A 72089-nucleotide genomic window follows, 5' to 3' on the forward strand; every position below is an offset into this window, starting at 1 on the left:
CTTCATACCTGGTACTATGGGACCCTGAGTACAATAAGTTTCTTTTTTCCATTGGACTCACAGGACGCTAGGGGGAGCCAAATATATAAGTAAGTGTCTGTAGAAGGTTGTGACAGGAAGGGTGAAGGGATGGATGGATATATATATATATATATATATATATATATATATATATATATATGTATATGTATATATATGATATCATGATACACACACACACACACACACACACACACACACACTCACACATATCAGGGCAAATCTCCTGATTTCTCAGAATGTGACTCCATCTGGAAGACTAGGGAGGGTGCCCTGGAGACTTTCCCAGAATGAGGAGGTCCCTAGATGAGCAGAAGACAGGTTTTAGTGTGGTACTATATAAGGTCACCCCCCAAAAGACCTTTAGCCTGGTCGTCCCATTCACACACATGATCAGTGAAAGAACTCCATTTTTACCAAGGATTCCCCCAGAAAACAACACGCACCATCAAAACCTGCGCTCACTTTAGAACGACTGAGTGTCGTGGTTATTAGAAATAGTCTCTTTTTTATTTCCACATTTGTATCAAAAGTTGTGATGTATTTGGGCTGGTAAAAGAAAAGCCACAGTAATATAAAGAAAATTATGGGAAGTTTGGAAAAGGTAATGTTTTTAGTGTTTAAGAAAGCGGTCGTGAGCTTCCCTCTTCGGTTTAATTATCCAAGCGGTCAAAACTCTGGGTCTGGAACTCTTGGAAGTCCTCTGGGATGGTGTCTGCAACAGGAATCAGGCAGCGGTTAGTGGGGGGTCCTTCCACCCTGTGGTCACGCACCGCATGCTGCAAGGCCTCCTGCAGGGGGCACTGTCAGCACGCCCAAGAGCCCCACAGGCTTGCAGCCATTTTCGACTTCAGGCTGCCTTTGTCCTACACTGCTGGCTTAAAGCCCAGCAGTGCTTACTCATAGGCCTAAGGAAAATTAGCCGGCAGAGTGCCTTTTCAGTCTGTGATTATGTTTGAGTCTTATGAAAAGAAAGGCTGCCTGTAAATTAAACTGAATAAATTTCGCACTGAACCCCTAACTCTAAGGCATGCAGTTAAATTCTATGGGTTTCAATTTTCACATTTGGGAAACAGGAAAGCCTGGTTCTGCCTTTCGCTTATGCTATGCAGGGAACGTCAGGTTTTAATAAGCACTCGGTGTGAGCTCTGGGCTTTGGGGAAGGATGCGTGCTACAGAAACAGATATGGTTCTCTCTTGGTCACTCCCAGTAGTGTTGAGAGGTAAGAAGCATGAAGGTTACCGTTGCAGCGGTACTTGAGGTTGGACCAGATGATGTTTTCTTGAGAGAAGCAGAACACACCAAGCCGACCGCCACGCATGGTAGTGTCTATGGTGACCCCAGAGTCAGCCACCAGCTCCGAGCCTTCGTAAAACCGCACCCTGCAGGCAGCACAGATGCCCGTGGTGAGGACGGGGTCCCACTGTTGGCTTCCGTACAGACATGTCATTTCCCACTGACTCTAGCTGGTCCCTCCCTACTGAGATTAGAAGTTCCCCGGCATAGGAGCCAAGTATCCATGTCTCCCTAACTGGTCTTCAGCAGGCCCAGCACAGTAACCTTGATGGGTACTTGCTGGAGAGCTAAAAAGAAGGAACCTGATATCACAGACAAGAGGTTTTGTGGCTTCACTATCTTGGGAGTTCTTACGTCTGTATGTTATTCTGTGAAGAGCCCGTGTTCTTCCTCCGGTCTAGCTGATGTCCCTGGGTGGACTCTCAGAGCCCCAATTCTCACTGAGACAGCACCCCATACACAGCTTTAGGCAGCTGTGGAGTATTTCGGTTGTCATAGTAGCACTGAGTGACAGAAGCCCCCGATGTCTTAAAACATCCCGGAGTAAATAACCAAAGCGAATCCTGTACTCCGTACCGTTGTGGAGTGTCCCCTGACATGCGGGGAGGTGTGGAGCCTGTCGGTGAGCTGGGTCTGGGAGAGGGAACTGCATTTTACCTCTGAACATCCATCTACACTGGCTTCAAGTTAAACTCAATTTCCCAGGGTACGCTGAGAAATGCCTGCGCACTTGTCTTGTTCAGAAATTAAGAACTGGTCCACACAGCAGCACTGGCAATGCCCTTGTGATAGTCAGTTCTCCTACACATTACTCTGTGTTTGGATGCCACCCTCATGCGATTCTAGGCATGGTTCCAAATGGCTCTTTTCCTTTGTCCTCTGGGGTAGCTATGCCCAAACATTTCCTATTCTGCTGTATAGCAATCAATTCTCATCCCTTTGCAGTTTTAGGGTTCAGGTTGATTTTTTTTTTTAAATTATATACACAGCTAGGTCATATTTTCTGTGATTTTGTTTCGGGACAAAAGAGGCACATTGAGCTCCATCAGGTAAGAACCAATTAAGCCCGGTATTCCGTGGAGTGAACAGACATGTGACACAGAGGACAGAACGTGAATTAGCTGTCGCCTCTCGGTTCTCAGTGGGCACACCAGACCACCTGGCCCCTTCCTGCCCTGGCTAGCAAACAGCAATCCATATGTTTCCTAAGCACAGCACAGTAGCTTTGCAAGGATAGGGCCTGAAGCCTGGCTGCATTCCAAAGATGCAGCCCTAAGCCACTGTAACTCCCAGGCCTAGTTAAAAAAAAATAGTCCTATAGGGAAATAAGGCCATCACATCAGTCACGTGATGGACAGTTCATGCCGTGCATAGTACAAGCCAGGCAAACCAACGATGCTGCCTTTTGGACCTTATGACCCAGTAGAGGGGACAGATGGTCAAAGCTCAGCAGGCAGCGTGACCATGTGTGAAGAGGGAATACATGGGGCCTGGAGGACACCATCTGGATATCCACATCTGGATTCTGTCTCAGTTGCCTGTCCTCTCTCCTGTTCCAGTCATCAGGCCCACTCTCGCGCTTTCCTAAGAGTACATCCCAGGCCACGGCGCTCCCTGAGGTATCCCCTGCTCTGCAGCTTGGCTCTGCCGTCCAGGGAGCAGTTAAGCCCGGTGTCTTCACCGCTGTGGACTCTCAGAGGTGGGGAGTGCTCAGGAACATGGAAGCTCTGGTTTGGAGAGTGGCCTGTGTGCTTCCCTCTCCCTCCACAGCAGGAGGGCCCAGCCTACCTGATGTAGCCAACCTGGGGCCTGTGCTGAAGGAACCAGCGGTAGGACACCTTGTCCTTCCAGCCCACATTCCTGGAGTCCTTCCACAGCAGTCTGACCTGGTCGCTGGTGTCCCCTGTGTGCCACAGGGAGTTGCGGAGATGTTCCCCTGGGCCAGTTTTAGATTTCACAGCCTGGACAAAGACACGAGAGAGGTGTTAGGGCAGGACCTGAAGGTCTTTCCTGTTTCAGGTGTCTGAGGTCAACATGGAGGTGAATCTATGCTCACTGCCAGGTCGCAGTTTTACGCTGGCAAAAGCATAAACTTTAAACGCCATTTCTACAGAGCTGGTCCCAGCCCCAGCAGCGGATAGTAGTGTGCTATCCACTCCACCTTTCTTCTGGTACAAACAGACTCTGCCTGTTTGTATTCTAAGGGCTCCCAACGAATGTCTGACTGCAAAAGTGTATCTTCTGTCCGACCTAGCAGGAGTGGCACAGTCCATCTCTGTGATTAAATACATTGGCCATGGTCTGCTGGAAGTATGCCTTAAGCCAGTGGTTCTCAACCTGGGGGTCGGGACCCACTCATCAAAGTTCTAGCCCCTAAATATTTATATTACGATCCATAACAGTATCAAAATTATAGTTTTACGAAGTAGCAACGGAAATAATTTTATGGTTGGGGGTCACCACGACATGAGGAACTGCATTCAAAGGTCACAGCATTGGGAAGGTTGAGAACCACGGCTAAACCTCCACCTCTTTGACCCCACTCAGCCTGAAACTCCCAGCCTGAGAGTCACACAGGTTGAAAGGTAGCTGGTTAAACGGAGGTCACTTTAGGCTCCCGGAGCCCAGCATGATCGCATCCATTTCTCAGATTAACTTCGTGTCTTTCTGGAGAACTCTAAATTTAAAGGAAGGCGAAGGGCTTAAGAAGAAAGGCAGGAATGGGGATTCAAGCCACCAATACCTTGAGCTGAATGCCAGGTTCTGCGACTGCGCGGAACGGTGTGGCCTGCCAGTATGTCTGCTCCGTCTGCTTCCACATGACCACATAGAAGCTGGAGCTGTCTTGGTAACCGAAAATAAAGCCGGCATAGTCATCATCTGTCTGGGTATTGACATGGAAGGTCCCTTCAAAGTCAACTCCATTAAACGCCGTGTACCCTGAGGAGTTCAGATGCAATTAGAAAAAGCCACACTAACAGCTGGCAGAATTCTACACACACAGGCAGAGGCTCAGGACGTACCCACTGCTAGGCCGGGGTCACTGTTCATGGTCTGTACAATTTCCATGCCCTGTGGAGAGAGGGGCGGGAGTTCAGACACCCTTGAGGGGGCTGAGAGAACTGAAGGCAGCCGGGGACTTCAGGTGCCAAAGCGACTGTATCCAGTCTGGTATCTAACACGTTGTTCTGTGTGATACCTACTTAAAGGAGATGCCTGGCAAGAAGGCTTAGAGAAAGCTCGGTGTTGACGGCAAATACTTTTGCTAATACTGTCACATCGGCTGATTTACTAAACCCTGAGCCAGGTAGGGGACAGACAACATACGTTCCGACGGACATTTGTGGTTGTGTGGTACTGAGCGTACAATCACCTGGAAGAGCCACCCGACAATGGACCGTCAAGGTCAGGGTGTCCTGTGTGCATATCCGTGGGGGAGAATTGTCTTGACTATATCGGTGCAGGAAGACTCAGCCCTCTGTGGTAGCACCATTTGTGACTTTGGTCGAGGACTAAGTGAGTGGAGAAAGGGAGAGGAGGACCAGGCAGGCATGCGTGGATTTCTCTCCGTTCTTGACCACGAACGTAATGTCACTAGCTACTTCCGGTTCCGGTCCTGACTTCCCTACAACAATGGAATATGACTTGGAGTTCTGAGTGAAGACAAACCCTTTCTCCCCTGGGGTTTCTTTGGTTAGACACTGTGATGTGCTTTGTGACTCTGGAGACTCTACAAGGCCCTGTGCCTTCTTCAGGGGCACAGTTAGGGGTGCATGCAGGAGGCAGTTGACTGGAGAGATGAGGAGGAACGAGATAAGGGTCATATCGCTGAAGCTCTAACTGTGGCCCTCACAGCCACTTGCTGAAGTGCCACCATGATCAACCACAGCAGTTTTGGGGAGCATCAATTCCATCTTCCACGAAAGCACAGTGCCACAAGGCCACCAGGAGGAGCATACGGCGAGAGGAGAACCATGCGGTAGTCAATGCCTTCCATTTGCTGCCCACCACTCTCAGGATGGCCTAGGCAGAAAAGCTGAATGGAATTGCTGCCAACGTGTAATGTGTACCTGGTTCAGGACCACCCAGTTGGGGTCAATCTGGGCATCCCCTTCAGGGTCCAGGACCACAGTCTGGTAGGCCCTGAAGTCTGTCAGGGTGATCTCTGCATTCTCAGGACAGACGTCAATCCGATCGATGACCTGGTCCTGGTCGAAGTCAGCCTCACAGATGTCCCCTACTCCGTCATCTGAGTGAGGGAAGAGAGGAGGCAGTGATGCTGAGACCCACCTCCTCAGCAGAGAAGGGGGCTGGGCAGGGGTGGAAACGTCCTGGAGCCCTCATGACAGCCAATCAGGCCATCTAAAACCACCTGGAGTTTCTCAGAACACCAGCCTAAAAGGTTTCTCCCGCTCTTCCCCAGACAGTTCTGACTTGCAGTTACTTCCACTGTCTGGTAGATCTTAAGCCTGACCTTCTCTGGGGCAAACGTCTAACACATGCACAAAACCAGGAAACACTATCTCCAGAATATCTTTAAGGCTCAGTTTGGTGTCCCCTAAGTTGAATGTGCCCTGCAGGTGCATTGGGCTCAGCTGGCACGTTAGCGGACACATTGCGTTTACTTTACTGGGAGGAGCCCTCTCTGCCTGTGTCATTCCACATCTGGCCTAGTGCACATGGCTCCTTAGCTGCTTGGTCCTCACGGGTGTATGGGCTGTGTGTTTCTCCCTTTCCTGACTCCCAGGGGCAGAAACAAGCAAGACCAGAGCTGCACTGAGGGCCTTTGGGGACCCATCTGTAGCGTGTGGCTGAGTCATGTTCTGTGTGCTCTCATCCCAGGACAGCTCAGGAAGCAGCAAGGCTGATCAGCTCTGACCCAGTTGCAGACTGCTGTCTACCAGATGTCTGCTGTCTACACAAGCCGGATTTGAAGCAGAAGCCGCTGGGGAGCGGGAAAGCCGAGGACGCCCTGGGAAAGTCTGCAAGGCTTCCCATTCCCGTGGCTACAGTGTGTGCACCAGTCGGTTCTGGGAGAGGCATGCTTACTGTTGCTATCTTCCTGGCCTGGGTTGGGAACCAGCCGGCAGTTGTCTGGGCCAGGGGGCACCAGGTCTGGGATGCCATCGTTGTCATCATCATCATCACATTCATCGCCGATTCCGTCCTTATCCGTGTCCAGCTGGGCGCTGTTGATGACGGTGGGGCAGTTGTCTGTGCTGTCCTGATGGCCGTCACCGTCACTGCCGAGAAAAGTTACAGCTCAGGAGAGACTCTCCCAGGGAGGAGTCTGGGTGGGCTGGCAGCAGGCTGCGCTTTATCAGACCCTATCAGACCTTTCTTTGATAAAGCAGCCCCAGAAACAACTCCCCCACATCTCCCGTCTCCCGAAAGAAGCCAGCCGCTTCCTGTTTGAAGATAAGAGTCTATTTCTGTGATCTGTTACTCCGGCTGCTGTCGTCTCGAAGGACTGCTGGCTGACACCTCACTCCAAAGAGGTGTGAATGCACACGTGAAGGCAGAGAGGGGAGATGCGTGTGAGTCCTTACTCAGGCCTTGGTGAGCCGTGAGCTCGGGCTTGATGCCGGACCTGAGAGGTGCAGTCTTTATCTACAAGATAGCGATAAACACAGCACCTCCCTCAAAGGGCAGCTTGGAGACTGAGTGGTTCAATTTTAACCCCTGTAGAAAGGCCATCCTACGCACCTGGCTCCGGGGGCCAAGTCCTCTGGTGCTTTCTATTGTGTTGATTTTCATGAGGACTAAGACCTGAATGCCATGGGGAGGGTAGCAGAGAAGAGGGCCACTCTTTCCCCAGAAGTAAGTGTGCACTGGTTGTACCCCAGGGCTGGTCTAAATGATGCTCAGGAAGCTCTCTCTCTATCTGCCTGACTTTTCTTCTTTCCATGATGAAGGGCCATGGGGGATGGAGGGTGGAGTGGGAGGGGTGGTGGGTGGCAGCATGGGGGTGGGGTGGTACAACCGCTCTGTCTCCAGAAGGACCCTCTGAGTCTTCTGGGACCTTACGTGGCTACGAGGGTTAAGAATGGATTCTTTTCTCACTCTGCTCCGCTAAGGCCTGTCCAGTCCTAGAAACAGCTCTTACACCCTCTAGGAGAAGGCACAGAGAGAAGCCCGTCTGTTCTGACAGAGGACAGAAGGGTCCCAGAGAGTCTTGAGTTCAACATGGACGTTGGAACGCTGTGGCTGAGGAAGCCAATTTCTGCACTTTTCATAGCAAAAGAGCTAACGGGGTGGGGGGTGGGGGTGGATCAGCACCATCCGCAGGGCCCTGCTATCTCTATGGAGTTCCTAGCCCCCTCCCGGTGTGGCTCAAGTTCATGGGAATTAAAATATTGCAGAATGAGTCATTTGTTTTAGGCAAATATCTAGAGGCTGGAGGGATAGGCTATTTTAGGAACTTCTATAGATGGCAATCAGAGTACATGGTGACCCGCCACTGGGAACATTCTTGATGCATACAACACATCATTTAGGGTAGCTGTCAGGCGCCAGCCCTACCTTCTGCTCTGAGAGATAGACAGCCAGTGTCAGACTGTGTCACTGACAGCCTTGCCTGTGCTGCGGTACCGACAGCAGTCACCATCTTCCACAAGGTGCCCAGGGATGGCCCTGTATTATTCTGAGCCCCGGGATGGAGCTTCCTCTGTATTATTTTGGGTTTTCGCTTAACCTATAAAGTGTGGTTATTGTCTCTCCTGTTCTAAATGGGCTTCTAAGAGATTGAGGAAACATTTGAGTTCACTAGGCTGGGATGCACCAGTGGGGTCTTAGCAAGCCCCTCGGCTTGGGGTGATGGTGAACTTTCCCAATAGGATAATGAAGAGGTCTACCGGGTGCTAGCTGTACAACAGGAACCACAAAAGGTACCTTTCCTGAGCTAACTCAGTTCCATAACAGCCCATGGGCTATATATTTACAGGTAATGAAACTGAGGTACAGAGAGATTAGGTCACGAATGGCATCCGGCTGCCTTACTCCAAAGCCATCCTGCAAGGCTCCATGATGTTACATCTTTTTTGGCAAAAGCACTGGGTGGAGCTGAAACCACCACTCCCTGCATAGTACTTTCGGGGAGATACAGTGGCCTGCAGCTAAGGTGGCAGCCACTGTCTCCCAGCAACCTGATCCATCCAGAGATCCTCGAGCACAGTGCCAGCAAAAGACTCTGTCAATTTCCACTCTCCCCAGATCTCCCACACCTGTGTTCCTGCATCTGAGAGGCATGCCATACCTGTCCTGGTTGGTGTCACAAGAGTCCCCAACCAGATCATTGTCCACGTCCGACTGCAAAGAGAGCAGAAGCCGTTATTTGCTGCCGGGCCTGCATGCACGGGCTAGTCCTGAGAAGGCAAGCCTGGCTCATCATCCCTGGGTTTCAGGAATTGTTTCTTGGATGCTAGGGTGGTACAAAACTGCAAAAGGACAACACCATATTGGTGTAGGCACAATGCTGAATTTTCAAAAAAGCCTTTTAAAATATCAGGCTTCATGGAGGGGCTGCCCACACACCAGCTGAGCAGCCTAGGAAGGGTTCTGGGTGGCACAGTGGCAAGCAGAAACAGGGAGCTCTGACACGGTGGGGGAGGGAACCAGCCACAGGCATGGGGTCAAAGCACATTGACTCTATGTTGTGGCTGCAGTTCGGAGTTGAGACAGCATAAACAGTAAGGCACAATGGGTAACAGGGTCCCTCTTCTTTTTCAGGGCTTCAGAGACAGACTACGCACCACGCCCAGGGATCCAAGCAGTGGGTGTATGGGAGAGGAAACAAAGCATCTTAATCTGCAAAGTCAGACATGGATTTAGGAACTAAAGGGGCCTGCGGTTAGGCTCACATCGTGTTTCTAGTTTTCCCTGACAGGAGAAACTTGGGCATCACTAGGCTCTTGGACTAATATTTTCAGTGCTGTGTGTCTGTGAGGTGATTCCCAAGGGTCTCAGGAGTGCCTGTCCTGATTTAGGCAGCGCCATCTTGTCCTGACACCGATGACTTTGTGTGCTTAGACAGTTCTCAGCCCTCTCTCCCCCTTCCCTCCATGATCACACCTGCCTTGGCAACACGTTTGAGATTTCCATGCCCTTGACCACGGTCTAGATGTGTTAACCAAAATAATCAAACTCAAATAACTAGGAAAATATGAGTAAAAAATAATTGGCATGTTATGTCTAAAATAATTACTGTGTTCTGCCATGAATGGATGTTTCAAGGTTACCATGACCTTCATCTAACTTTGATGTAAATTATGGTCTTTGAGGCTTTTTTGCTTTTAAATCTCTGCATCCCTAAGCTTGGGCACTAAGAGACCTTTCAGAGGCATAAGCCCGCTCTGGGTCTGACCATCAGTAAAAAAGCCTTTTCATTGGTTTAATCAGTGTGGTTGTCAATAAGCGTCTCGTGTGGATCATTTCGGTCCCCTCATTCTCAGGCCTAATGCATGTCATTTTCTACCTGAGCCTTGATACATCAGCAAAGAACTGGCCAACAGCTTGGCTGGGCTTTTCCCGATGATCACTAGCGAGTCTTTACATGAGGGAGTTCAGTCCATAGCATGAACCCCGTCTTACTAACCTGGTTAGGGTTACTGACATCAGGACAACTGTCACACGCGTCTCCGACACCATCACCATCCCGATCCCGTTGGTCACGGTTGGGAACTCTGGGGCAGTTGTCCAAAATGTTTTTTATTCCTGCAAGAACAGAATTCTACCATGGGTCAAGAGACTGCTATAGAAAAGGGTGGAGCATGGAGACTTCTAGCTGATGAGAAGCCAGGCTGGGCCACTTATTCCTGCCGGGCTGTTGTTACTTTGCCATCTTTCGCAGTATCTGGAGGTAACTTCAAAGGAAGGCTACTGTGAGGCTCCAGCATGGACAGCTCTCTAAGACAGCTCTCCAACAAACTCCAATTTGTCTAAGGTGTTAAGGGTTGTGACAGCATCCAGAGAAGGAGGCCATGATGCCTGAGTGGGCTGACCCAGCGAAAGAGGACCTCGTAAGTGTCTAAATTGGAATGGAGACAAAAGGCCTTTGGGCAGTGGTGTGCAGGAGTTGGGTCGGGGGCCTATTGAATCCCTGTTTCTCAGTTCCATGTTCACCGGCATTTGAAACCAACAATGGTGACGAGAGCAATATTGTAGAAGTGGACAAATGCCACAGGACAGGGCATTTTACAGAACGGGTTTATCAGCATACTACTGCAGAGAGGTGGTCACTCTAGCTAATCCAAGGTAGACCCGTGCTTTAGGGGAGGAATGTGTGTGTATTCGGGAGGAGTGAATGTGTGTGTTTGAGAGGGTGGTATTTAAAACAGAAAAGCATAAAGATGAGGTTCCTCCAGTGGTGTACTATGTTTTCAGAATTTCAGATCCTAGGCTGCCGTTGAACAAGAGTTATCATATGCTGTGGACACCATGCTGCATAGAATGCCCTTCCTCCAGCTCCATGAGGCTTCTGAGCTGTCGATGGCATGGACCTCACAGAAAGTCCCCAGGGTTGAGTCCCAGAGCTGGGCAGGGCAACCACCATGACATCCCAGAGCAGGCAGGGGCTGGCCACATCTTCCTGGCCTGCGTTCAGGAGGAGCCTGTCCCCAGGGTACAGTATTTGGCCTTTGCAGCCTGCTTTCTTGGACTACCCACCACACCCCGAAATCATGGAGAGTTATTATTAGTTATGAATGCTTGACTTTACTTTAAGCTGATCCCAAAACCTCTCTTAACTTACATTAACCTGTTTCTCTTATGTACGTTTTGCCTCAGAGCTTTTTACCCTTCATTCTCTATGTCCTACTTTTCTGCTTCCTCCATGTTTGTCTGTCTGGCAGCTGCCTGGCTGACTGGCCCTGGGTGTCTTCCTGTCTTTCTCCCTATTTCTCTCTTTTCTCCGGAGCCCAGATTCCTCCTCTTACTCATTCTCCCTACCCACCAGCCCCACCTATCCCGCTACTACCTAGCTATTGGCTGTTCAGCTTTTTATTAGACCAATCTGGTGCTTTAGGCAGGTAAGATGAAGCAGACCCAACCCATCTATACATAGTTAAACACATGCAGCGTAAACAGATGTAACACATAGTTACATAGTTAAAGTAATATTCCACAACAGACCCTACTCCTGTCTCCATTCCCAGGTCTCTCCTATGTTGAGGAGTCGAGGGAGTGGGGAAGTGGGGGAGAAGCCAGGAAGTCAGATGCCCTATAGACACAGCCCTGACAAGACACTAGTAGAAAGTACTCTCTCAGTATAAAGTACCAGAAACATCTAGAGTTACTGGACCAGCAGACATAGGTCAGAGGGAACATTAGAGGGGATCCTGAGTCAGCATGTCTAGGCCCACTCTGGGGAGGTCGAAAGGACACAGGAACTCCAGATAAAAGGCTGAGCGGTCAAACCTACCATCGCCATCCATGTCGTCATCACAGGCGTCTCCTTTCCCATCCCCATCGGTGTCCCTCTGGTCATTATTCAGGACAGTCCGGCAGTTGTCACAGGCATCCCCAAAGATATCCTTATCACTGTTCCTTTGGTCTATATTGTGAGTCAGGACACAGTTGTCCTAGACAGCAAGAAGGTGTTTAGGTACTTACACAGACTTATACCTGCCTCACTGTTGGGGCTACCCAGGGCTGTCTGTTTTATATTTTAAACACCCGTGGCTCTTAGAGGACCAGCTGCAATGCTGTGCAGACACGGGCATGAAGACTGAGGTGTGGGATGACTCATCTCAGGGACTGGCTTCCACAATCCCTGGTGAGCTGCCATGTTCATGCTCGCCCCACAGGGCTGGTACCTGCTCGTTCAGGATCCCATCTCCATCCGCATCCTCATCACACGCATCTCCAATGCCGTCTCCATCTGCATCTTCCTGGCCCGAGTTTGGCACATACTTGCAGTTATCCTGGTGGGGAAAAGAGCTCAGAGTCACATCCCACCCATGTGTCTCATGTCAGAAAAAGGATTTCTGACCTCAAGACTGAGTGTGGCTCCCTGGCTTAGCTAGTGGATGCTTTGTTGGCTTCATCTGAGGTGCAGCTACTACAAAATTTTTAGGTAGAACCAGTAGAACTTTCCCAAAGCCGTACAAGGCAGCTTTGGATGTCCACAGGGTATTTTGCCCTTCTTCTTACCTTCTTGCAGTTCCTGGCCGAGCACGGCAGTTCTTCGTCAGGGTAACTGTCGATATCTATATCCTTTCCACAGACATAGCCATCACCAGCCCAGCCAACACCACACTGCAAAGGGAGAGTCCATTAGAGGCCTGGAAAAACAGCCCCCAAGGAGGCAGGGGACTCATTTGGTCTCTGCCCCTGTGTGAGGGTCCCCAGGGGGAAGATCCAGGAGCCCTCACATCTAGGATGGGTGGGATTTAACAACTCAGTTGTGCTAAGCATGCTGGACCCTGCCTGTAATCTCAGGGCTAGGAGATGGAGGCAGGAGGATTAGAATCTGTTCAATGTCATCCTCAGCTAAATAGTGAGTTAAGAGTCAGCCTGAGCTATATGAGGTTCTGTCTCCCACAAATTAAACAGGGGCTGGAAAGGTGTCTTAGTCTTAGTAAGGTGCTTGTTGCACAAGCAACATTTTGGGTCCCCCGCGCCCACAGAAAAGGCTAGCAGTAGCTCATGTTCATAATTCTGGTGCTGTAGAGGTGGCAACTGGAGCCTCCCTAGGGTCTGCTGGCCAGATAATTCTGTGTCATCAGTGAGCTCCAGATTCAGTAGATAATTCACCTCAAAAAGATATGGTGGCAAGAAATAAAGGAAGACACCTGGTCTTACTTGTGTGTATGTGAACCACTCCTACATACTAACAAACAAAACAAGAAAATCAGAAAACAGTTTATAGTTGTATGGAAATAGACTTAATGACTCGAAACTACAAAGACTCAAAGGGAGAGGGACAGAGAACGTTCCCTCTGACGCCTGTTCCTGCGGCTCAGACAAGCGAAGGCAATCCACTCTCGTGCACACACTCAGAGGTGGTCTGCGCGCAGACACGCAGGTACACAGCCCTTTTGCCTTCTCGTTCAGTTGTCTGCACACATTTAGCTGTGTATACTCTTCTGCAGCTTAAACAAACAAGGTGACATTTTATTTTGGCATTCTCCCTGTATCTCTCCATGGACATCCATGTTGTTCTTTTGAGTGGCCACAGATCGGCTAGAGACAAGGCTGCGCTGGACAGGCCTCGGCTGACATTGCGGGCGTCAGGTTTCCAACAGCTTTGCTGTGGCTGACGGTGTTGCCTTAGATCACTTCAGTGCGTTTGTCCTTCTACGTGTGTACCCGTCTAGCTCCTGGAATTCTGAGTCCAATTGTTGATTTATCAATTTAATGTGTATAGTGGGCACCTGAGAGTATATATGTGTACCATGTATGTGCAAGTGCCCTTAGAAGCCAGAAGACCAGACGAGGACAGTAGCTCCCCTAGAACTGTAGTTACAGGGATTGTAACACACACACACACACACACACACACACACACACACACACACACACACGGGTGTTGAAAATTTAATCCAGGTCTTCCAGAAAAGCAGCAAGTGCTCTTAACTGCTGAGCCATCTTTCCAGTTCCAAAGGTACTCCTAATTTGGGGCTGTGCTCCAAGTGTTTTCCATGTGCCTGTCCAATTGTCTCCTCTTTTCTGAAATCAAGACTGAAGGGCCTGGGGGGCTGCAGCGTTCACCACTTTTGAGCCACAGGCTTGTATCTGAATCTGTTCTTCTGGATCAGTTTCCACCCAAAGGGGGAAAGTTTAAGGTGCTCTATCTCTGATCACACCCTTTTCTTTGAACAGAGGTGGTTCCCACGGTGTGGCCAGTGCTGGCTCTGTGTACCTTCCCCTCCGGGATGTCCCCTTGAGTGTCCTGCTGCCCAGAAAGCCAACACAGTAAGCCTTACTCCAACAGATGAGGTGGCAAGCAACGATTTTATTTCAGTTTTTAAAATTACATTTACAGTGTTGCCTGGAAGGACAGGAGATTAAGTGTGTGTGTGTGTGCGCAAGTGTGTTTGTGTATATGTTTGTGTACGTGTGTGTGTGTGGGGGGTGTGCAGTTGTGCATTTGCGCGTGTGTGTGCATATGTATGTGTCTCTGTGTGTATGTGCATGTGCATGTGTGTGTCTGGGGTGTGCGTATGTGCATTTGTGTATGTTGTGTGTATGTGTGTGTGTGTGTGTGTGGTTGGTGGAGGGTACCTTTGCCTGCTGAGTCATTTCTTTAGCCTATCTGCTGACAGTTTTTCTAAAGTGGATTTTCCCAGCCATTTTCTCCAGTCCTTAAGAAGACACTGCAAGGTCATCATTGTCCCTTTTATGCAAGAGTCACATGAGCTCAACCTGGGTCAGTGCCTTGACCAAGCTCTCAGAACTTGGAGCATTAACCTCAAGCCTTTCAAGCCCTTGCATTTGGTTAATGTACACTTTTGAGTTCTCCCTTGAGTATCCAAGGTGCCCCAGAAACAGGATGTTTGACTCATTAAGATAGAGGGAACCCTTCCTAAAAGCTGTCAGGTGTGAGGTGGGGCCAGTGCAAGGGGGTAAGGGATGGATGGGAGGTAAGGGGTGACGGATGTGGGAGTAGGAGTGCCAGCGGGGGTGGAGTGAGGAAGGACAGGGAGAGGAGAAGAAAGAGAGCAGACTGCACACAGAAAGCCTGAGAGCCACCAATGCGGGAACCAGAATGGACAGGCGAGAAGAGGCGGGAGAAAGTTGAAGAGTCAGGACCAGCAGCGTGGAACAGATCTCTGGGAAATTTCCTGGCTTCTCAATAGCAATAAGGTATTTTCCTGCCTGTAACATACCTGGCGCCCCATACGTGTCCCCCTCCTCTGCTCTCCCAGTGTAGCCTGAGTCAGTCCTGCCCCTGTGCCAGAGGCCCCTCCCCAGAGCCCCGCCCCACTCAAGGACTTCCATAGCACCTTCCCAGGGCCTGGAAAATTCAGTTGTGGGTCCAGTCCTCCACTCATTTTAATGGGGAAAAAATTTCCTCTAGGAACAAATACAATTTTAATGAGCCATTTTCTGGCAGATTAAATTATTTTAGTAGTCACACGGAGTTTATTAATCCTTTACCATCTGTCGTTGTGCCTTATTACAAATTCAGAAACATATTAAGAGCCCCATCACCCACCATCCCAGGGGAGCCATCAATTTGCTCACAGAAAATGAGAATTTAAGCACAGATATATACTTACTTTTGAATGACTTTTAAAAGAAGTATGTGTATGTAAAAGCACAGCCAACCATCAGGATTAGGGGAAGGCTTGGTTCTTTCTCTTTCTCTGACAGCACATTCTCCGGATCTTGCCCCAGAATACTAATACTACTATGATGGCTGACTTTATTATACTGTTTTTTTTTTTAACTTTTCAATCTTATTTTCTGATTTGAAAAGTGATAAGATGACTGAGGAAGTTTGCAGCCAGAAAGATAAAGAAGTGTAAATTTGAGGAATGCGATGGGAATTTTCCTGTCTGTCTGTCTATCTATCTATCTATCTATCTATCTATCTATCTATCTATCTATCTATCTAAACATGGTCTCACTGTGCAGTTCCGGCTGGTCTGAAATTAACTCTCTATGACCCAGAGTTTGTGTAGAACAGGCTGGCCTTGAACTTACAGAGACCAGCCTGCCTCTACCTCCCAAGTGCTGGCATTACGTGTCTATGTGTGTGTGTATGTGTGTGTGTGTGTGTGTGCGCTTGCACACGTATGCCATGATACCTGTCCCTGTCCCTGAGGGGAAATTTCCACACTTCTCAGAGGAGCTCACCATGGACAAAGCTTCCTTACTGTGTGCCTGGAGACCCCTAACAGAGAAAGAACAACCCAAGACAGCTGAGATGCTAGTGCATAAGGCCTCTGAGGACTCTGGTCCTAGCTTTGGGAATAGGTTGTGGGGAAAGGTCTCTTTATAGAGGGTTCAGGTAAGAGCTGTGCCTGGAGCAGGGTTGAGAGGGCCACAGAGAAGATGCCACCCACCCATGGGTGACCGTTTCCAGTTTCCATTATTCTTCTCCTCCACCTCTACACTCCCACCCAGCTCCAGAGTGTGAGGCCACAATAACACAGGACATCTACAGGTGAGGACAGTTATGAATGACAATAGGGACGCCATAAAGCATAAGCAGGGGACAAAGCAGGAGGGAGGGAGGCTCTCCCACCTCTCCCATGTCTCAGCGGTTGGCATTTTAGGCAAAATCCCACAGAAGGCCATAGGGAACTGGTATCCTAGTAGGGGTTCCACCATTCAGTTGCCCACATGGCTGGTTGCTCCTTGGCCAAGAGGTAGAGAAAGGGCAGAGATCAAGGTCAGAGGGGCCTCAGAGTGTCGCTCAGAAACCTAACTGAGCCAATTATAATACATTCTGTGCTTGTCTGGACTACAGCTTTTATGTTTTGGCGCACTTTGACCCTGAAGCAAGTAGATACCGGGGAGAGCAATGCTTTCAAGGAAAGAAGAAGATGGCCAAGTGCATCAAGAGCTTACCACACACGTCACATCCCCCTGCCTCTCTTGAATGCACTGCGCATTCACGCTGCATGGGTTCAGCTCTGGGTTCCTGCAGTTTCTTTCAGCCTTGCAGCCCCTTGTCTGGTCGCCAGTGTACCCTGGTTTGCAAGGCCCACAGCGGTAAGATCCCTACAAGGGACAAAGGTGAGATGATAAGCCAGAGTCGGGTGAAGATCATTTTTCTCCACTCGGTGGCACGAGGATCGAGCATAACGACCCATAGCTCTCTGCTCACATGCATGTCTCATAACCTCCTGTGCATGCTGGGAAACCTGCCACCAGGTGGGAAGCTGCAACTGGACACATAGCCATTAGAGAACCAGGACCGAAGGTGGAGAAGGCAGGGTGGTGGCTTTCCAGCACCACCGTAGGAGCAAAGGGGAGAGGCTGAAGGTTGCAGTGAGGTGCTGGGAGGCAAAATGACGGAGGTCACTCTGGGATAGGGAGATGGCCTGCTTAAAAGGTAAGGTTAAAAATAACGGTTCCTTTGGCTTCTATACACACGGTGATGGTTTACCCTGAGAAGTTCTGATGAGGTAGGTTATCTAGGAAGAAGCAAAGAAGCTGTAGGCTCCACAGAGCACTTTGCAGACTAAAAGAGGACTTATTATTATTATTATTATTATTATTAGTAGTAGTAGTAGTAGTAGTAATCTTTTGAGATAGGGTTTCTCTGTGTAGCTCTGGCTGTCCTGGAACTCACTCTGTAGACCAGGCTGGCTTCAAATTCACAAAGATCTGCCTGCCTCTGCTTCCCAAGTGCTGGGATTAAAGCGTGCACCACCACTGCCTGGCTTAATTTTTTTTAAAGTTAAAATATATCAATACACATAATTTTTAGAGTTGTTTTTAATATCCATGGATTTATTTCAAATGTATGAATATTTTGTCTGCACATCTGTATGTGCACCACACGCATGCCTGGTGCCTCCAGAGGCTAGAAGAGGGTGTCAGTCCTCTGGAACTGGAGTTACAGATTGTTAGCCTCCGTGTGGATATTGGGAACCAAATCCTGGTCCTCTGCAGGAGCAGCAAGTACTCCTAACCCCTGAGCCATTTTTCAGCCCCTCAAAGTGTTTTTCCTATTAAATATTTTCAGTTTTATTGAGATTCAACTAGCAAATAAAAGTCTATACATAGCGGGTTTCTTTGGAGGGAGGATGTCGAGTGCCATGAAATGTGTGTGGAAATCAAAGGGCAGCCGATGGGAGTCAGTGTTCTCCTTTCACCAGGTAGGTCCCAGGAATCGAACACAGAATGTTAGGCTTGGCAGCAAGCACTTTTGCCTGCCACGCCATCTCGCTGGCTCAGAAATTGTGCATACTTAAACTTTTCAGCGCGATGATATCTACATTGTGAAATAATTACCACAGTTAATTTACACAGCATGGCTATCACCTCATTGTAATGACCTCTCTTTGTTTGGTTTTTAGGTCTTGAACTTCAAGTGAACCTGCTGCCTCAGGCCCCTAGGTACTGGTATTATAGGTGGGACCTTCCCCCTTCATTTTGAATATTTGTTTTACACATAAATACATCACTTCCTAAGTATGGTCGGCACAACTGCATGATGGCATTTCAGGGTGTATTCACTCACAAAGCTCAAATGACTAGCTAATCCGCAGTTGGACAATTCTAATGGCTGTGGACCTCTTGACCGTCAAGGCCGATGACCGTTCCCAGTGATTTTTGGAATAATCTGTCAGTTTGTTGGGCACACTCCTTCCTTTTCACGGCTTCTGCTCTTTTTCTCTTGCCTACCCCCTCACCTTGGGGTTCTCTGGAATTCTATCCATTGTTGTTTTTCCTCTCTCTGGGTGGCTTCTGTAACTATCTTTATATCAAGCTTTGTCCTGAAAAAAGTCTAAAAAGCATAAGTACCACTGTGTTCCCAAGTGGTCATAGCATACTGGCAAAGGCCTCAGACTCGGCAGCAGGACCGGAACCTAAGGAGATGTGTGGCCTCAGCGTAATCGCGCAACATCCCAGCACTGCAGCCTTAATCCATAAACTGGGCACCACATACTACTGCCCACTCACCGGGCTCTCTTGAGAACTAAAGAAAGTGATGATGTTTATAGAGGACTTCTGCTTGCAAGGGAATGAGATGGGACTTAACCAGCTTTCCCAGAGAATTATGGTGCATTAGAAAGACGTCTTTTTGTAAGCGTTTTGGTAACCGAGAAGAATCAGGTTATTCTTTCATTGTTATTCTATTCTGCTCCATCTTTAATGCTCACACGGTTAATAGGAACTTCTGGAATAAAGCCTGTGCCAGAGTATTTAAATTACAGACTTCCCTAAGTACTAAGCATTTAAATTAAATGCGAATAACTTTTTGAAAATTTTTCTTTCAAAAGAAAATAAAAACTACTATTGTTTGATGATCCCATAGCTACCAGTAAAATCCGGAACCATTAACAGAACCTAACAGGCTCTTCAGGTGAACGATGCCCAGCTTTGCCATCAGTATTTGCTTTGGCATCCCCTAGCAGACCCAGCTCTTGGTGTATAATATGAGGCTTTTCCAGGAGGGCTTAACCAAGGAAGGGAGCCCAAGTCTGAGCCTCAGGGGTTCCATTCAGGAAGGTGGCAGAGGACAGAGCTACCCGAAGACCTGCATTTTCCCATCTTTTCTTCCTGTCTGTGGGCACATGGCGACCAGCTGCCACATGGCACAGAAGAGCCTTTGTCATTGCCACCCCTTCCCTGCCACAGTGGACAGGAGCCCAAAGGAGCTTTCTTTCCTTAGCTGGGCTTCGACCAGTAACATTTTCACAGTGATGACAACAGGAACTAATTGTCAACGAACAGAAACATTTGACAAAGGATGAAGAACTTGGCTTTTTAATATAAAAACGAATTCTAAAATGACTCCTACAGTAAACAGGCTTTCAGCACAGACTTTGCCCTCGCTCTGCCACGAAATGTTACACGTGCATATGGCCTGCGTGTTTGGAGTTACGATCTCCACACCCACCTGCCCGCTTCTGAACCTGTTATTAGAAACGCTTACCAGAGTGTTGATGCAGACAGAATTCAGAACACACGCTCCGTTCCGACACTCATCGACATCAGTGCACACCTAGGTACGAAAGTTCAAAGACAGCTCAGACCCACTGCTTAAAAAAAAAAAAGAGGTGCAGGGTTTTCCTGTCTTGACACTTCTAGGTGTAGACACACGGGATTTCAGGTAGAATGTTAAGGGAGGATTGATGTTGATCTCTAGGCATTTGCCCACTTAATCTAACTGCAGATGCTAACTGTCCTCACACAGTTTAAAGCCGTTCAGAGAAGACAACATAACATATCTACTCCATAGTCTTATGTCATATTTCCTTTCCTTCTTGCCCAATATCCAGTGTACTTCTGAGGATGACTATATCCCTTCAGTTCTGGAAAGTTCTCAGCTTCCCTCTGGTGCTGTTATTTCCAGTCCGTCTTTGGGTCTACCATCAGATAAACCACGAGCATTCCTGTAATGGTTCCTTTAGGCCCATGGCCTCTTGCTTGTTTTATGTACTGTTGCTAAATTCTAAGAGGTATTTTCAGACTCACTCCTTAGCTTGTGAACTGCATGTTAGTGGGGTCTAATCTGTTTCACCTTTGAGTGAGTTTTAAAAAACCTTTTTAACCATATACTAAGTATGTATAATAATGAGTCTCATTGTGACATTTTCATACATGTGTCATCTATTGAGCTATTAAATTTAGTGGTTATACTTTTAACTGGTAATACCTTCTTTCCCTGTCCTAAAAATATTTTTATTGAACTTTCTGTTTGTTTATTTTGAAATGTTTTTAATGTAAGTAGAGTTACATCACTTCCCTTACCTTTCCTTCCTCTAGCCCCTCTAAGCTACCCTCCCTTGGACATTCCCATGGCCCCTACTCTCAAGTTGATAGCTCCTTTTTCTTTGATTATATTTGTTACAAGCACATATATGTATGCATGCGCATAACTCTAAATAAATAACTCCTGCATCTATGGCTCAGAGAACATCTAAAAAGAGGGGATGGAACTATGGTAAGAGTCAGGATACTATGAAATCTTCTGTGGAAACAGTTTCTCCTAGAGATGGCTGCATACACAAGACCAGGAGAATAGCAATATCAATGGCTATATTAACATGGCAGAGAGGAAATTCCATGGGATCCTACCCCTAGACGAAGAAGCAAGGGTCACCGTTGACTGCTGGGAGAGAAATGAGCTTCTCCCAGGTGTGAGTCCCATTATTGACTGTCCATTGCAGAGTGGTCATCAGCCTTGAAGCCACGTACACACACACTGATCATGGTTTCATCTGGATACTGTTCACACTGGTCTGTCTTCCCTTACAGTACCCTTTCCTTTAACTGTAGCACGGATCCTTTCTAGGTGCTTGATGCGCATCCTGTTCCTTCATCACATCTTTGTAGCAAAATCCCAAAATCTTTGGGCAAAATCCCACTGTCCTTGACACTGGGTGTCTGCACACTCTGGTGTGTCTCATTGGCCACAGCGCTGCGATGTTACTGCTTCGGGAAGGTTTTATGCTAATAGCTATGCTTTATGTTAATAGTTATGTTTTATGCTAATACCTGTTTTAGGGGCAACACAGACTTGGAGTTTGTAACTGTAAATGGTATAAACTTGGTGCTGTCCTGCGTGGTAGGCAATTTTTATCTTTGTCAACTGTGTTCTGAAAGCTGAAGTCAAATGTTCTTGCTCCTTTGAGCTACTGATGTTTGTCCATCTCTGTGTCGTGGAGAGGGATGTTCTTTATGTATCTTAGCTTTACATAGGATAAATACATACAGATGAGGTTTCCTAAGTCCATGATGCACATGAGCTGGTGTGGTGACACCGATGTCCCTGACAGCCCTAGAAACACTGCCTTCCTTGATTTCACTGCCCTTGGCAAGTGATTAAAATTTATTATAAAATTCTAGCAAAGTGACTCCTTCATATACACACCCAGTTAGGGTTAAAAATCCACACACATATATATATATATTCGTATTCAGACATCTACTGGGAAATGTTCCTTACTGGCTTATATCAAGCATTTTATATGACATTTTGTCTATTTTCCTTGGCTTAGTCTGAGAGATTTTGTTCTTAGAAGAGAAGCAAAACTTGGCTCATTACCTGCTGGCTGCTTGTCATTCCTCTGTCCAGTTGCTTTCTTTTCCTAGCCTGGAAAAGGATACCCTCCAGAATCCTTTGATAAGCAGCAAGAAAATAATGACCCCCTTGCCCTTCCTCAAAGCTAATCATTTCCCTAAGGTAGTAAAATACATTTATAGACCAACCGTCTTTAAGGGCTGAAAACATCAAAAAGTGCTTCTCAGCCAGTCGGTTAAATAATGACCAGACAGAGCAGAACATTTGGAGATAAATGGGGACTGTCATGCAGTACTGAGGTGCTTTCTGGCAATTTACAGCTTACATAAGAAAAGGGGTAGGCGTCCTTGGGGATTATCTCTACTCGTCAATCCCTCTCATCTTATAGCAACAGCAGCCCCGTAAAGTGATCTCATTTCCCCAAGCTTTGATTTGCCTCTCTGGTTCTCAATTTATTCCGCAGGACAAGATGTCCAAAGGCGATCAACAGAGGAAGTTTGAAATCGCATTGCACATCTGCTATTTCACATTTCTGCTTTCCTAGCAAGACTCTGTTATCCCAACCTTAACAGCTTCGTCCTGCTAGACTTCAGGGTATACGCTCCCAGAAATGAGTCAAAAATCTTCCCTATTGGCTTGCCATATACCACGATATGCCACCAGGCACTGGCTGCTCAAGGTAGTAAAGGGTTATGCCGGGAAGCTGGGGAGTTGTCTGAAATGAAAAATCAATAAAGCCACCATTTCTGCTCCCAAACCTGCTTGTTTGTCTTGGCAAAGTTGACCCCGACGCCCTGCACCATGGGCCCTGTGAAGCCTACTGGGCAGGCATCGCATCTGTAGCCCGGAGCCAAGTTCACACAGCGCACACCTGGATAGCAGGGATGGTATTTGCACTGGGGAAAGAAAATGTTCAGACTTTAGTTCTGCAACTTTCCACAGTCTACTTGCACATGCTAATTTGTATTCTGGAGGCAAAAACAATGACAAAAGGAAATTAAAAATTTTCAAATTCACAGTTAGGTGTCGAATCCCCTCATTCATCCAGTTTAGGTTGCCGTGTTCACTATGTTACAGACACTGGTCAGTCAATATCAAAACAGTCTTTAACCAGTTTGCCTCCCCACCCCACCCCGCCCCCAGCATTCCAATAATTCCCTGCATCAGTCAGTAGGGGACTTTCAAATGACCCCTAAGCATCTGGGACCCTTTCATGGAAAGACCTGGGGAAACTGAGACAGGGCAGGAGTTTCTACAACTGGATAGCATCCTTCAGGGAGGGTCTGCCTCTCTGCCTTCTCCACTCCAGGACTGGAGATGCAGCCTACGAGATGGGTTCTGACATCTATTTTTTTTTTAAAAGCAAACTTTAACTAATGTAAAAAACATGAGCATTTCCTGCCCTTTCAAGAAGGAGGAAAATCCAATCACACCAATATAAACCAGATACAGCTCTGCAGAACATGTGCAGTTATCAGTTCTCCAACTCAGGGTCTCCTGGAGACCAGCCTAACTTCGTATTACTTGGGGAGGTGGTCACAGATGTTAGCCTGAAGGACCCACCTGAGAGGGGCCGCCCCTCAGCTTCTCTCTTCAGCCTTCTTGCGGGTGCAGGCAAAGGCACATTTGGGGCAGTTTTGCTCCCAGCTATGGACACCAATACGGGACCAGACTCGGGACTGGGTGACGGTTCTGCTAGCTTCCTCTGAAGCTCTGCCTGGACCGCCTGCATGCTCCTTAACGGAGCTGCTTCCTGTGAGATTCCCTCTGCCCTTTTATTCTAAGAAGCTCAAAGAAAGCCACCACAACTTCTGGGACAAGGACCCTTACACCGATCGATGTGAGCAAATTTCTTAAATAGATTTCTAGTATAGATTGTGTCAGAGAATCAACACAGCTGTTGGAGTGAGAAGTAGAAACTTCAGCCGTGTAACAAGGTGGCCAAGTAAAAAAGCTGGAAACATGGAGAACGGTAACAACCATGGCCACAATTGTGTGTTGTGCCTTCCTGCTGCCACCCATGGTATCTTGGGGACTCCAAGCATCCGCAAGGAAGCAGTTCTTTGGAGCTGGAGGGCAACTCAGGTGGCACCTAACCCACAGGGAGAGCCCCGGAGAGCCCCACTCTGTCCAGCTGAGCATTACCTCATCAACATCAGAGCAGGTGATCCCGTTCCCTGTGTAACCATCCGGGCAGGGGCCACACTGGAAACCATCCCTGGTGTCTGTACATCGGACGCCTCGGAAGCAAGGGTTGGAGTCACACCGGCGTGTTGCGCGAGTTGGGGGTGCCGGAGGAGCGATGGGCACCAGTGTGTTTGGGGTTGGGGACTGAAAGCTCAGAGGACCTGGAAAACAAGACCAGTTCAATCCATAGGATTATTAATTCCTGCGGAATATAAGGGTACAAAACAAAATTTGGCTTCCTCACGGACTCCTCGCCACCCCCCCCCCCCATGGATTCTAGTGCAGCACGACCAGAAGCTACAGTTGTGTGGCCACACTTCTGATCCTTAGTCTGCACCACCCTACTCGGAACGCCCGGGTCGCCACAGAAGCACTTACCACAAGCCTGGCATTCAGCGATTGTGTTTCGCAAAAATGATGTTTCCTTGACCTTTAGAAACGGAAGGAAAATATTGCAAAGAAATACTTTATATAAACCAAAATGAAAGCATCCTTGTACAACTGTCCAAGAAAGGTTCCCACAGCACTCAAGGAGCCTGCGATGGCTCCCCGACTGCCTTGGCCGTGGAGGTTCACTGCAAGCATGCAGCCGTTTTCTTCTGACCGAGAAAGGGCTGGTGGGCTGTGTGGAGCTGTGTGAGGTTTGTCTCCGGGCAAAGCCCCTCCCTGCCTGTGCGGGTCTACCCCTCCTCCCACCAGCACAGAAAGTTGCTATCATAATGTTCAGGCTTGACTAGTGATGGCCTCTGTTTCTTACTTGCTGCCTCAGAAGATCCTTCACCTCTCCAAGAAGTTGGTTTAATTGTGTCATTTGACCCAAGAATTGTCGATTGAAGTCTCCTGTAGGAACAGCCAAAGGTGAGGAATGTTCAGCCAGCGTCACTTGGTTCCACACTACTAGAGATCAAGGGCTTGATATGTGCTCTGCAATACTGTATTGCTAAGTTATGCCCCTAGTCCATGGCTTTTCTGAGGCAGGGTCTTACTGTATAGCCCAGGCTGGTATCAAACTGGATACCAGCATCCTGAGTACTGGGAATATAGGCATGCACCTCCATGTCACATTGATGACACTCATTTCTAAGTGATTCAAAATCACTTTGACAAGATTATTAAACACCTAGAATATCTGAATTCAATTTATGCCAATTCATCTAATTTTTCTAACAAAATAATGGAACTGATGCTGCTGGTTGGTCTTAATTTGTGAGTTAGGAAAATAAAAGAGTAGCGAAAAGAATCCTTGGCCTGGGCTTTTCCCAAGAGCCTGATTTGTACAGATGCATTCTCTGGGGCTGCCACGCTACCAGCACACATCTAGGTGAGGGGACCCAGCCCCTTTAGGGGCCTGGACGTGTGTCTGTGTTGATGGGTGTGTGTATTGCCCGGGAGCCCACACCTGTGCTTGTGGCAGCCAGAGGCTCACTCTGCTGCAGGAAACAGTCTTGTAGGCTGGCCACCTGGAACAGCGAGCCACGCACCACCAGCTTCAGCTCTTCCAAGAAGTCCTAGGAGGAAAAAAAAAACCAATTGCATACACACCACAGATCACTGCCGCTGTTCTAAAGCCAATGTGCCTGCAGAACCACACTTTGCTAACAGAGTAGCCCTGTGTGCTTGAACACAGGCATTTACATAATTTCTGTAGGTTCACACTGGCCCGAAAGCCTTGTGTGCCCCACCTTTGGGACTGAAGCAAGTGTGAAAGGAGCCGGTTGCCAAGAAAACCCTAGCGTCTGAAAGGGTGTTTACCATCACAGTAAGCATGCCAGCCTGTGGCAGGAGCCTCGCAAGGACTGCCTGGAATATGCTTATAGAGTTTAGATTACAATAAAATAAAGATTCAGTTTGAAGCAGGACTGTTCTTAGGGTGTCTGGGCTCCAGATCGTCATAGCAAGCTTCTGACTTTCTTGGCTACGGGAGTGAGTAATGCTATATTCTGAGGTCACCAGGTACTTGACACTGAGCTGCCTCGTTCCTTTTGTCAGTCTCTCCTTGTTGGCCACAATGTCGGTCTCCTGACGCTTTCATCTTGTACTCTGGGATTCGATGCGATTATGACAGAAAGTTTATGTCAGCTGCTAAAGTGACGTGATCATTGTTATTTTGAAAATTAAGCATTTGTAGAGGAATTCTGGTTTTAAAATTTGTCAAGATTCAATCTGGTAATAAGTACTGAATTGAATGTCAGGCTGTGTGGTCTAGACAGGCGGGACTTCAGGTAGTTCTGATTTTGATGGTGTCCTCAGTGTCTACAACAAGTCAATTTGCTGACAAACTGACCACGAAGACCAAGGCTCTAAGGTCCCTCAGATGGTCTAAGAAGGCAGAACTTTGGAGAATATTCTGAGAATAGTTTCTGTCGACCTGGGGTGACTGGGTCCTGACTTTCAGCAACTGATCTGATTGTAGACACCAATTTTTAAAATGATCAGAGGTGGAAATGTAACTGTCATTCACTCTTGGGTGATTTGGGGGCCTCGAAAATGAAGTCAATCAGATCTTTCTAGTCATTAACTGTCTTCTCTATATAAATTTAGACATTTTCTTTATAACTTACTAAAAATCAGAACAAAATCAAAAATTCCCGGTAGATTTCAACCTTTTTGGAATTTCTGTTTAACAATGCTTTCTAACATGCAGGGACAGAGTTCTAGGATCAGTTTAGAGTTCTCACATCACCACCTAAAACATTACCTCAGTCCTCCGACCAACGGAAACCTGTGCTTATCCCCCAGCCTCTGCGTAGGGTGGGCGTAGACAGCATATGACTAGAGCACATATAACAAAATAACCAAATGGAAATGGAAAATGAGCATGAAAGCCCAGGGGACCACGACATGGTGGCCAAACAGGATCTGGTGACTGGTGCTGGTGTTCCTTCCTCTACCGGACAAAACTCAAGAACTGTGACCAGATCTAAGCCATCACAAAGGACAAAAATTGGTCATCAGTTCTTTATAGGAATCAAAGCATCTCACAGCTAAATGCATATACACATACATAATATACATATACAAACATAATATATATATAATACACACATGCATACATATATGCACATATAACACACACATATACATACATAATACATCCATACATATATACATACAACACATACATGATACACATATATGTGCATAATATATACATACATATATATACATACTGCATACACACATACTACATACTACATTTATACATACATACATACAGCAAAAAATGAAAAGAAATGTGACAATTTCTAAAGTGAGTTTGGTGATAGGACAATTAAAAACTCCCACCAACATGAACATAAAACAGAAGACAGAGCTGATGAATTTTTTGAGACTTCATTGAACATCATTAAGCTTATCTTTGTTAGCAAATGGTTTGCCAATATCCGTGGAAAAAAGATGTTTCTTGTGCTTGGCAATTCTCAACCATTCTTGGTTATTTGCATCAAAATAACAAATAATAACTTTAAAAAAGGAATGAAAACACATGATTCTATTAGACAAAGATAATTTAATTAATTTTTGCTACTCCTTTTAAATTTTACAGTTGTTTGAAAAGTCATTTCCAAACAACTTACTTATTTCATCAGACACCGAAGTTCTCAATTTTGACTTCCTATTAAATACGAGTTTTTAAAAAATATTGATGCCTAGGCACCAGAACTTCAGATTCTGATTTCATTTCTCTCGGGTGGGGGCTAGCTAATAAATGTTTTGTAATTCCACAAGTGACTCTAAACACAGAGTTGGACCAGCAGCGATCAGCTGGTATGGTTTCCTTATCACAGGCCTTTTTACCTGGGGCCATGGAAGCCCATTTTCCACCTTGGAGAATTATTTGTGGGTTCCTACCTGTGGCTTCCTCTGGAATGTTCTCAATTCAATGGACTCGGGGTTCCGGGCAAGGCCGGAAAATGCTCTGGGGAGGCCGCGCACGGAATCCACCTGGGTGCAGTCTAGGTAGAGTTCTATGGAGCCGGCCTCTCTCTGCAAATTGCTCAGTCTCAGGAGAATCCTGTGGCGCCTCCCATCAGCCAGCTGCAAGTTGTTGAAAACCACCAAATGGATCTTCCCATCGTTCTTCAGGTAACGGAGGATGGCTGGAGCCAAAACAAGCAAAGAAGCATGAGAGGAAGGGAGGCGGTTATGGTCAGAGGGCTGGACCGCTGGACAGAATGTAGGTGGTAACTGCAAAGACTAATTTACCACCTTTTGTGTTGCCAGGTGCTATCCTTGGCATGGTGCGGTACCATCAGGCGACTGTTCTTCCTTCTGCGGTGTTTTGCGAGGATGGAAAAGCAGAGAGTGCAAGCAAATCCAAAAGTAAACACTGCAACTTTAATGAATAGACAGAGCCTTGCCCCGTGGGAAAGTCAGATAAAATTCACGAATGTAACGCACCAAGCACACGCGCCGGCGAGCACTTCAGGACAGTGAGTGCTGTTCTCAGCTGCTGTGATGTCGTAGGACAACCCTATGAGATTAGAATAAGCATGGGGGCAGCAAGCAAAACTTAGATAAGTGAAGGCGCTTGCTCAGGTCGGTGTAAGTGGCAGGACCGAGATCAGAGCCCCAGCGCCATGGTTTCAGGGCACAGCAAGGGCTTTGTGAGTGTATCCCACATCACATTTTAGGTGCAGCCTTGTCCCTCAGCCACCCATCACGAACAGTCCAGAAAACAGAGACTTACGACCTTGACCTTCCTTTCTGTTCTCCCAAACACAGAGCTGTCCGTCTTACTATGCACTAACTAAAGACTCAGGGAATTAAATTTTTCTGGCGTTTCAGCTTTGCTTTTTTGCTTTCCATTGTTGACTTGAATATGCTAGGACCTGAGCTAAAATCTGGTCCTGAAAGCCAACCTTTGGTGAGTGGGACTTGCTGCCTGAGTTTTGCTAGAAAGACTAAAATTATTTGTTTTCAAGATCTTGATGAGCCTACCAAGACAATTCCAAGTGTGCACGTGCACACACACACACACACACACACACACACACACACACACACATGGGGTGAGAGAGAGAGAGAGCTAGCTCTAAAATTGAATTCAAACCAATATTTTAAAAAGGAAAGAACGTTCACTTTAGGGTCATAGAGATGACTCAGTGGATACACATTCTTGTTGCCAAGACTGATGACTTGTATTGTCAAAGAGGAGAACCAATTGTTGAAATTTTTCTCTCACTTTGATGAGCACAGCTGATGTACACACAATAAATAATGAAATATGGTAAAAAATGTTAAATAATATTCATTTAAAATCTTTCTGTTAATGAAAACTTTGCACAGCATGTGCATCTGAGAACAACGGGTTCCTTAGATTGAAGCACAACCCTAAACCAAGTCCCTGTGAGATAGTTCCGGAGCTGGGCAGACGGCTCAGTGGTTAGGAGCACCGGTTTGGGTTCCCAGCAGCCACATGACAGTTATGACTCTCTGTAACTCCGGCTCTGAATTCAGTGCCCTCTTCTGGACTCTGTGAACGCCAGGTGCATATCCATACAGATAAACACTCACTCACAGCAAATAAAAGTAAACTTTTGTAAAAAATAAAATAGTTTTATACAAAAGAATAAAAAGATGTTCTTGGTATTTTATTGAATGAAAAGCAAAAGGAAGCTGCAAGTATATCATCTTTCAGAAAATTTATATATGTAAATGCATATATATATATGCATCATTCCAGAGAAAATTGTCAGTGCTAGTTGCATAATTTCAGAGTGTCTCATGATTTTTTTTTCTTTTTTGCTCATCTTCAGTACCTAAGTTTTTTACAAGAAATATCTGCTATTTAGATTAAACAGGATGGGTCAGCCGGTAAAGGCACCTGCTGCTGACAACCTGAGGACCCAGGCTGTGGAGTGCGTGTGCATGCACGAGCACACACACACATACACACATCGCAAAATGTAATACATTTGTATTAAAAGTGGAAACTAGAAGCTAGTACACACATATCAGTCCCTTTTGCTGTTGATTGGAGTGTCTTTCCTAAGTGCCTCTTCAGAAGCCTGGGGATGCCAACTCAGAGCTGTCATGGAGGCCGGCTAGATAACGAACCACGATGTTGCCATGTTGCCAAAGGAAATGATGTGTGCCCGCATCACATTTTCTAGGTTCAATGTCTGACCTCCTTTGAACTCTGCTAGCTTTGCCTCTCCATTTGACAACTGTGTGGGGAAAGGGACAGGCCTGGCCTCACGTTCTGTGACACACAGATGCCACGCAGGGGTCTGACAGAGCTTTTCTTATGTCCGTGTGGTCACCACTGTGCGCTTCCTGTCGGAGAAGACCTTGTAAGATCTTCACCTTCTGTGATAGCTCAATGCTAAGTGTCCTGAAGTATTGGTAAGACTTAATAAAAGCAATAAACACGGTCCGAGAAGACAGAAGCTGATGGCTGCATATGGAGAGAGAGTCTTCCTCCCTCCCTTTTCCTATGGTCTCTTTTCTTTCTCCAGAGTTTGAGTCACTGCCCCTGGGGGAAAAAATGAAGATTTACTTCTAATCTCGGGTGCAACAGAATCTTCACCTCTTTATCCCCTATTTACAGTATCGCAAACTAGCTTAAGATAATGTCTGCACAGCCGGGGGTCGGAGCCGTGCAGTCGCCGAGAGAGGAAGACATGGGGAGCAAACATAAGCCCCCCTTAAATTTTTTTCAGACTTCAATTACTTCACTGCTTAGAGCAGTTTGCAAATACCTGGTGTTTTACAAGCCAATAAAAATGCCATTTGCCTATTGAACTTGAATTAGGTCATACACAGTTTTAGCCAACAGGTTCTCGGTAGAACGACTGCTTCTCCCTGCACTCACAGGTTAAGAGGATGGGCTTGCGTTTAAGACACGGAGTCAAGCGAGCACTCTCGGTTTTCCTCCCCAAAGTAAGATCTGTGTGGATTGCCAAGGAAACAGTGCTTAGGCACAGCGCCACTCTTAACAGACCTTCGCACAGCACGTGGGTCGTGGTTTGCTTTCCCAACTGAACAGTTGAGAGGAACTTTATAAACAGTATCCAGTGGGGTAAAGGCCGTCAATATGAACTTTATAAACAGTATCCAGTGGGGTAAAGGCCGTCAATATGAACTTTATAAACAGTATCCAGTGGGGTAAAGGCCGTCAATATGAACTTTATAAACAGTATCCAGTGGGGTAAAGGCCGTCAATATGAACTTTATAAACAGTATCCAATGGGGTAAAGGCCGTCGATATGAACTTCCAAAGAACAATCAAATGACGCCATTTAAAACTTTCCACACAAAAGCTGACCCAGTGACCCTTCCTTGTCCTAGCCCACAGCAAGCCCTGCCTGTGTGCTCAGCCCCTCCTGAGCGAGTGCTGTACCCCGCCTTGTGTTTCTGGGCCTATGCAGTCAAGTCTCCCGAATGACACATTCCCTCAAGTGCCTAAGACTTGTGACAAAGGGGGAGAGGAAGTGTGTGTGTCTGTGTGTGTTAGAAAAATTATCGAGTGCCTTGATGTTTACCATTCTTCATTCTTGATCTAGTAATTTTTGTTTCTCTTACGGCTTTCATTTTTCTCTTTTATGGCAAACTCCTTACTTCACTGTCTCCATGTTTTTATATGATATCCTCCGAGTTCTTAGCCCACCACAGAAGACAGTCAGGTGCCTGCTGGGAAGGTCAACTTGTCCTCAGCAGTCACAGAGACCCTGCAGCCTCTGGGTGGGTGCCTCCTGACCTCCCCAGAGGTAGAGAGCACACACACTTTCTCTTTTCAGAGCTCCCAGCACGCGGAAGCCAGGCCCTGACTCCGGAACACCACACCTCTGCCAGGTCAGCACTCCAGGGGAAAGCTCCCTGTGTGTATAGTTCTGTTTCTCCAGCTGCAGCTCCATCGGTTCCCATGCTCAGCACACCGTCTTGGTGTTCCACTAATCCTGCTGCCTGATACAAAAAACACAGCCAGGCAGACTGGGAAGGATGCAGGCAGATGCCCCTGTGGCAAGTGACCTCTGCCTCCCTCTGCTGCTTCTCTGAGTTCCTCTCTTAGACCTCTGGTTCACCCTCTCATCGTTGGTCCTTTTTGTATAGTTTTGGGATGGGAAGCCTGAGTTTTCTATAGAATTGTTCTGAGCCTATTGCCTCTTGGTACGTATAATAGTTTGGATTTACTTATATGTGTGTGAAGGTTTTGCACAGATGTATGTTGTGTGCTCTGTATTTGTGTGTGGCTCAGGCAGAGATCAGAAGAGGTTGTCAGATGTCCTGGAACTTGAGCTAGGGATGGTTGTGAGCTGCCAGTTGGATGCTGAGAAGGGATTCCAGGGCCTTATGAGAAGGAGTGCTCTTAACCACTGAGCCATCTCTCCAGCCCAGCTCTTGCCTTTTTAAAGCAAGCACAGGGATGAGCAGGTGAACGCCTTCAGTAGCTCCCTAGGAGTTTTGTTTTGTTTTATTTTGTTTTCATTTTTTGAGACAAGGTTTCTCTGTACCTTTGGAGCCTGTCCTGGAACTCATTCTGTAGACCAGGCTGGCCTTGAACTCACAGAGAGTTCTTGGCCTCCCGAGTTCTGGGATGAAAGGCGTGCACCACCACCACCTGGCTCCCTAGTGGTTTCTCATCAATTCTAAACTCTTTATCCGAGGACAGGTCCCAGTCGGACCATCACCTTAATTTCTTTCCACATTGTCAAGTCTGTTTTCTCCTCATGTTCCCTGTTTCCGAAAGGAGCCATGCACCTGTCTGTTATTGTCACCCACAATCACACTTTTTTAAAAATGTGGAGGACGTTTCTCTCTAAGCTTAGCCTGTTTGTGTCCTTCACAGTCTGGGGCCTGAGCTGATGGCACACAGCTATGTTTGCTTGCCTGTGTATCAGGTGGCACAGCACCCAAACTGCCGAAACTGATTAGATGTCATTTCGGTGACTTTTAAGGCAAACAAAACCATCAAACCAAACCTAAGAGAGAAGGATATGAGGTTCTGCTACATTGAGAAGGAATGTTCAAAAAAGTGCTTTTGAAGAAATGGACCTTGTAGTAAGAAAAATGTTATAGCGTGCTGACTTTTAAAGTAATGAGGCAGGGTGGCGGCTTTAAAATCCTAGAAATGATAGTATTTTGTTGGCCTGGGTAGAGGATTGAGAGGAACCTGACCTGCAGGCACTCAGGGAGGTGGCATTATGACAAATGACTTTACTCTTCAGTACTTTAAAGTCTCAGATGAAAAGCATCATTGCCAACTTGGGTCATCGTTTGAAGTCATTATACATTTAAAAATGCCTCCTTGCTATCAGTGCCCTCCATGGTAGAATTCTGTCTGTCTTTGCTGGTTTATTTTTATGGGTCATGTACTAGGTCATGGTAACTCCTCTACTTTGGTGCTCCATACAAAAGGAGATTGCCAAGCAACTTTTTTCTAATAATCCTCTGGGTGACCATGGTAAATGCAGCCCCGTTTCAAAAGGGTCCTGTAATGGTTTTCACGTACGTAAGGTTTACAGAGGATGGGTGGAGGGAGAAGTCAGAGAAACCAGCAGTGAAGGGAGGCACAGAAATTATCAAAGCGCTGGGGAAGGAGTCGTTTGAAAAGGTTATGAAAGCCGTCAGTAGTGATGCGTTGTCAGTGACAACGTTGTGAGGGGCACGGAGCCCAAAGGTGACGCTCTAGGACACTTACAAAGCAATTTCTTCAGCACCCTGGAGCTTTCCTAGGTTTTGCACAATCTCAGAATATTAACAGGACAGCTCATCCACTTAATGTATTGCTCTGTCACAAATCCCTCCAATAAAAGTGCAGCTGCCCCGGCGCAGTTCTGGCCACAGGGAACCCATTACTTCCTAGAGAAATGCCTGTACCTTTTGGAGAGCGCGTCATGATTTTCCTAGAACTGAGCGCATAAATCCCACCCAGTGGGTTCTAATCCTACTTTTCAGGGCCAGAACAGGGTTATCCTGATCCCCGTGTCAAACAATTTCTTCAAACACTTTCACACCTCTCTTATCTTTTATCTGCTTCTTTATTTTTTTTATTTCCTTTAACTTTCCAACTTGGATGTGATTTTAAAAAGTGTGTGTGTATGTGTGTGCATGTTGGAGGGTTATGTGTGTGTGCGTGAGTGTGCGTGTTGGAGCGATGTGTGTGTGTTGGAGTTGTGTGTGTCTGTGTGTGTGTTGGAGGTGTGTGTGTCAGATGTGTGTGTGTCAGAGGTGTGTGTGTCTGTGTGTGTGTCTGTGTGTTGGAGGTGTGTCCCAAATGGACACTTCTCTTCTTGAGGGAGGCTCTGACTGGACAGTATCCAGGATGAGATGCGGCAGCGTAGATGTGGCTCTGTTGGTTTAAGTAGCCCAGCTACAAATGTGCATTAATGAAAACCAACATCTTAAAGAGCCTTTGAAAGCAGTCACAGGTCTAGAGAACTGGCTGCTCCTCCAGAGGACCTGGGTTCAATTCCCAGCACCCACATGGTGGGTCACAAAACTCTATAACTCTAGTTCCAGGGATCCAACTCCCTCTTTTGGCCTCCATGGGCACTAGACAGGCATGTTGTATACAGACATGCATACAAGCAAAACACTCATGCATAAAATAATAAAGAAAAAAATTTAAAACAGTTGCATCACAATATCTGACAGATCCTTCGCTCAGCAAACATTTTGCACCTCTCCCATGCATCCAGCATGGCGCTCAACACTGGCTCAGTGCTCTCGCCTAGGACTCTGTGGTCAGTTCTCCTGGGTTCTGCAGTCTGCAATCCACTGTTCACTCCTAGAGAATAGATTTACACTTGTACTTAAATCAATTTAATCTGATTGGCTGTGGCCCACTGAGCCGTCTCCCTAATGTTGATAGCACTCAATGTGTTCGATTCTGCTTCCTTGCTTTGTGCTAAGTGTAAACACAATGAAACACTATGGCCAGTTAAGACACTGTTAATGCTTGGCTGCAAAGTGACTTATCTAACCCTAACTGTCTTCTAGTATATTCAGTTTCCAATCACTTGGAAAAGAAAATGAGAGACATCATGGAATTCGTTTCTGAAGTCAGAGTATGTCATCCTCATAGCATGTAGTTGCAAACTTCGGGAATTGTTGGAAAGAAGAGAAAGCTCGCCACGTCTTAGTCTTCCCACCCCTATTTTGTATTTTAAATCCCCAGACTTATTTTCTAGGCAACCCTAAAGTACATGAATAATAATAATATACAACTTAATGGATTTGTTCTAAAGCTCACCATTCTGAGGGTTTCAGGATCTTCTTCTCTATGAAAAGATTGTGTGCCTGTCTGCTTCCTGTGACTCCTCTATGTTAGCAACAGTGGCTACATCCCAATATGTAATCCACCTGGACATGGACAACTAAGTTCACTGAGGGCTGGTACACTGTTTAGAACTCAGTGCACACACGTATTCTGATTGCTGCCCCCCTCATTTTTACCTCCATCCTGGCCCTATCAGCATCACTTATCACCTCCAGTCCCTTTTCCAGATTCATGAATTTTGGCTTTGTTTTGTGACTCCTGTAGTTAAACAGGGCTACCTGTGTGACCATCAGATTAGAGCAATGCATTGGATACCTGTGGGATCATCAGTGAGCACACAGCGGCGGGAACACAGTTGGGGCAACTGTTCCCCTTTCTCTGAATCTTGTTTGTTGATTGGTTGGCGCTGGGACCTGAGCCCAGACTAGGCAAGCATTCCATGGTGTCATCTTCAGCCCTCTTTTTTCCTTTTTAGTTTGAGACAGAGTTTCACTAAGTTGCCCAGGCTAGCCTTGGACTCACTCTGAAACCCATGCTGGCTTTGAATTTTTGATCCTCTTCTCTTCACTTACAGAACTTTGTTATATTGTTGGTATGTACCAGCATGTCCAGATTTGAGGTTGTTGAGTATTTTTTGTTTGTTTAAACAGTTTTAACTATTCTTGACTGTTTGAAGAACGTTTCTTCTGCTGAGTAAGGCAGAAGGAAGAAAGCCAACCTCAGCTAATCTCAGACATCTGTTAATCTTGATCATGTTACTCAGCAGTGAGCTTATTCCTTCCTTCTTCTTCACTCGGAACACAGCACAAATACTGCCTTTATTACTCAATGTGCAAATCAATAACATCAGCTCAACTAGCTTTTAGCCTTCTATGTTCTAACTATTTAATGTTGTAAAGGTTTTTTTTTTTTTTAAAGGCTTTCGCCTTTTGCATGTGGCCATGTTAAAACTGAGCACAGGCATGTTTGGGATGGAAAACGGAAAATGAGTGTTAGGCCTTTTCCAACCTTGATATATTGTGGCGAGACCACAGCACTTACCATTGGTGTTGAGACCTCCCATTTGCCCCTGTTCCTTACTGGGTTTGGAATGCTGGTTTCTGAGGTTCTCCTATCTCCCTCAAACTATACTCGTCTTTAGCCTGCAGGTGTCAGAACTGCTAATCTGAGCCACTGGCTACTTCCTAGCCTCAGACTGAAGAGGGTGACTGACTGCAGTCATGGTAGCAACTTCCCGGGGTACTCTGCATTTCAACACCACCGAGTTGCTCTTGCTAATAACCAAAGAAGACCAAGGGAACAATTCTTCCCATTGTCTTTTCCTCACAGGAAAGGTTATCAGCAAGGCAAGGCAAGGCAAGGCATTGTCTTTGGAAGATGGTTGGCTGAAGAGTAGACATCTGTTCCATCCATCTATCCATCCATCCATCCATCCATCCATCCATCCATCCATCCATCCATCTATCCATCCCTATTTAAGAGCATGAAGTTTTTCATTGACCCCCATAGGCTAATGGGGTTCAGTACGCACTTCCATTTTTGGGGTCACTTTGAGATGACTATTATCACCCTCGCTGTGGAGATGACAACTGTGCTGACAGATTCACAGATGTGCTCATGGTGACAGCTGGCAGGATTTTTAACCAGGACTCAAATCTGGGATGCTAAAAAGAAAGTTGTCTCCATGCCAGATACTAGAATGGCTTCAAAAATATCCAAGCCCATGGTTTCTGTAAAATAGTCATTTATATAAATATCGTACCACCTGCGCTAGTAAGAATTCGACAGATCATTTTTTACCAGATACACTATCTGTATCTTCTTGGATGCAAAAGTTCTCCAATATGCATTCATTTAAAAACTCTTTTCAAGCAATGTGCAGGTACCAGACACTGTAATTCCATAATTTCCACAAAATGGAGTGTCGCCACTTATTTTACTCAACTGCACATATGGAGTCAGTTTTACCATCCTGGCCCTGCTTTAATATATAAAAATGGACATATTAGTAAAGAAACAGGGTAAGGGTTGTCTCACCTCTGCTGAGGAAGCGCTCATAACCTACTGGAGAGACTTGCAAGCAAGTAAAGTACTAGGCAGAGTACAATCGGTACCTCTCTTGGCCAGAAAGCATAAAACCAGAAAAACAAACCTACAAGATGGTTTAAGAGTCTTCAATAGAAGGATTTTGGTATTGGGAGATGGTGCAGGACATGTAATGGGGAGGGCAGAGGGCGAGGACAAAGGGCAGAGAAAGAAAGATGCATGAGTGGGCCCAGAGAGGGATGGCTGCTCTTTCTAGCTGAAGCATGGGCTGCAGAGAATCCCATAATGAGGCACAAATGAGGAAGCACAGTCCAGAGTTATGTTTGACTCTATAGTGTGCAGCCTGGATAAGAAGGCTACTGTACCTTATTCATTTTGGAACGGGGGACACGGCAGGTCTCTGTGGTTGGTATACTTTGACCTGAACTGTTTCGTGAACAGTAACAAAACGGCCGTGTGTGGGGTGATTTGGAGAGGGAGCGAACTGAGGCGGAGCGCTCACCGGCAAGCTCTTCTACAGCGGTCCTTTGTCACACTCCAGTTTCTTCCGGGAGCTCATCTGGGAGCAGAGGGCCTCGTCCTGTTCTTGTCAACACCACCTGTGCCCCTGTCTTCCCGCCCATCTTACACTTACTCAGGTCCCCTAGAGGGAGGGGCTTTGTTTCCTGCTCAGATGGTTGAACTCAGCAGAAATACATTTGGATCTCTTCTGATGTGGTACTGTTTCCTTTGAAAAAGCAGCCGAAAAGGCGTCCATCTGAGCCTCAGCCAGTCGAGGTATGCCTGGAGACCAGCATGCAGGGACATCGTTCTACCATGAGTCTATAAACCGGGTCAGCAAGGCTGCTGTCACATGCTTCAACGAGAAGTCACAACCACGTGCTACCTCTTCTCCTTGGACTGGGGGGGGGGCTCAGTTCCCTTCAAGGGAACACCCCCAGTGTTCCAACTTCCTCAGCCCCATATAATACTCTTCCAGTGACACAAAGCCTTAACACAAGGGAGCATTAATATCCGCTCTGTAAGAAGAGGGCTGGGAAGGGAGTTTATGGGCACAGTGCTTGCTTAGCAGAGTGGGAGCGTAGGCTTACTCTGCAGCACTGGAAAACAAATTACGAGGAGGTTTTAATCAACTATCTCATCGTTTCCCTAAAATGTTGATCATCGGGAACTTAGAGAGGCATGGCCTCGCTGGAGTCTCCTCAGAGGAAGAGTACTAAGCCCTCTGCTCATTTCTATACAAGCCAGGCCTCTAGCGGTACTTTAGCTGCACGGCACCATTGGTGTCTCTTCAGAGGAAACAGTAACAAGCCCTTCTCTCGTTTCTCCACAGGCCATAGATCTAGTGTTATTTTGGCTTCGAGGGTACATGGGAAAAGGCAGTTCAGGAGAGAGGGCTTCCTGTGATCCCTGGCATGACAGTCCACACAGACCAGCCATCTTAGAAACAGAGGAGAGATGCAGTGAGTGGGGAAGCTGGGGGTGGTTTTTCCTTCTGCTGAACAAAGCAGGAACGAAGGTCTTCTCAGTGCACCTAAGATAGCGGGGAAAGCCAGAAACCAGTTCAATAGATGTGAGGCGAATGGGGCTGGCTCACAGGAGGCAGAGAGGCGCGGGGCCTAAGTTACCTCTTAACATGGAAGGGCCAGGGAAAAAGAGTGGGTTGGCCTATCTGTTGGTTGTCTACCAGACTCTGTTACCTGAAATCTCACATCACCCTGAGACTCATCCAGGGATAGACCACGAAAGCCCATGCGGGAGGAGGAAGGAGGGAGGAGGGAAGTAAGAACGTGGCTTAAAGGAAAGAGTGACAACCCATCCCCTTCTGCTTTAGTTCCTCCAGTCTGGGCAAGCAAAGGCTTTCCACTCTCCACCTGCAGGTCTAGGCGCTCGGGCATGGCACATCTGAGAGACACTCCGAAACGCTATCAAGGGTCGAGTCGATAAAACAAGCTGGAATAAATATAAAACCCAACCCCTCCTGTTTTAGAAATACACAAAGCAGCAAAATATGTGTCTGTCACATTCCTTGATAAACAGGGACAGGTGTTCCCAGGGCATGGGTGGAAAGGAAGAGGGTAAAAACCCAACGACCTGTTCCTTTGGGAGCCATTTCTCAGTTAACATGACAGACAGCAGTGAGAGACCTGTGTGCACTGAGGTCAGTCAGGATAACTGCTCATTCTTCCCTGTCTCTTGAGGTGTGCGGGCTCCTGGAAGGCCAGCAAAGCGCTCCCTCAGTCATGAGTGACATCTCCTCCGCTATGGCATCCGAGGGAACACAGGAACAGTGAGGCGGTCTCACCGTAGTCCACTAAGTCTTTATCCTGATACAATGGCGTTTGGAGGTTGAGACTGGGAGTTAATAAGTTGGGACCAGGTCCCGAGGGTGGGCCCCCCATTACAGGAGTCATGCAGTTACAGGAAGAGGCACGGGAGAGTTTGCATTGTTTCCACCTTGTGAAGATACAGTGAAAGATGACTGTGTAAGACAAGGAATTGGACTTAAGACTTCAGGGTCTAGAACCATGAGAAATAAATAAGTGTTGTTTAAACTACCCACTCTACACACCAATTATAGCCGTCATTATAAAGGTCATGGGGAAATTGTTCTAGTCTCATCCATTTCTGAACTGGATTCAGAATAACATGGGGATGGAACATGTCATCAGGCATTTATATATATATATATATATATATAGAGAGAGAGAGAGAGAGAGAGAGAGAGGAGAGAGAGAGAGAGGACAGAAATAATGCGATGTCACAGGAAGGGGTGGGGTGCTGTGTAATGCTATCCCCACGTATGGCAGGGTCGCTGGACTTTTGCACTCTTGGTAGCTGTGATTACTTTAATAAGATCTGCACAAGACTGAGCCTCTCAATACTCTGCCATAGGCTGGAGAAGGGTTCACAAAGATCCGAGACTTCCCCAGGGATCTCTAGGTGGTTAGATCTAATGGTAACTGGAGGAAGGAGTGACAGCTTCTTCAGTGGGGTAGCCACTGGCAAGTTGCCCATGCTCCTCTAAATAACCCCATCACCTGTGCTCCTGTAACTAATTCTAATTAAATGCTTTGGTTATAACAAACAAACCCCTCAAATGGTGTGGGAGGTCCTTCTCTCTATGTGTTGCTTTTATTGGTTAATGAATAAGGAAATTGTCTTGGCTTATGCTAGGGCAAAAGAACAGAGCTAGGCAGGGAAAACCAAAGTGAATGCTGAGAGAAAGGAGGCAGGGTCAGAGAGACGCCATGTAGCCCCGCTGTAGACAGATGCCGGAACTTTAGCCAGTAAGCCACAGCCATGTGCTGATACACAGATTAATGGAGATGGGTTAAATTAATACGTAAGAGTTAGCCAATAAAAAACTAGAGCTAATGGGCCAGGCAGTGATTTAATTAATACAGTTTCTGTGTGATTATTTCGATTCTGGGCAGCCAAGGATGAACAAGCAGCCTCTTACTACATTCAAATCATGGAAGCGAAAGGAAGACTTACTGGGAAGAGGAAGGGAACCAGCGGGAATGGAAAGAGACAAGAGAGGGCAATGCAGTAGTGACTACAATGAAAATGCATTTCACACCTGTATGTTAATGACATAATAAAACCTACTATGCATGTAATATGATAATAAAAGAGGTATATTGGCCACAGGCAATTCTACATTTTGCTCTCTCAACCACCTACATAAGGTAAGTGTCCCATAAGAAGACTATAACATCAAAAAGGAATTGAGTAACAGGAGCCATCTTAAAAAAGCAGACCCCAAATCCTGAACCGGGAGTCGCTTGTCAGTCACAAAAATCCTGCAAGTTGGCTTACCTTTGTTCAAGCGTCCCATCACAGTGAATTCAAAGTATTTGCTGTTGTCGCTGGAGGAGTAGAGGCCAAAGATGGTGGCTGAGCTTTTGCTCTGCAGCTTGAAGGTGGAGATCAGGTAGATTTCGTGCAGGGTGGGATCCGTTAGGATTGGCTGCAGGGCCCCTGGGTTCAGCCTCTGGCTGGAGGATGGCAGAAGGTCAAAGACTAGAGAGAAGAGCAGAAAGCAGGTGGTCAGTGCAAGACCAACTTTGGGGCAGACACTCTGGGCGTTGTTGACTGTTGGGGGAACATTTGACGATGAGTTATAAAATAACCTGGAGCGATCTCATTGCTATTTTTCCCCCACGTTGCCAAATTCATCAGTTCTTCTTTGCCTTTAACAGTGGCTGGACATTTGAGAGAGAAGAACTACAGCGCAGTATTTATGACTTGCTACAGCCCTAAAGAGAAGACTAGATTTGCAAGCCCCAAATTGGATTTGGCTGAACAAGTGACTCCGAAGAAGCCCACTGGGAGGGAAAGTATTAAGGGCTTAAAGCACGAGGGGGACAAATGATAGCAGCCAGCTCAGTGTTTCTCTCGTGTCCCCAAGCAGTGAATCACACTTATGGGGTTCTTTACGGACCTGTTGGACCAGAGCCAATTGCATTTTCTGGGTCCATGACAAATGACAGGGAAGAGGCAGAGAGCACGCATGTGGTGGTAGAAAATACCACAAAACCACTTGTCCCTTTTGTGAGAGCCTGCACAGTTCCCTAATATTCCTGTTTTTTTAAAAAAAAATCCCACTGAGGAAACAAAACAAAGTGATGTGTGTGTGGTTGGTTTGTCTCAACGGTAGCCAGAGGGATGGAGTTGGTCTACAAAAGCAGGATCTGCATTTGTACAACTATAATTTCATCAGTAGGCAACACTTTCGGCAAAAGCTTTCCTAAGACTCACTGAAGTGTGAAGACGTATGTCCATAATCTAGTTGCTAAAAGTGTCACATAGAGCTCTAACATATCTGAAAGATTTACAGAAGAAGAATCACAAATGGCTTACCTATATGAATAAGTGTCCATGTGTTCCATTAGTGATGAAGGAGTTGCTAATTTAAATAACACCGCTGTGCTATCAGATTGGACAAATGAAGAATACAGTAACGCCTAACACTGGAGGTGAGAGGTCAGGGTGTTCTTTCATGGTCTGCTCAGTAAGGTTTAAATCTGTAAAAGCCCAGGGCCTCATGCGTGGAAGGCAGGCTCTCTATCACTGTCCCATGTCTTCAGGCCAAGTTAGTACAAACATTCTGGAGGAAGTTTAAATAACAGTATCAAAGACCCTGAGACACAAATGTCCCTTGATTCAGCAATTCTCCTTAAAGGAATTTATTGGAATGGAATAATAAATAGGACAGTAAAGGGACTTAGGTACAATGGTATTTCCCATTACTGGTGATTCTACAGCCTCTGCTGTGGAAGGCATTAGGTGGAGCTAGAGTGAGCAGGGCTGGGGATACTGAAGCTCTCCTGGCTGAGCACTTTGCCATGAAAACATCAAATGTCTTAAGGAAAGAATGGGGGATTTTTTTGTTAAAGCAATGGCGGGTGCCAGTCCAAGCCATCCAAGCCACTTCAACTGTCCAGTAAGATACTAAGTACGAAACCAACATACCAGAGATAATGCTTAGTGTCTTATATTACAAAGTTGACTAAATTAATTTGGGTCCACACTTTTGAAATGTAGCTCAATTCATGCAGATATAAAAAATGTTCATGATAAAGTTTAAAAAGTCACTAAATTATATATATGTACAACATGCTATATTTAGTAATTTATTTGTTTAGACAAGGATTTGAAACAAAAGATGATTCAACAATATCTTTACATTAAAAGTAGCTATTTCTAGGCCTTAAAAAGCTCTTTCCTTTCTTTATTTTCTTGCAATTCTGGTAAAAAAATTTTTTTACAGTGAACAAGTATTGCTTTGTACTAAAAAATGAATAAAATGTCCAAGGCAAACAGGAAAAACTCTAGCTACTCAAGAATGTCTATTCTTTCTTTCTAGTAGATAATTTGTTTTCAAGGTGGATCTATACTGTTTCTTTTCTCCAGAAGTCCTCATATACCAGTGTTGGAAAGTAAAATACCTAATGGATGCTTATAGTGCCCCCTTCCCCAAACTATGAAACTAGTTGCTGACTATGTATTTCAAAAGGGGGGGGGGACTCAGGGCTTTTAATTTCTAAAAAATTGAAAACTCATCACTCCTAACCAGCGGGAGATAAGGCTGAAATAAAGGGCTGTGTTTGAAAACTCCATCCCAGAAAAGGCATTTTCAAGAAAGACACATAAATTCAAAGTATGAGAACTGTATTCCAAACCAAACGCCTGGTGCTCGATTCTGGCTCCCAGTTTGGTCAGACCTGTGATTTCACCGGCTCTAAACTCGAGTACTTCAATCTGTGTGGCTCATCGGATCCATTTGCTCTCCAGAGGCTGAGCTGGGCTTAGTTAGTAATGACTTTAGAGAGTGTTTTGAGAAGGAAATGAGATGCTACCATTTCCTGTTAATGCTATTACACTTCAGCAAAAGTCCCGGGCCCAAGCACAAGCCTCTGCTGTTCGAGGAGAAATTACGGCTTCCATTGAGCATGGAAATTGAAAACGTGCTAATTTAGGTCTAGCAGCCCAGCTCAGAGGGAAGCGGAGAGAAGTGAATTATCCAGTTGAGCTGATGATTGCTGACTTGATAACTCTATAAAAGAATCTACCAGAAACTTGACTTAATCAGATCATCTACAGCAGCTAAGTTAACCGGGTAATTTAAGTCACAGTGGCTGAGCTCATGTCTCCACAGAACTGCTAGGTCTAAGAAGCAAAGGCTGTACCTAACACAAAGTTGTGTGCTCCAGTGTCAAAAATTTATATAACAGAATATTATATAACAGAAAGTAACCTCTCAAAAGAAAACTTTTGAAAAGTGTCTTTAAAAATGTCCTTTCCCTTCTTCTTAGAAACAGGACACAATGCGTATGTACTGAGGCCATACAATTCCAATATTCTAACCCAAACTAAAATCAGGAGCACGATTCTGGTTAGACTATTGGCAGAACGGGTGGCGGCTGTGGTGGGGCGAGGGGAGCGCAGACCGCCTGCCCAGGGATGCTTCGCTCAGCTTGCTCAGCTTCGGGAAGGATAGTTTTACTCCACCTGTGGTTTCTCCCAGCCTTTCTCCTCCTCAGTCCATACATAGCTAAACCACCCGGGGCCCTAGTGCCAGGAGGAGGGCAGAGCCCGAGATTGGTCCTGGATGGAATACTTTTTTCCTTGTAGTCTTTATAAGACATTTTGCTTAACCGTAAGTGCTTTCTGCCTGAAATCTATTCCTATCCACGGCCAAATTCTTGATTTTTTTTTCTTCTTAATAGAAAAAGATCACTTTCTGAAGAGACTTAAAAAAAAAAATCAAAGGGGAAAAGTTAGCCTTTGAATGTAAGGAGTAAGCGCAGGACGGCATGTGGCTGAGCAGTGGGCCAAACTGCTTTGCTCTGGAGAGTCACTTAGTGCCAGGGCTCGCTCACTAGAGAGAAGGGGCTGCAGGGGACAGACACTGGTCTGCAGACAACTAGGATTTCATCCCCTGTCAGAGGACCAGGGACCGTGTGCCACATTCTGCAGTAAATGATGAAAATAAGTTTGCCACCTCCAAACTGTAGTTTAATTGGCCCCATGGAGAAAATTCTGGACTTTCATCATCACTTCCAATTACGATGAACTTCTATTCGGGGGCCCAAGAGGAACTGAGTGGTGATGAGGCCGCAGGAACCCAGGCTGACAGGGCAGTGCTAGCAAAACCGCCCCGCAGGCGATCTCGGGAAGGCGGGTTAGGTGCAGAGGGGACCCGGGGAGGCCACTTACCCTGGGGGCTGGCCTGGGCGCCTGCCCGCTGCCACGGCTGCAGGACCAGGTGCAGCAGGAGGAAGGCGGCCGCGCGTGGGGCCGGCATGGTGACTCTTCTGCTCCCCGAGGGCTGTGCGGGCGACAGTGGCGTGGCTCTGCCGGGACAGGGCAGCGAGCGGCACAGGTGGCGCGTGGGGCGGTGCGCAGCCGTCGGTGCGGCGCTGACTGCTTGGCTCCGCTGGCCGCAACCCGTGCTTTATGGTCCAGAGGCCCAGGGGAAAGGGGGAAGGCGGGGGGGGGGGGGGGAGGACCGAGTTGGGGCGGCCCCCTTGGCCAGGATCCCCCATTTGCCGGGAAGAGCGGGGGCGGCGGGAACCGGGAGCGGGGGCCACCGAGGGAGCAGAGACCAGACCGAACTGGAGTGAGGTGGACGGTGGGAAGGGGTGTGTGTGGACACCGGGGCGTGTTGTGAAAGGGAGGAATGAGGAGGGAGTAGGGTACAGAGGGTGGGCAGAGAGGGCCAAAACGGAGGAGGCCAGTACCCCGTTCTCCTAACCTTGGGCACCTCTACTCTTTCCTCCCTTGGTTTTTATGTTTTCTAGAGAAACATCACTTGGAACTGAGTCTAAAGTCTCTGATTGCTTTTCCAACTGATCTTGTCCGCTGAATCATCCACAGTCCTGCTTCCCGTGGTCCAGAGGGAAGTTGGTTTTGTGTATTTCTACAAGCTTTTCTTGAGTACTTGATATGATGAGACACAAAGAATGACCAGTAGAAATTTTGGGGGGTGGGGTGGGGGGGGGTCATGGTGGTGATTGAAGATAAGCAAATCTCAAGGCATGCTTGTAGACAGCTATGCCTAGGATGGTGGTTTTGTGCTCCTGGATGATTTAGTTCAGGCCGGTTTACAAAGGTGCTGTGCACCCACCTCCGGCTCAGCACCCCCTAAGGTTCCCCTTGGAATGGGGGTAGGAAGACAGAGAAGGGGCAACTGAGCAGCCTCTCTTCCCACCCAGGCAGAGCCTTCAGAGGATGACCTGGATTAACTAAGGGGAAAAACATTTGAAAAGCAGTGGTACAAATATTCCCCATGTAACAATCTCCGCCAATGTAGAGGGCCCTGCAGAGTCTTTCTAGTCTTAGCTCATTTGTCTCCAAGAACTCCATTTGTGGAAGCTATCTACCACCAGCTGAGTGGTTAACCCACCACTCTATTCCCAAACTTGCCAGAATAATTCCTCACCACGTTTGATTGTGTTTACAGCTAATAGCCCAGAAATCTGAGCTATTCTAGCGGTCTTCTCTTTGGGGTCTAACAGAGGTCTATCGGGGCTTTCTCTAATGCTGTATTATCTAGCAACACTAGATGGAATGGGTCACCATATGCCTACCAATTAGAACTGAAGATACACAAAAAGGGTGTGCATGTGTTCCTAAACAATGAGATGATTAGGACTTCAGATTTCCAGGTCTCCAAACTGTGTCTCAAGGTTAAGGGGGGGGGGGGCAGGGATCACAGCCTATTCTATAAATTAAACAACTCTGCTTTTACATGCTTTATATAATGCATTCGGAGTAAGTGTTCCTTGAAGCAAGTGTATGGATGTTTACAAGCTTGAAAACCATATTCAGTGGCTTTCAGCTGGTTGAGTGTATTAGAATCTTCTTCATGAGGTTTACACACACATATACACACATTCAGGCATATGCACACATGCACACACACACTCTCTCACACACACAGACTAATAGGTGACTACAGAACATCCAAATCATAAGTAACAAAACATGCAATGGTACATGCCTGTAATCCCAGGGACTCAGAGAGCTGAGGCAAGAGAATTGTAAGTTTGAAGTAAGCGTGGGGAAAAAAAAAAGTAAAAGGAACAATTACTATACTATATAACATCATAGTTTATTCTGACACAAAATAAGACCACTCCCTAAATGAGTCAATGAGGAGCAAGGATCCCAGACTCCCCTGTGAGTTTTTGTTCAGTGTGTCAGAGGCTGCTGTCTCCTCTCACATCAAATGCCATTCCTCCACAGGCTGGGTGGAAGTCTGGGTAAAATGGGAAACTAAACAGCAGTGAGAAAGTGGAGGGTGGAACCAGAGGGTTTCCATCTCTCTGACTGGCACCTCAGGTCTTCATTTATTAACCATTTCCCTAAGCTGAGTCTGTCCTACTGGCCATAGCTACAGCACTTTCTGATTTTCTCATGTGATTAAGACTGAACTGTAAATTATTAGAACGTTGATAGTGTTTTTAAAGTCAGGGTGTTTAGCTGTCTGTTAGAAATATATTTCTAACAAGTTCCTAGGAAAATGCCTTGAGCATCTGAGCACACAATACGTTTTGATTGAACTTGACGTGTAGGGATAATAGAGAAATAAAAGGATCAAAGGATTTCCTACCAGCCTAACAAAATTATCTAGGGTTGTTTTCAGAGAGCCTGCACTTTCGGGAGGTTAAGCACCGAGGGGTCTTGGGAAGTTTCACTTCATGCTGTCATAATGAAAAGGGAGCTTGATTATAATAAAATGTGTTAAATTAAGAAATCTATGGTAAAGGAGGCGAAAGTCTGAATCAGTTTCGGACCTCTGTCTCTTTGTTAAAACACTGGTGTTTCCAGTGTGGGTCAGAGACCTCAGGGTAAGGCTGGAAATTGCCGGAGAAGAACCTCAGTAAAAGCTCTTTGAGATACAGGCACAGGCAGGGATTTGGTGGAAAGGACCCTATAGCACAGCCCAGAGAATGGACAAAGGGGATGGCATGGAATTCAAGAACCACTGCCCAGCCAGTGAAACAACCACCAGAGAGAGGAAGCAGATTACAAAATGGGGAGAATGTTTGTCAATCGTACGTTAACAGGGAATTAATATCCAGGATAGAAAGAAAACTCTAAAAATTAAATAGATTTTCTCTTTCTCTCTCTCTCTTTCTCACTCACACATATCATCATCATCATTATCATCCAATCAATAAATGAGTCAATTAACTGAATAGACAACTTGAAAGAAGGATAAATGGCCAATAGATGATCAAAAAGTGTTCAATATTCTTAATACAAATTAAAGCTATCTTTGAACTCCATCTCGCCCAGTCAGAATGGCAATCACCAAGAAAACTTGGCAACAAAAGCTTCTGAGACTGAGGGTAAGGAGGAAGCTTATGTCTCTGTGTTTGCTGCTCACAGTAGCCAGGATGGAACCAGACCCCCAACGATAGGTGGATGAATAGAAAGAACAGGCTACGTATACACAATGGAATCTTACTCATCTGGGAAGGAAAGTGCAGCAATGAAATTCAGGAATTGGATACAACTGGAAATTATTATGCTAAACAAAAGAAGCCAGGCTCAGAAAGAAAATTAGTACTTGTTTTTTTCTTACAAACAGTACCTGGATTTAAAATTGTGTGTGTGTGTGTGTGACAGAGGGAGAGAGAGAGAGAGAGAGAGAGAGAGAGAGAGAGAGAGAGAGAGAGAGAGAGAGAGAGAGAGAGAGTCTGTGGTTGCACTTACACGGAGTTTTATCCCGTTATTGTAATAGTGTCTGAATTTATTTGTTTAATTTTCTCAGCATCAGGCTCCGAGCTCCTGAGGATCATCTCACTATTTTAGAAAGCACCAGTTCTGACTACAACGTCCCATACTTAACGATGACAGATCCTTGCATTGATTTCCCTTCCCGAACACTGCAATCTTGGATAACAGCTATGGTGAGGCTAGTAATCCATGTGCGTATGCAGTAGTCTAGAGGAACGGCTGGCTCGCTTGATAGGACTTCAGCAAAAGCGCTGCACTGAGGGTTTAAAGAGCGCTGGTGTGGTTGTGTTCGCTTGTTCCGATGCCTCACTTTTACCTGTGCTAGCCTTGTAGAGGGCGGGTGACATGGAGCGCTCCATCACTCGAGGCTGAGCTAGCCAAGATCTGCTGGGTGCTGACACTGACAGGTGAAAGGGGTCAGACCAGGTCAGCACAGCTGTCCAGCCAACCCCACATGTGAGCCCAGCCTTTGGTGGGGAGTGTATCATTGTACAATGCTAGCATGGCATTGGCTCACTGGTGTACTCTTCTCTCCTTTCCCACAGTTTGCTAGGATACACAGCGTGGCTCAGTTTCTGATGCTTGCTGACAACTTCCAACTCCACAACCCAGTGCAGGCCCAGGCAGGAGAGCCATTTTAGAGATCATTCCCCTCACTACCAAATAGCCCCACAGCCGTTCTTCCTTCCTGCCCTCTTGAGTCACTTCTAGACCAGCAAGGGAGCCCATGTTACTCCTCCTGAAAACCTCATCAGGCAAGCAATAAACACTTCCATCCAGCCGGGCTTGGTCCTGACAATCTGACCAGGGCAGCACACCCACAGGCACATATGCACGCATGTATACACCCCCCCCCCACTCACTCACACACACACACACACTCACACGCACACACACACACACACTACACGATTGTGTGCACAGGGTGGGGAATGAGGACTGGGATTGTGTGCACGCTGTGCTCAGTCTGATGGAGGACACCTAGTTTGCAACAATGGAGAACCTCAGCACAGCAGAAGGGATTGTATAATCTCAACAGGAGCTCTCTGTAGGAGCATAGACGCAGGCTGGAAACATCCTGGAGGAGGAAGCTGTGGTTGACAGTTTCTGTATACTCTGTCAACATTTGTGCATGGACCAGAGGAAGACTTTGCCAGTTCTCATGGGTCTGAGGCATTGAGGTCCTTGTCAATAATATAGATTCACTCAGAACCTCCTCTGCTCCTCACACACCTCAGCCAAAGCTGTGTGGCATCAGTATTGACCTTGGCATGGAGAGGCTCCTTCTGTAGGACAGCCACACTTCTTCAGAAGCAGGGAGAATTGCTATGTATCACTATCTGACACAGTTAAGTAGATGTTTTATCTGCATTTTTTTCATGACTATTTGTGTAAAGTTTCCATCACTTAGGCAGATTTCGGCTTGAATTCTCGAATGGATTATAAATGGGAGTTATTAACGCAAAAACGGATAAAGCTAATATGGTTTTCATTCTGCTACGTGCTGACATTTATACCACAGCACTGGGGGTATGTGAATGCCGCTAGTTGAATGTTAATAATAAAAGAGGGGACTTGATGAAGTGATGGGAAAATAGCTTTTCTAGAAACTATTTAGCACAAATAATGGTCCAGTAAACGAAGGAGGCGGCTTTTGATTAGTGTGCAATTAAACACAGATTTTTTTTCCCTCCAAAATTTAGACGATGCTTTGTTATAGCAATTAAGCCCTGAAGATTAGGGAAACATGGACAGAAGAGTGTAAAATCACTAATTTTCAATCTCACTGGGGGTCTTTGTGGACTCTGCACGAAAGCTTGTCATTAAGCTTCTTTAATACGCTTTACTAAATTGTGTGTAAAATGCCTTAGAAAAATAGCCTATGATGCCACTGCGAGCCCATCTATTCCGATAATAAATATGCTTACTGAACTTGAAGTCCAGAGAGGTTTGACAACAACAAGCATTTCTTAAGTTTGTTCTCTCCATCATTAGACCACCATTAATCCATCCGTGTGGTGAGTTCTGCCGTCTCTAATAACAACAGGCAATACTAAGGGAGCCCCAAGTTCAGTGTCAGGTTTCTGAATGTTTTTGTTAAGAGACATGGCAGGGAATGGCAGTAGGGAATATAATGGTAATTGGTTCAAATTTCTGAGACAGCATCATGTACCTCAGGAGGTCTCAGGTTTGCTAGGGTAGCTAAGGGTGCTCCTAAATTCTAGTTCCCACCTCTCAAGTGTTGGGTTTGCAGGTGTATGCCACCACACTCAGCTCGAATATGCATCAATTGAAGCAGAGGAGTTCAGAATTTGGGACCATTCGTTTTGATCTGTGCTGAGGCTCAACTATGGTAGAAGTTGAATTGTATTGTGCTACATGAATGGTATTATGCGAACTTTATGCATATATTTAGCCTAACTAAAGGAACTAACACCTGAGAGGTTTTAGTGGTTAATTGTCAACAGGAAGATTGGTATTGTTAACTACAAATGACTCCCCACACCCTGTAGCTCTAAAAGATATTTAAGTATTTTTCCAACTCTACATTTAAAAGTTGTATACACTTTGCTACCCAGTAATTGATGAAAGTATTGTGTTCAAATGAATGTTTGCCAATTGAGCATGGAATGTTAGTTTATTTTCATTAATGCTAACATAATAAATTACCCAGCAAATAATTACTATGCATCTATCCAGTAATCCACTCAACTTCTGTTGACATTCTTTGAGACTGTGCCAAACGCTGTTAGGCAACAGACGCACAATGATGGCTGGAACACAATTTTCATTCTCTGGCTCATGGCCTATTCAGGCAGACAGGTGACATGAAGAGTCCACAGGTTACGTGGGAGGTCTATTATAAGAAACAAGGAGGGGCCCAGGGAGAAGGCAACCTGTAGCTGGAGAGAGTCAGGAAGGTATTTCCTGAAGAGTTGACCTTTCCTTCGAAGGATGCATGCTCCAGGTGTCAAAGGAGACCCTTGTAAGCAAGGGGAATGCTTGTCCCATAAAGACCATGGAGAAACTATCTGAATTTCTGACCTGGGTGCCTTTCGCTGAGCCAAGGAAGTGATCTGGCTTTGCCATGTTGAGCTTAGGGAACTCTTACAATGCTCACGCAGAGGTCTATGAAGGTTTTCAGTGCCATGCGTCTGTGAGTAAGGAGGAAGGTTTAGGTCTGGGTATCAAGAATTTACACACAGCCGTCAAAGCTGTTAAGATCACGTAAAATGAGGTTGTAAAACAAGAATAGGATCACAGGGGATGTTGAGGATCCCCCAACATCATAAGAACAGGAAAAGAAGCAGTGAGTGTAACAAAAACTTACAAAAGGGATATCTGGAAAGTGGTATCAGGAAGGCAGTATAGAGGAACCAAGCAAGATATGGAGTAAACAGGGCTGGGGAAATGGCTCAGAGGTTAAGAGCACTGGCTGCGCTTCCAGAGTCCTGAGTTCAATTCCCAGCAACCACATGGTGGCTCACAACTGTCTATAACAAGATCCAGTGCCCTCTTCTGGCGTGAAGGCATACATGACTGTAGCACAATTCATAAAAACCCAGAGACAGATATTGGGGTTCAACCTGAAGGTCAGAAAAGTAAAACAGTCAGCCACTGACTCTTACCTCTACCTCAGTTCAAAATGGTGATTCTGCCTCCAAGAATCTTCAGAATGAGACTGTCTCTTCCCATCTTATATTGTTCTTTAGGGCTGGGATTAAAGGTGTGTGTCACCACTGCCTGGTCTGTAAGGCTGATCTGTGGAGCTATTTTACTCTCTGATCTCAGACAAGCTTTATTTATTAAAATACAAGTGAAATATCACTACATATGACAGCAGAACACCATAAATGTAATAAATAGCTCTTTAAAAAATACATTTCTGGGTGGGGCTGGGGAAAGCTAGAATGTATTGTCAGCATGTATGAGGCCCTGGGTCTGATCCCTAGCACCAAACAAACAATAAATAGAAATTAAAATTGAGTTAATCTTTCTGATAGAAAAAGCGGTTTGATGGCAAACTGTGAAGTGTGTTGGGGGAGCAGAGACCTGCTGTGTGAGAAGTGAGACTCAGAAGTGGGGACAGCCAGGGCCACCGTCCGTCAAGAGGTTGTCTTTGATATGGAAGGACACTATAGGACAGTCACTGGTAGACAGATGGTGATGTTGATTTAGATGAAGCTGGGGGGCTTAAGACATGATGCCTCTCAGTCAAGGGGTGCTTACAATCAGTAACACTTAGTGGCCTATGAAATTTGATATTTCTTTTTCTAATATCTTAAAAAAATTATGGTGCCCGTCATCCCTTTAGCAATATAAACTTCACACCAATGAAGGTTGTCTATGCAACAGACTGGAGCAATCCCGCCTGGGAGTTTCTTGTCTCCCCTGTGATGCAGTCTAGAGGAAAACCCAGAAATGCTCCAGCTGTTTCACCATGTTATGGGCCAGGGACAGCTGCTGAGCTTTCCTCAGGGCTGCAAGAAAGGGGCTAGGACTCCAATCTCACACCCCCTCCTCTCCTTTCCCAGAACTATTTCAACAGACTCCAAAGGTCTTATCTTGTAGCAGTGATTCACAGTCACGTTCATGACTGTTCTTCCACAAACGGAGAAAGTGACACTCCCATGTTGATATTCTCTGCTATATGAGGTGGAGTGGCCTGGGAAGGGAGAAAGGAACAGACTGTGTTAGCATGTCATCCAGAGGCTCCCGGCCTGCACAGTCACTGCTGGGTACTTCCAGGTGGCTCTCTGGAGAATGGTCTTTATTGTCCTGGGAGGTTTATAATGCCGTACAACACAGATGTGAGGCTCAGAGAGATCATGTTCTGGTCAAGCAGGTGTGAGTGAGAGCAAGGAGGAGGAAATGAGACCAAGCAAACCCGAGGTCAGAAAGAGAAAAGGGCCTCAATCTCTGTCATTTAATCAAAGAGGGTTTCGTGTGGCCCATAGGCCCCAAATAGTTGTCACTTCTTTTTCTAGGGTCAGCAAGGCCATTTGTATGGGTTTTGTAGCTTTAAATGGTTAGGAGAGAGTAACATTTCTGAGTTACATGTGAGTGTCAATAAAAGTTTGATTGGACCCCTTCATGCGACTCTGTCCATAGCTGTTTGGACCGGATGACAAAGAGAAGCAGCCACAGGAGAATTCTCGGCCTGCAAGAGCCCAAGCTGGTGATTCTCTTGCCTCAGGCCTGTGGGTGTGGGGGTTACATTTGAGAGCCACCAGGCTTGGCTAGTGATAGTGTTTGAGTAACTGAACCCGACAACTTTCTTTTATACTCAGCCTTGAAAGGCAGAAGCTCACGCTGATGGTGGCTCACCCTGCATCCTGGCTCCAGAACTGGTTCCCTCCTCACAGTGACTGTGTGGCTGCCACACAAATTCCCTGTCTGTGGGATCCTTGCAGGCCAGACTGGATATCTAGTTGGGATACCCGAGGAGGAAGGGGAACCTAAAGCCGGTGGGCCCCTGTTGTTGATGCTCTACTCCTTCCCTTCCTGGGTTCTCCTCAGGCCGAGGGTACCATCTTGCTTCCGGATTCCGCAGATGAATCAGTAAACCTGAAATTCTGCTTTTTTTCTCCAAGTCCAACCTTGAATGTTAACATGAACCAGCTTCGTGTCAATGGAGAAGAAGTGTGAGGATCTGGTCATTAATCTGAGAAATCTCTGTGATGGGAGTGTGAATTCTTTGCTGGATCTTGGGAAGCGTGAACTGCAAAGGAGACTTCATTACTTCATGTGCACATTTTAATTCATTGAGATAAAGTGTTGGGGGACATTCAATCACACTGTGAACCCTGGGTTTGCACTTGCATTAATTAAATAAAATTAACCTTAAGTCAGGAGGCTGAGTTAGCAACTAGTTTACACAAAGTAATCATAGAGTATCAGAGGGCACCTGGGAGAAATAGAGACACACACCAGAAGGGGGGGGGAATTTGGAGTGATGAGGCTTTTTGCTTTGTTTGGAGGAGCAGAAGGATGCTGTCTTTTGGAGACACCAACAAGGAAGGAAGATTAGCTAGGTGCTATTCAACCTCTCCGAGCTAGCAGGTTTTCACCCCAGCCTTTGAGTTTCGAGTTTTATTTTTAAATAGAACAATAGAGATTTGGTTAGAGCTGCCTTTAGCAGCAGCAGAGCAAGTGGAACATAGTGGAACTATGGCCTGAGTGGCTGGGCCGCTGCCAGAGAAGCAGGCCGGTATCTTCAGAGTGGCAGTTGCTGGTTGAAATAGCAGTAGATTGAGGCATAGCCATTGTGCTGAAGTCAAAACAACAATAAAGCATTCATTTCATTGCACATATTAAGTTAAAAAGAAACTTCTGATTTAGAATGATGTGGTAGTTCAAATGCAATTGGCCCTCATAGTCTCATAAGGACTGGCACTATTAGGAGGTGTGGCATTTTGAAGTGGGCATGGCCTTGTTGGAGGAAGTGTGTCACTCTGGGGGTGGGCTTTGAGATTTCCTACACTCAGGATACCACTCAGTGTCACAATCAACTTCCTATTGCCTGCAAGTTTAGGACTCAGAACTATTCCTCCAGCACCATATCTACCTGCATGCTGCCTTGCTCCCCACCGTGATGATAATGGACTGACCCCCCCAAAATTGTAAGAGAACCACTCCAATTAAATATTTCCTTTGTAAGAGTTGCTGTGGTCATGGTGCCTCTTCACAGCAAGAGAAACCCTGAGACAGACCGAGAGGGACAAGGAGAGGGAGAGCGCTTGAGTCTCGGAGTTCTGCCCTGCTCCTCCTCACAATAGTTCTAACTGTGGGGACCATGAGAAGTCATGGTGATTATGTTGGCTGATGCTCTTAAAAATGGACCAGCAGGAAAGAAGGCGCATGTGATAAACTAATGAGTTTTAGCAGAAAAAAGCAGGGTGAGAAAGTGTAACAAAATAATTGAGGGCAAGAACAGTGGAGCGGGACAAAGTGTGTGTGTGTGGGGAAGCTGTGGAAAGGAGGGGGAGGGGCATCAACATTTCTAAGGGCTCAAGAACAGATTGTCTTAAGCTGTGTCTCTGGAGGTGTTCCCCGTGCACACATAAACCTCATACTCAGCCTGGTTCCCCTGGGTGGAAGGGATATTCCTCCAAGCACAGCCTCCTGAGTTCACTCACAGGGCATCAGCTTTGGGCTGGCTTCCTTGAGGGCTTCTACTCGTCCCTTGGCCACAGCAGAGCCCTTCCGTGTGCTTCTCTGAGACCTAAGCAGCTGGAATCCCAGGCCTTACAGATGTGTGCCATGTTCTCTGGTACAACCAAACTGCTGTCATATTGAAATCACTATAGCTCCCTATAAGATGGACTTGTTAACATCCCTGGTGGAAGTAGTGCACGAGAGAGAGAGAGAGAGAGAGAGAGAGAGAGAGAGAGAGAGAGAGAGAGAGATTGACTGGACCCTCATCAGTGATTTCAGTCACTCTCTCTAGGCTCCATCCCACTCCCAGCACATGAAATCCCATCCCTGATGCACATGCACTACTAAGTTTATAGAAGGTGGAAGGCAGGTTAAGGAGGATTTTTACCTGCCACTTTGGGGAAGTTATCACACAGGCTGAGGTGTGTAGGTGAATTTTTCTTTGGACCGACAGCTCACAGGAAGTGACATAACATGGAGATTTATTATTAATTATGAAAGTTCAGCCTATAGCTTAGACTTGTCCCACTAGCTCTTATAATTTAACCTATTTATATCAATCTGTTTTGCCTCATGGCTCTTCACCTCTCTTCCATCTTGCACCTCCTGTTTCCTCTCTGTATCTTCTGGCATCTCTCCTGAGCCTAGATTCATCTCCTCTCTCTTCCCGGAAGTCCAGCCTAACCTTTTCCTGTCTAGCTACTGGCCGTTCAGCTCTTGATTAGACCAATCAGAAGGTGCCTTGGCAGAGACATATCTTCACAGTGTAAACAGAAAGATGATTCCACAACGGAGGTGGAATTTCTCAGCAAAGCAGCTGTCCCTATAAGTGACCCTGAGTAAACTCAGCGGTTCGCCATGCTTGAGTGGAACATCTTCTTCACCTGTAGCCAGAGACTGCCCCAGGGTGGTTAGATGTTTATTCCTGCCTCCCCAGGGAAAGCCATGCAGTGGTCTGAGTTGGCAAGTGGGTTTTCATGCTTATATGTACTCGTGCTCACGCTTAGCATGTCTAAACATGCACATGTGTTTTTCTCCCTTCTGTAGAAGAGTGTTATAGAGTTTTACCTCTGAGTCACCCGGATAATCGCAGCCAACATTACCTCCTTCATGTCCGGAGCCGTCTTGTACTTGGTTTCACTTAGTCTTTAGAACAATGAGGCTACATATATAGAAGCTTTAGTTTCCACCCGACAGACTTGAGAACTCAGAAGTCCTGGAGGTCGAACAGCCTTCCCCACAAATGTCAGCGCCTGACTCAAACTCAGGCCTTCAGTCCCCAGGCTGGGAACCCTTCTATGTTGCTGGTCTGCCTTCTGTGTGATCTTCTGACATCAGAGGCCTGAGGCTGGTTCCTAAGATGTAGAATTCTGAAATCCTTCTGAGGATGCCTAGCAAAGCAATGGAGGAGTTTCTAGCTAGGACTACCTCGGGCTCCACTCCTGACTTTATCACTGTGTGGTCTTGGAAAGACTTGTAATGGTCTTGCTTCCTAGCCTGGTGCATCCTTCAGGATGATGATGCTACTACCATAGTGTTGTGAGTGGAGATGCTGTTGGCCAAAGATTGAATAGAAACATGTAAGCCGGGTTGATATATACACATCAATCCATCATAGTTTAAGTTGGTAGTGTTCAGCGATTGTTTTGTTTGTGATCAAGCTTATTAATCTAGCATACATCATGTTAATCTAGCATTATTCCTCTAAAGTGAGAGGAAATGGAGATGATGTGGTCTTCCTTGGCAAGCTTCAACTTCACAAAGGTGTTATCTGAGGAAAGGGCACCCAACCCTCTCATAAAACACGGGGACCTGGGCAATCTTTGATCTAGTAGGGTGTGTTCTCTTAGGGAAGGGACACCCAACCCTCTTGTAAAAAAGAGGGAAGTACGTGGTCTTAGAGTAAGTGTTACTGTTTGGATCACCAGTGTACAGCACCTTTGCCTCTGTAGAATAAAAACTGCAAAACTGCGCTCCACACTCAGGGGAGGCCGTTACTGCAGCTAGACACACCCCAAGGTTACTGGAGCACATGTACAGTTAGATATGTTGTCTGATACACAAAGGAACAACACAGAGACCAGGGATTGGCTCAGGTCATGGCCATGTGCAACCTGTGATTGACATTATAAGGTAATCAGTCTGTGATGACCAGGAGCTGTGGGCTCCACAGGATTCCGTGATTCTAATGTTTGACTGTCTAGGATAAATACTGTTTCTTTTTATAGTTCTGTATTTATTTTTGAGGTACTAAAAGTGAGTTCCAGAGCCCTGCCCATGTTAGGTGAGCATACTAAACTGCTATAGAGTTATGCATCATCCCTGCTTTCATTTACAACATATTCTGTCAACAGGGGATAATAGTATAGCTGAGGAAACCGCCGGGAACAGCTGTCCAAGGGAAAGGTTGGCCGTCGATGCTTGGCTAAAGGAAGTGTGACATTCTTTTTGATAGTCCAAAGTATCCAAGCTTTTGACACTGAAAAACATCATAAAAGATATGGGTTTCAGGAATCCGTCCTGGCAAACGTGGAAGCACAAGGAGAAGGGGTGGACTGTGCTCGTCAGCAGTGCTGGGTCCATGGTTCTTTGGAAAGGTGTTGGCTGCCTGAGAAGGTCTTCTGTGGCCCTGCTTATCTCTATACCTTTCTGCTAGAGAATATAGAATTATGAATATATAATAATTTGAATAACTAAGCTCAGTAAGTGAAGGGAGAAGATTGGCATGTTGGAACATTTTTAAGTGTTAAGACAATTGTATTTTGAGCAGGGTATCTTAAAGGTAAACCAATGGACTCTGCTATGCACACTGGTCTCGGGGTCACCAAGTTTTCACTGCTCTCCCCAGCCCCCTCTGTGTAAATTTCTAGGATTTTTAAAAATTTTTTGTCTTGCTTAGAAGAAGATGTTAAACACAGGAAGTTTTACTCTTAAGTATTTTGGTCGGTACCTCTTAAAGATATCTATATAATCACAATGCCATAATCCCACTGCAGTAACTAATTCTGTAATGCTGTTCAATGTTGCTCACATTCTAAATTCCAAATTGCCCCCAATAAACACCCATAATTCAATAATGTATGTCATGTACATTAGATTGGTTGTTCTGTGTTTTTGGTTCCTTTTAATTTAGAAGTCTCTCTCTCTCTCTCTCTCTCTCTCTCTCTCTCTCCCCTTGTCTGTGTTTGTGCACATGTGTATTTAAGTACTTATACATATGTGTGTTGGAGGTTAACTTTGACTTTGGATACCTTCTCAGTTTCTCTTCATCTTATTTTTTGAGACAAGGTCTCCCTGTACCTAAACTCATTGGTTTGGAAGTTCTAACTGTGTGCACTCCTCCTCAGCCTGGGGGTGCCTGGCTTTTACTAAGTACCAGGGATCCACACTTGACTCCTCATGCTTGCACATCAGACGCCTGGCTGACTAGGCCATCACATCAGCCCCACCAAACATTTTTTTTAATCTGTGAAAATACGAAACAAATAGAACCAATGCACTCAACCAAAACAGCATAACAAGTGGGGAAGGAAGCAATTTACGGTCTTACGATCTTGCATTTTTTTTAGGAGCAAATGAAAAGGTTAAATAAACTTACACTATACTAAACTGTTTGAATTAACCTCAGAAGAATAGCTTTATGACATGTTCAGACAGCAAAAGGAAGATTAGCAAAGGGAACGCCCTGGCCACTGGCTAGCCAGTCTAGCTGAACTGATGAGCTTCAGGTTCCAAGAGAGACTCTGTGCCCGAAAATGAGGTGGAGGGTGATCAAGGGAGACATCTGAGGTCAGTTTCTGGCCTCCACACACACAGGCACATGCATGAACAAAAATAACCACTCCTGTCTTAGCTATGGTTTTATTGCTGGGAAGAGCCACCATGACCATGGCAACTCTTATTTAAGAAAAAATACTGCTGTGGGAGCACATTCTGCACTTTCAGCCAACAGTCTTTAAGATACCAGCCCACTTGGACGTGGTCTCTTATACTGTAAAAGCAGCGGTAACCGTGCGCCCGCCCTCTTACTTCTGGCTCCCGGTTCCGGCTGCTAGACTCTGTTCCTGTTCGCGCAAAGAACTGTTGTCTAGGACAGCGATCTGTAAGTTTTCCCCTTAAATAAATAACCCTTTTATTATTCATAATCTTGAACTGGTGTGGGATTGTTTTGTGACTTATGTCATCATAATATCCCAACATTTAATTGAGGTGATTCACTCACAGTTTCAGAGGTTCTGTTCATTATGACCATGAAGGGGAGCATGGCAGTGTGCAGGCAGGTGTGGTACTAGAGCTGAGAGGGCTACATCTTGTAGGCAACAGGAAGTAGACTGACTGTCATACTGAGGGAAGTTTGAGAAAAATACTTGAAAGCTTGCCCCACAGTGACACACTTCCAACAGAAGGTGTGGCCCAGATTAATGGTGTGCCCTCTAGCCTCAAGGTCTGGATTAAAGGCATCCAGCCTCCTCCAAAAAGATCACAGTTCCTCCAACAAGACCACACTTCCTTCAACAAGGTCACATCTCCTAATAGTGCCACTCCCTATGAGTTTATGGGGACCAAATACATTCAAACGGCCACAACCCCCATTTCTTAACATATTTGTGGATGGATTACACATTGTCAAACTACCTTATGAGATAGTGTCTTTCATATCTCTGAATTTTGTCAAATAATGATACAAGAAATTTATTTCAAATTCAAGTATAAATAAAAAGTTGCTTATTTGGAAGTGTTTTCTGTATGGGTAATAGAGAATTTTGTTCTTACTAGAATTTGGTTTTTGCTTTTGCCACAAGATGCCCAACCTACACACCAATCTTTACTTTAATACCTTTGTTCTTGGGGTCACACCGTTGGTTTGGGATGAGGACAGACTTCATACCGATTTCTGAAATGGCTCCAATCACACTTGTGCCATGTATTATACTGTTGTGTGAGTTGCCGCTCTCAGCATTGCTGATTACAAAATAAAAATACTAATTGACTCTGAAGAGCTCTGGAGATATACAGGACTGGTTCTGCACTAGTAAATACTCATTTGAGATTGATTTTTATGTAAAATAGACACATTCATCTCATTACTTTTAACATTACATGTATACCAAAGAATTGTTTGAAAACAAAGTACTATGATATTAAAAATCCACAGATGATTGATTCATATACATACCTGTTTTAAATACACATAATATGAGGATACACAGAAATTTCTTGGGTGAAATGGGGTCATAAGTGATAAAAGTTCTGAACCAATCTGTCTTTCTTAAAGCTCATCCAGGTTGGAATAACAACCACCTTGTCTAAGCTTGGAGACCGTCATCACTGCTAACTGAAAACTTCTAACAAGACAGGCAGAAGGAATGTATTTCTGGACCACCTCTCAGGGCCGGTAGTAATTCAAATACAATAATAGATGTGCACTCAATAACACTTATGATGAACAGGGCTATACCTATCAAGTAGAAATTGCAATTGATAAAGAACCTGCCCTTCTTTGATATAAAGAATTTGTGATAGATTTCATCTCACTTGATTCAACTTATTCTAAAAGTAATGTTCCTTCTCAGAAAAATTCCACTTAAAAAATCAGCCAGGACATTCAAAAGAACATAAAAAATAAATGTGAAATGAAATAAACCAGAATGAGCCCTTTCAGACTCCAGTGGAGGTGCTGCCAGGAGGAAGGGAACAATGGTGTAACCCAAAGAATGGGCTATGAGAGGAAACAGCCCTTTGACAATGGAGCACACAGTACAAATTAAAGCGATATGATGCCCTACTTTATACAATATGATGCTTCTCTGTAATGTGTATAGATTTAAAAATCAACACTTGTAAGGAAAAACCATATGAATTAGAGAAGGAATTGGTCAGTCTAACTTGGAAATGAGAGGTTTAGGAAGTATCTGTGAGACAAAGTTCAGTGATGAATGAAGTCTGTCCAGGAAAGGGCTGTATCCTGACCCTAAAGACACGCCTTTTGGGTTGAGAGAATTACCTTGTGAGGTTGGGTGTACTAGGCAATGACAGGGGCCCCTCATGAAACATCCTTCTTGTTGTTTGTCAAGCAACTTTCCTTTAAATTGATGTCCTTGTCATTTGTCTGAGAATGAACTGTCCTGCTTGGTACTGATGTCCACCTTGCAATAAATCCCTTACCTTAACGACAGACAGATCAACAGCTGGGTTGCTGTTCTCCTGCGTTCTTCAGACACTGACGGGAAAGGCTTCCTACATCTCCAAGACAGCGTCTCTGACCTCAGTCTCCAGCACTTCCACATTAGAACAAAACACTGCCCACTGGGAGCCATCCTGCCCGTCTTCCCGTGATGACTGGCCTTCCCCGGGACCTTCTCCATGAGAGTTGACAGCCAGCTATCATTTTACTAATGATGAGGATGTTGTGTTTCAGAGAAGCACATTATCAAAAGGTCCTTTAATGAAGGATGGGGGATATTCCAGAAGAAATTGAATGGGCTCCAAACCATGGATTCTCCTCTCCTCTGACATCTCACAGAGGACTGGCTTCATCACCACCACTGCACAGGTCAAGCAAGCATCGTCAGCACCCGAGAAGGTGGCTCCCTATTGTCCATGAGCCTTTATAGAGGAGTTAACCAACCTTATAGAGGGTGACCCACCACCCAGCTTTCAGCAGTTGCGATCCTGATTCCCAAATCCCTTAGCAGAAGTCCCTGTCTGAGATGACAAACTCTTGCTTAGCTCCAGCTCTCACCAACTCCGTACCAAAGAAACCAGAACTCTCCTCCTCCTCTGACTGGGTCTTTATTTTAATACCAAAAGGTAAAGTACAACAGGGTTACACCTTGTCTTACAAAATCTCTTATCTAAATTTGGATAATGTTCTAGGTTGAGTACTGAATGTTAATTATTTTAGAGGATGTAACGTTCCCATTAAAAAATTACTTATCGGAAATATAGACTTCAAGTTTGGAGAATTAGCATATTTCAGTACGGAATGGGTGTTAAGGAGACCTAGCCTATCTGATATGGAGGTGATGAAATACACTCATTACAGAAGAATTGCTCCTGCGGCCTCCACATTCCTTGCTATGCATGGGAAGGACAAGGTTCAGACAAGTTGTTACCAGGTAAGAATTAAGCTAATTCTTCAGGCTCTGGGTCCATGCTCTCAGTTCCTCATTGAGGTGCAGGCTAAAAAGGAAGCTCATAGATTCACTCTTAGATCACAGCTCCTTGGTAACGGACGTGAGCTCTGTCAGTGATGATTAGATACATAGTACCAGACATCCTCTTCCTCTCTTCCCCCTACAATGGGGCAGTCCTGCATCCTTAGTCCTGCTCTCCTACTGGAACTCAGAGATACTTGAACTCCCTAAAATCTGTGAGTCCAGGACCGTCTGTGGTTCCAAGGGTCCTGCTATACCCACAGAGCATCACACGGCTTCTGGAGATGATGCCTTATCTAGGAGGGTCCGTGACGATCTCTGCTGGAAATGATCAGTCCATTTGTGCCTAGGTACCATAGCTGTATTAGTTAGCGGTCCCAACCATGTCTGCTGGTCCTGTGAGACTCCAAGGCTATGCTGCATTTTCCCACGGAGTTGAAGAGGTAGCTTTCTTCCCAGCGAGGAACTACACACCTACTGTAGAAGGCTGTGATGGTACTGGAGTACCTCTATCTTGTACCTCCCAGTCATCATCAGTTGTTCTTAATGAAACACATCTTCTGAAAATGTACTAATATTCTCATCGTTCATGGGACTGAGTTAGTGGAAAGCTGGGCTCTGAGCTATGGCTGGAATCTCTCCTGAGGTCTGACTGCCGGACCAAGTTGATTTCTTCCTCCTTACGTGAGCCTATATTTCCTCCTAGGAGGTTTATTTATGGGACAGCTACTGTAACATCTGTCATGTGTCAGTGCATACTACATTCTAGGGCCAGTGCCAAGAGCTAATTTAGCATCAGTTAATTCTCCCAACAGCCCCTTGGAGCAAACACTATTGGTATGTCCCTGTTTTACAAATGAGGAGGTGAAGGCTTGGTAAGGATAAAGGATTCTTCCCTGACCACACAGCTGATAAATGGAGCAGGGATTTGGCCCCAGTCCTGTGGGAATTGGTGCCTGCTCTTATCCCATGCCATGCTGGTTGGTGTGAATGTACTTGGGGCAGGCTGGCACTACCAGCTATCCCCAGTGTTGGTTACTGCTAAATCTCAGAAGTGGATTCATTCAGAACCCAAAGGAGAGCCCTTAATGGGGATACCACTTTCTTCTTAAAATATGGGAATACAGAGCTCCCAAGACTCTTCTGAGATCCAAGGAATTAAACACGGGGAGGGCAAAACTTGCCCCATGTTGAGCACTTATTGGGTTATGTCTGTGTACACTGAGAAGTCCATATTCTGTGTTATGTTACATTCTATTATTTGTGTCTGGGAGAGGATGAGGATGATGACCACGGGAGCAGAGGAGAGAGATGATCTCTGGCGGAAGATTGCAGCTTATGAGGGTCCCCGGATAAACATACCCACTCAGCAGGGTGGAGATTTTCTAGGGATACTTTAATCTTAAGGAAGAGGATGTGGGGTCTGAGCTGTGTGAGTCTGGATTGTAGTCTTCCATACCTGGGTGAAGACAGCAGAGGTGAAGACAGCTTAGCTACTCTTTTATTGCAGTGATAAGACACCACGATCAAAGATGAGAATAATGGGTTAATATAAGTTATAAGAGTTAACAAGAAGCCTGACCTAATGGGCCAATCAGTTTATAACTTATAGAGATCTCTGTGTGATTGACTTTCTCTTTGGGGCATGCCGGCGTGGGGTACCGGGCGGGACAGATACCCCAACAAGCCGGCCGTCATGTTACAGTCACATGCTCCCTTGTAAGGCCTGGAGTAGCCCCAGACTTTCACCCCTCCTGCCTCAGCTTCCCACATCTCCATTCCTGACCTGCATGTTACTAGATGCTGTCCTTTACCTGAAGTCATTCACCCTCATGTGCATCAGGTTCTGAAAACTATCTGAATACCTGTTGTTTATGTGACGTGGGGCTTGGGAGAGCAGCCAGCAAGTAAACCCTTAGGAACCCATTTCTGCAGAGTTCTAGTGACTCAGCCCCAGCTCATCATGAAATCTAGCTGTGCTTGAGACAGTCACCTACTTAAAGGACATCACTAGGTGCGAGCCACCTCTCTTTTGTTCTTGCCCGATTTTTAGCTCTTCCTGACTCTCTGAGTTACAAACAGCCTACCTCAATCACATGTTTTCCCTGTAGTCCGTTTGCTAAACAAGCTCCACCAATGCTTTCCTTTCCATCCTCCCACTATTCCTTTCGATGGTAACTAAGATCCAGCTTCCTATCTAGAGCGCAGGCTTCCAACACTCCCATGCAGTTACAGTAGCCATTCTAGATATTCTTCATAAAGAGACATAAATCAAGTGGCATATTCAACTTCCTGTTCGCATCCCCTCAAGGGTGCTGTGATTAGCTGCCATCTTTTCTTCCCTCCTTGAAAACTGTGTCACTTGAAAAGAGCTGTGTCATTTAAAGTCATGCCCTTCTCCTGGGCAGCTCAGCACCAATCCCTGGTCAAGGAACCCAAAGGGCCAACATCTAAAGTTATCTCCGTGGGACCATCTGAGCTTCCGTGGAATCTGTGCTGGCCGACAGGAGGCTCAGCTGTGCTGTCCCCGCCCCCACTCTTTGCTGCTTCTGCTTGGATGAAGCTCTCCGCAAACCTGGACCACTGTGAATCTGTGCACTTCCACCCTGCTATGTGAGAAAATAGCCAGCTTTGGCTTTATTAGAGGCAGTCTACTGTGGGGTCCCACGCTGGAGCAACGTACTTTACTTTCTAGGAGGAGTGCGTTTCTGTCACATTCGACCATTTGGGATCTAAGATACTGCATTAAGAATTTTGGACTTGATCATAGGGACAGAAGCACTTTCCTTGCTTTTACCCTTTCTTGAGCTGACTTGACATAGGAGCAGGACGAGGAGCAGGAAGTGAGGAGGAGGAGGAGGAGGAAGCACACTGTTGAGAGAGTTGTCCTCTAAGTTCACTCAGAACAACTGAAGTGAAAGAATTCTGTTGAGTTATCTTCACAAAAGAGAAAATTGTCAATCACAAATCAATAAAGGTAGAACAAGATGTTCACACGTTCTTGTTGGAACCCGTTTCAACATTTGTCCTTTTGGGTTTCTCCCTTTTGGAAGCGGATTTGAATTCTGACTCCATCCTGGCACCCTTGTAGAATTTTGGTGGAGAGCAGGATTGTGCTGGGAATTCCTGGGAGGGCAGGACGATTCGTGGCTCCCAACCCAGGACCGCGGAACAACTTAGACACACAGTCTTGAAAGGTTAATTCATTAAAGACTGTTTTCTTAATATCTGTAACATTTGCTACTTTCTTGGTTAAATAGCAAACTCAATTCACATATTTCTTAGGAAAAATAGAAACAACACCTTTGAAAATTCCCTGTCAGATTAGTTTGTGAAAAACCAAGTAGTAAACAGCTTCCTTACTGACCACATTTCTTGGCTGTGTGCTTTTGGACACACACACACACACACACACACACACACACACTCACAGGGCTGAGAGGCTAGGTGGTCTAAGGTGGAATTTCAGTTATTACTATCCAAATACAACATGCCGTCCTTAGAAATCTGTACTAACTGTTCTTCCAGGGCCTGGATGAGGTGATGCTGTGGTTCTGGTTTAGCCACGAGGACTCTCTGCTGCCTGTTTCTCTCTGGACACTTGATCAGGCAGAAGCTTCTAATGTAGCCTCAGTCTGCAAAACCCTTCCACATGCACCAACTAGCTCATCCATTTCCTAGCAACGCTCAGTGATGTCTCTCCCAAAATACTGTAGAATGAAGGCTGCATAAAAATGCCTTTCACATTTTCTTCAAGATCGGGCCAGGCCAGGTTTCTGCTAAGTTATCATGTACTGAACTCATAAATGTGTTACTTCCTTTGACAGAAGCCTCTAACCAGGAGGGATTCTACCACCCACCACCTCCTGTGGCAGATTTAGGAACATCTGCAGGTGTGTGTGTGTGTGTGCATGCACGCGGACAGGAACACTCAAGTGCACACATATGTATAGATGCTGTTGAGTCCAGTCATCAGTCTTGCCTGCCATTCATCTGGTGCTAGTCACCCTGTTTTTTTAGATAGGGCCTCTCATTGGCCTGGAGCTCACCACTGTAGACTTAAGTAGGCCACCAGGTTCCAGGGAGCCACTGTCTACCTCCCCAGTGCTAGAACTGCTGCTCTGCATCACCAGGTACCACACACACACACACACACACACACACACACACACACACACACATTTGTCATCATAACGAGGGTTGCTCCTAGCATCTTGTTGGGGACAGGCCAGGGGACGGTAAATCACTTGACAGGCCACAGTCCCCCATCAAAGGACTGTCAGTAATGCCAGTGTTGACTAACCCACCTCTGTCATATCTGAAATGATATTGACTTATTTTCCAAATGAATTGATCATTATTCATTTGGGGTTTTGTTTGGCAGCAGTGTTTGGAAACAAAATTATTCCTTTACATTATGAGCGCTGTATTCAGTGAACAAAAATATAGGGAGTCCAGATAGCTCTGAAGGTCTTACATATATAAAGCATCATCCAGTATTCACAAGAAATTAAAGTTTAACTGATAATCTTATATTTTGTCTAGTAATCCGTTTGGAGATGAAGACCTTTTCTTTAGCTTCTCAGTTTGATATCTAAACATTTTTTTGTTTTAAATTTTATGGAAATGATTAGTTTTATATTTTAAGTGAGAACCACTTTAATACCTTGATATAAACCAATGATTGAAATGAGTTGAAAGAAGCTCACTGCCTGCCTTCCAATGTTAATGTGGTATATTAAATAAACTAATTGTCTTTCAGAAATGCCATATAACCATGAACACAGAGACTAAAATTAGTTTCTTTCATAAAATGATACTAATTTGATTTTTTTGGTCAGCATTGATGGGATGTCCTAATGAACTCGAGAACGTTCTTCTGTTTTGTCAGGGATTGTTCACAACTATTCTGGAGCAGACTCAGATTTTTCTCAGATCTTAGACTATGAGTCTTTTGTTTGTTTCTTGCAAGAATTTCTATTCTTTTTTACTTTCAAAATACAGCAAGGCCATTACTATTTTTGGGAGAGTGTAAGCAATTGTCTCAGACAAAATCCCACAGCTAGACAGATGGTTCCGTGGGTAAAGTGTTTGCCATACATGTGTGAAGGCCAGAATAACGAGAAGCAACAGCACACACCATAACCCTGGTGCTCCTCCAAGAAGGTGAGAAATGGAGATGAGAGAATTACAGAGCTTGCCTGCCAGTTAGCTTGATACACACAAGAGCAGACAACAAGGGACCCTGTCTCCAACAAGGTAGAAGGTTAGGATTGAAACCCAAAGGTGTACTCTGACATCTATACTCATCACACACACACACACACACACACACACACACACACACACACACACACACACCATACTGCCCACATCGCCAGAACTGGAGGAAAACAGTCATAAGGCTCCAGACAGTAATATGTCCTAACAGCGTGTGGTGTGTGCTGGGGGCAGAGGCCAGCGTTCTCCTGCAGGTCAGCACTGTCTTGTGTTGGCTGCTCACTGATTCCTAGGGTTTCAGCTGCATTCAAAGTTCGATCTTTGAACACAGTGGTCACCAAGAACTGCACCAGTTGGCAGGGTTGAAGGCCGTCAAGCAGAACATTTTCGTCAGTTCTTTGTTTCTATGGAACCTGTTACTTTTCAGGGGGAAAAAAGCCTTTAAAATACATGCTTCACATTAAAAGCAATGTCATGAACAAAATTGTATTTTGTACAATGTACCAGTTTGCAAAGATGTCTAACACACGTTATTTTTCTCCTGGAGACATACAAGGCCACACAAACAACTTATTGGTGTTTCCCTTTGTACAATACAGGGCACTAAGATTCCCAGAAGCTAGCTGAAGAGCTTGGGCCCCCACATGGCAGAAACAGGCCTGACCCCAGTTCTCTCGTGCTCACATTAAGTTCCTATTCCTTTGTGCCTCAGTTTCTCTTTTCAAAGTTTAAGGTGATTTATGACTGAAGTTTTTAAAAATATATTAAGAATGGCTTAAATTATTCATGCAATTGTCAAATCTATTAAGTTAAAACTGATGGATAGTTAATTGCGATGACTACAAATGTACTGATTAAATTAACCTTTAGATATGCTTATTTTTCACACACACGGAGCTACAAGCTTCTAAATTTTAAGAAATCTAGATTCTCTTACTCTTTGCCAGTATGGAAACCTGGGGACTATTACTACAAAAATGAAAATTTATTCTTCAAACTTCGTTTCTAGTCTGTTTAGTTGCATCAAAACAGTAAAATAAAAACTCTCCAAAGGAGTTAGGGAAGAGACATAAAAACCCATCCCTGTCTCCAAATCTATCAAGCCCAACTTTTCTGTGTGACCTTTATGCAGTACCTGCCGTTTTCTGATCTCTCATTAGAATTCTTTCTTCATTTTCCCCTGTTATTGAAAATAGGTTCTTTTCTCACACAATATACCCTGATTATAGTTTCCCTCCCTCTCCTCCTCCCAGCTTCTCCCCAGCTCCCTTCCCATCCTCATCCACTCCCTCTCTGTCTGCCGTTAGAAAAGAACAGGCTTCTAAGAAATTACAACAAAACGTAACCAAATAAAATATAGTAAGATAGAACAAAGACCATCGCATCAAAGTGGGACAAACCAACAGAAGGAAAAGATCCCGAGGGAAGGCTCAAGAATGAGAGACCCGCTCGTTCACACCCTCAGAAGTGTCGGAGACCGAGGGTAAAATCAGCCTTGCTGGTCAAACACAAGTAATGATAAAATAGCTCCTAGTGAGGCTCTGCTCTGTGTGGAGATCGGTGCCTTCTCCACCATCACCAGAGAAGCTCTTCCTGCAGCAGAGGAACAAATACAGAGAGTCCCAGCGAGCGGCTGCACAGCGTCCTTGGAGCACAGCACAAATGGGATGTCTCCACCAAGTCCCTCCCCTCAGCAGACCCCATGAAAGAAGAGGGGGAAAGAGTGTAGGAGCCAGAGGGATGGAGGCCACCAGGGGAACAAGGCCCTCTGAAGCAACTGAGCAAAGCTCACACGAGCTCATAGAGACTGAAACAGCAAGTTCAGGGCCTGCACAGGTCTGCACCGGGTCCTCTGCCTGTAAATGGTGGCTTTCTGTTCAGCGTTTTTATAATTCTCTCTTTAAAAATTTTGTTTTGCGACAGAGGCTCACTACACAGAGCTCCACCTGCCTCAGCCTCCTGATGGCTCGGATGCCATCAGATGGCAGATGCCACCATGCCCGTCTCCTGTCATTCTAGTTGATCATTTATTCTTCATTTGCCATGGCTACAGGACACTAAAAGTTGCAGCTTTGCCTTAATGGAGAACCACTTATCTAATCTTTTATCTAATTATTCATTGCTACCCTTGTTTGAAATCTTTGTAGACCACAGCAGAGGGTTGACTGTAGTGGGTAAGAACCAGCAAGACAACCTAAGGGCCCGCAGATGTCTAAGTCTCCAGAATGAACATGAAGTCATGTTCTGAAGTCATGACAAATCGGAGGCCGTCAAGTCCTGTGACAAGCTGTGACATGCTGCGAGGGCCTGCGTGTACCTGTGCGTCAGAGGTGCAGGAGACAAAATGCGAGGGGGCAGGGTTGATGTATCACCGCTGACTCTCAAGACTACACACCCACCCTTGAGAAATGATATATTTCATTTATGAGAGTTCCATCCCGGGATCCCAACTCCTACCAACGCTGCGGCACCGTGAATCAAGCTTCCAATGCGCAGATTTGGGGGAACAAACACACAAATCACAACAGAATTTCTATGAAATGAATAATCTAAAAATTTCCATTTTCTCCATCTGGGGGGGAAAATGAAATGTTAAGCCAATCCTCAATGATGTCATAGAAAACTCAGCTTCCAGTTTCAACTTAGCCATTAAGGTTCAGGGGCCCTGTGAAAGCTGCCTGCCATATGTAGAAACTGAGGAAGCCAGCCAGGTTTTAAGAAGCCTTTTAGCTGTAAAACATAGTGTCCTTCATTTTCCCCTGTCTGGCCCCAACTCATTTAGACAACATCAGGACCGTCCCCCACATCTGCTCCCACAGAGCTCCCTGCACTCATCTTCGCTGTCAGTGTTTAAAGAAACCGACCGGGGATGCTCTAAATCTATGCTGTATGAGGAGCCTCTTCAGGTTCTACCGCCCGCCTGTCTCTGGTGACAAACACCAGATGCGAGAGAGGGAGATTAACAATGCAGACAACTTGCTCGTAAATTACAGTAAATTATACAGTGATGGCAGAAGAGGGGTCTGGAGGGAGACGCAGCTTCATCCTGAACTTGGCTAAAGCATCTGTTGCTGTCCCCAAAGGGAAGGAGCTGAGAGCCGCTCAGGCTCACTCGACGCACGTGCTCATTGCCTTTCCTGCTTTTCGGGGAGCTGGGCTTGCTGACCTCCTTCCTGTCGGTTGGGGGAGCCGCTTTCAATTGGGTGGAGCTGTTTTGTGCGAATGCTAGGGGCAGTTGAGTGAGCCTTGAAGTCAGTGGGAGATGGTTACAGAGTTGTCTAATCAGAACATGGCTGGCTAGGAACCCCAGTCCAACAGACTGTCTGGTGACCTCTAGCCCTGTTCAAAACCATCATTTCTCCTCTGCTTTTCTCTCTTCCTACTTATTTCTTCTCCTGAGCCTCTGCCCCTCTGACCTCCTTCTTATTCCCTTTCCCTCTCCCGTAAAAGTGACTTGAGCCTCTGATTCTCCTTTGAAGAGCTTATAGTGAAATGCTCGTCAGTTTCGGCGTTCATGGGCACAGGTGGGATAAATAACATTGCTCCCACCTACTCAGTATCAGGTTCGTTACAGAAAAGCACCGAGGCTGCTTCCATGCCCCTCTCCTGATGGTGCTCCTCTCCTGATGGACCTTCGTCTGTCCCAGCCCAGGAGACAACCACACTGTTTAGCTTGCCACCAGATCACCCGAGACAGACTGCCACGGGAACGGTTGAGATAATCTTGCTCTTACCCTGTATATTTTCTGTTCTAAAGATAAGAGTTAAAGTTTTGAAGAGGAAGGTCAAATGGAGTTTTTCAGATGATCCTTCTTTGAATGATTAGTTGCCCTCTGTGTAACTTTTTTTCCATAGTCCCTG

At 45.9% G+C, this 72089-nt stretch overlaps 1 protein-coding gene across 1 annotated transcript; it reads right to left on the reverse strand.

Moving 5' to 3' along the window:
* Positions 1–521: 521 nt before the first annotated feature.
* Thbs4 (thrombospondin 4) lies at positions 522–45397 on the reverse strand. The gene is made up of 22 exons (XM_087896792.1): positions 45163–45397; positions 41260–41463; positions 28020–28267; positions 25570–25678; positions 24928–25010; positions 24549–24600; positions 24129–24331; positions 22742–22879; positions 19893–19961; positions 16853–17005; positions 12485–12589; positions 12148–12255; positions 11754–11913; positions 9930–10048; positions 8592–8644; positions 6386–6579; positions 5407–5585; positions 4360–4408; positions 4080–4276; positions 3125–3297; positions 1283–1422; positions 522–754 (listed from the first exon to the last, which is right to left on the reverse strand). Exons 1-22 carry the CDS (start codon positions 45248–45250, stop codon positions 693–695), a joined length of 2886 nt encoding a protein of 961 aa, XP_087752918.1. The 5' UTR covers positions 45251–45397; the 3' UTR covers positions 522–692.
* Between the last annotated feature and the right edge of the window lie 26692 nt (positions 45398–72089).

Source organism: Myodes glareolus, chromosome 15 (genome assembly GCF_982192425.1).
Source record: "Myodes glareolus chromosome 15, mMyoGla1.1, whole genome shotgun sequence".
NCBI classification, from domain to species: Eukaryota; Metazoa; Chordata; class Mammalia; order Rodentia; family Cricetidae; genus Myodes; species Myodes glareolus.

Bases quoted from the DNA above. Each gene is read 5' to 3' on its own strand.
- Thbs4 (XM_087896792.1), bottom strand. From the start codon at position 45,250: ATGCCGGCCCCACGCGCGGCCGCCTTCCTCCTGCTGCACCTGGTCCTG. The intron at 19,962-22,741 runs GTTTGGGAGCAG...TTTCGTACCTAG, and splicing joins TTGCCAAGACAAACAAGCAG to GTGTGCACTGATGTCGATGA. The intron at 8,645-9,929 runs GTTAGTAAGACG...CTCTCTTTGCAG, and splicing joins ATGTCAGTAACCCTAACCAG to TCGGACGTGGACAATGATCT.